Raw genomic sequence first — 72,089 nt, 5'->3', positions numbered from 1 at the left:
TATTAGAAAATTCACACTCTCACAATCCCTCCTCTGATGACTATTTATGTCATCACATCAATCCATAATAAATTCATTTTTATCATTTAATAATTCAAAATCTTGTCTCATTTATTTTCGCATTCTTTTTCTTTTTTCCTTTCTTTTTTCCCATAGAATTTCGTCATTTGTATATCAAATCTTCTCCGATCCTTTTAAAGTCTTTTTGTTTTTAAACATTTCATCAATTTATATATTCCCCAGATTCCAATCAAGCAAAACATAATTATTGACGTCCATTTTATTATTGGTAATATGATACCTTTCCCCACATTGCCAAACCAATTTCCCACAGCTGCAATTCCCTTGCCTGCTTTCTCCCGAACTGTAGTTTCAGTTAGTTCTTTTAAATCTTCCTTGTTAGTTGTTACATTTTTAATCAACTCTCTAACTTCTCCTGAATTATCAGGAATATACGCACAGCAATGACTTAAACTGAGTAATTTGCAAACTCCGCCCTCTTTTGCCAAAAGTATGTCTAATGCGAGGCAGTTCTGAAGTGCTATAGCTCTTGTAGCAGCCAACTCAGTATCTAGAAGAATGATAGCTCCAGAATAACTTGTCAACATGCTATCCACTATTGTAGACAACTTATGTATCTTGATAGATTTCAGAACTACTACTACTAAAGGAATTATAGCTCCGAAAATGTCTCCCACATTGCTAGAAATTGATTTTCACTTGTGTCTCATTTGAATTTTCATAATCTCAGGAAATTTACTCAAGTCTTCCAGCAGATAGATTTTTGGAAAGACTATTCCCAAATAACATGTTCCATACCATCCTCTAGGAAGATGGTAATATACATCTCTTCCACAAATACAGTAGATACCAGGCACTGGTGAATCCTGTCCATTCATCATAAAATCCCACTTGCTCCGAAACATAAATTCATGTCTACACTCACTCGTTCCCACAAACACTTCATTTTTGCTCCAAGGCCTATATTTACACAAAACTTTCCCAAATGCTCAGCATCCAAAGTTAATTTTCCCTGTTTAGTAATGTCAGTTTAAGCATAATCAATCCCAGGGCTCCGACTAATCATTCCCTTATCAATCCTTGCCTTTATTTCTCTTCTTCTATCTTCTGTGTTATCCAAAAAATTATTTTCTATAGGTGTTAATAAGCATGTTAGGTTGTTTCTGTGCCCGAATGCAGTGCCAAAAGTTAAAGTAGGCTCAAAGAAATCTCTCATAATAACTATGTTATTATCGTTGGCTATTCTATTCAAATAATGTATGACAGGTACAAACGAAAATACCATTTCATAATTTGAATAGAAATATTAAATATATTCTTGGTTATAAAAGCGCGTTAGTAAGAGACTGCAGCTTATAGCATAAGTCGCAGGCAAACTATGGTAAGTAGTTCCTTCTTCTATTAAAGTCGGAATCTTTGTATACACATAACAATCTTTCGCGTCCATCACCTCTACCTAGTCACGCAATAAGCGATGGAAAGCATTAGAGGAAAGCTCTTTCTCCTCATGTAAGTATTTGACATCTATTCTAAATCTATCTTTATTTAGTGGTGCATCCAAAGAATTATCAATCTTTGCAGTATGGTTGGCTCCTTTCGTCTCATAAACAGCCACTCCTACAAATAACAATAAACACATTAATACACTCGCTACCACCAATCCAATACCTAAAACCTTAGAAACAGCTAATTCTTCTGTTTTGATTATTAACATTTCTGATAGTCTTCATGATCTCCAAAAACACAAAAAAACATTTTTCTTTTTTTTTCTACTAGTTCATTCACTCAGGACAGTCTCACTTTGTCAATTTCGGTATAGCAGCTTGTCATGTTCGATTTTCAATTTGTCTATTTCAGTTATTAATGTCTCTTTTAAACACGACTTTCAGATCATTTTCAATTTCTTTTCCCCATATTCTTTTCTCATAATCACCACGTGCCAGAATACAAATTTTCAGTGTCTCTATCAAAACAATAACTACAAAATTCTTCTTGCCATTCATTTGTATTTATATATGCCTACTTCACAGCTGTTGTTGTTGTGAGAATGACTTGGAAAGGCCCCTTCCACCGTGGTTGCAGGCAAGACTTTCTCACATGCTTCCGTACAATCACCGAATCGCCAGCTCTCAAGTTGTGGCCTTGATCTTGTGTTTGTTGCACTGTTGTTGCTTCCACCTGATGAGAAAAAGACCGAACCACATCAGCCAGACTTTTGCAATAATCTAGCACCATGTCATCTGTAATATTCACAAGTGCATTTGCAGGTATCGCTGGCAATCTCATTGCTCTCCCCATTAATATTTTGTGAGGAGACAACTCAGTCGTCTTGTCAGGAGTACTTCTCATTGACATTAAAACTAGTGGTAAAGCATTTGGCCACTTTAAGTTTGTTGATGCACACACCTTTGCCAAACGAGACTTTAAAGTTCTATTCATGTGCTCTACTAGTCCTGATGCTTCTGGGCGATAACTACAATGTAGTTTCGGTTGAATGTTTAATGCTGAATAAATTATTTTTATCACTTACTTATTGAAGTGGCTTCCTGTATCTGATTCCAAAGGGACCGGGAAACCAAAACGTGGAATTAGCTCTCTCAGTAGTAGTTTAGCTACTGTAAGGCTATCATTTCTCCTTGTTGGATATGCCTCAATCCAGTGACTAAAAATGCACACAATCACCAACACATATTTCAAACCAGCACACGCAGGCATCTCAATAAAATCCATCTGCATTCTGCTGAATAGACATCCTGCCATGCCTATATGTCCCATGTTGACAACTGTTTCCTTGCCAACCTTTATTTGTTGGCAAACAATGCACCTATGGCAAACCAGTTCAGCTACTTGCCTACATTTTGGATTATACCGGAACTGTTGGAAACACCTGAGCATTGCGACTCTCCCTATGTGTGCCTGACCATGATAGTATCTGGCCATTTGTGTCAGTAGACTGTTTGGTAAAACCACCTTACCTTCTATTGTCACCCAAATCTTATCCTCTCTTTGAATGCAATGATGTATTACCCAATCTCTACGTTCTTCTTTTGGGACATTGTTTTGTATGGCTTTCAACTCTTCTAATTTGTCAACAATTTGCATTGCATTCTAAGCCCTTCTAGCTGCATCGGGTATCAGACAAGGATGTCCTCTTTCAACGCTCCTGTTTGCCATCGCCCTGGAGCCCCTGGTGGAGACTCTGCGTTGGATGATGGGCATGCGTGGAACACTACTGGGGAGACCAACTATGTGGTTGTGGTCTTTCACTAGCTGATGATGCCCTGGTGTACCTGAGGCAACTGACCTATTCAGCACCAATCTTGTTCAACATCATGCAGGCCTTTGGCAAGATCTCAGATCTATGTGTAAACCTGGACAAATCCAAACAATTTCCACTGGGGAATTTGGTGGGGATCCCGACCAATAAACTGCCCAGGATGGAAATCCCATGAGTGGGAACGGATGTCCGCTATCTCGTGATCCAGCTGATTCATGCAGCCTCCAGTCATCTTGAGCCAAATATCAGTAGAGTGGTGGACGAGGTGAGCATATCGATCAGATTCTGGCAAGAATTACCCATGTCACTTATGGGCAAGATTGCTATAGTGAAAAAGATAATATTGCCACGCTGCCTCTGTGCTCTAAAGAGTACATTATCCACAATACTTAGGCATTATTCCCACACACTAGACAGGCTGATGGAGGACCTACTCTGTGGAACCAAGCTCAAATGTGTTTGACTTGTCACCCTGAGGATAATGTAGAGTCGGGGGCTTGAAGTTCCACATTTGGAACTTTAGTCTATGGCAGCCCAATTACAGCACACAATCCACTGGCTCCACACAGATGACAACGGGGAGAAGCAGCTGTTGCGGGGCACTCATGGAGGGAGACCCCTACTGGTTCTCTGGATGTCTGGCTTGCGGCTCCCCTTCACATTGCCCAATATTATATGCCTGGTGGTGGTGGTCTGAAAAGGAGTGGTCCGGTGAGTACTTGGGTGTGATCCAGATATGCCTTTGTGTGTAGTACAGGCTTTCCTACAAATTGCCGGCTCGATGTTTGTGCAGAGATGGAAGGAGAGTGGCTGTGATACTATGGGAGATCTATATCCAGGACAGCACTTCATCACAAGGGAGGAGGCTGCAATACTTTCTCCTTGGGCGCAGGCCAATACCTTCCGTATATAAAGATCTTGAGCATGGCTAATGAGGTATGGCCCTCCTTTCCAGAGCAATCATCCAAGTCCAGTACATTGGCTACGCTGCTTGAAATGGCTCAGGCCGTAGACTATTCTCTGACCTATATCCGGCCTTGCTAGATGATCTCCTGCATGGGGTGCTCTCTGTACAGACCAAGTGGGAGACCATATTAGGGGAACCTTTATTGCTTAAAGAATGGGTAAAGGTTCACGAAGAGGTAGGCACGTTTAGCTCCAAAGCTCGCTTTAAACTCTTGCAATATAATTTTATTCATCAGAGCTAGACCAGCAGGTTGTCTGTGCTGCGGGTCCCTGGCAGCGGACTCTCAGTATATGGTGTGGACATGTCCATCCTTGTCTTCCTATTGGAGGGACATATTGACCAGCATAAATAGGGCATCAGGATGGGACGTGTAGATGGAGGTCCGACAGATGCTACTGGGACTGCTTCTTTCTCCTAGAGGAAGAAAATGATCAGGAAGCTGGTCCTTGTTAGGCTGGTACGACAAAGAGGGTCAAAGCCATCATGTAACTCAGTCCAACACCTCCCACATACATGGCATGGATGAAAGATATCTCTGAATGGGTGACTGCAGAGGAAGTACGGATGAAACACATCTGCAGGGACAATAGGCTTTAGGATGACTTATGAGCATGGGGCCTGTTTCACAAAGGTAAACTTACACTTTTGGTCTATGTTTAGACCAAAAGTGTATGTTTATGATATTCAAGTATTCACAAAGGTAAGTTATGAGCAGTATCTTTATATCCGCACTTAGGGCAAATCATCTGCACTAGGGGCAGATCATCCGCACTTGGGGTGGATCATTTGTACTCGGGCTGGATCATCTGGATTTAGGGCAGATCATCCATTCTGGGGCTGGATCATTCACACTCATGCCAGATTATCTGCACTCGGGCTGGATGAGGCAGAAAATGCATACTGACATACCTGTGTATGGGCTTACCATTCCCCACCCAGCTCCAGCTGAAAGTCTCAGCACACACCAAATCCCAGTCTTTCTGCACACATAAAAGCAAAGCTGTCACAAACAAACCTTTTCAATCCTTTCAACATGTCGCTGAATGTGTTTGTTGGCTTGACCCTTGCTAGTCGCCAGGATGATTTGAGAAGTTGGAGGAGGAGAAGAGTAGAGATGATCTTCAGAGAGAATGGATAAACCTATTTTGGGATGTCTAGCCAAGCTGTCCTGGCCAGATTCCTTTTTCCTCTTGTTGTCATCTTGGAAATGGTTTGTGAGTTGGAGCAGGATTTTGACTCTGTGACCTGCTGCTCGCACTCATCCCAGTCAATCTTAAGATCTTTGCAGCTCTGCATTTCTTTGCTATGGGGTCATTACAGAGGGTCTCCCGTACCCTTGTGGGCATCCCCCAGGCAAGCCAGCTCAATGCCTGCATCAGGTACTGAGCTTCAGCAATAGGAGAACCTATTGCCACAGAGGAATGCCCCTTACACTAGCCAGAAGGCAAAGGGCAGCTAAGAATTTCAACCTCATTTCACACTTACCACGTGTGCTGGGTGCAATTGATTGCCCTCATGTGGCTCTAAAGCCATCTCACCATAATGCACACATCTTCTGCAACAGACATTGCAGGCACTCCATCAACATGCAGGGTGTCTGTGATGCCAGTGATAGTTTAATTGATGTGCATGCAGGGTTCTCAGGCAGTACCCATGACAGCTATATATTCCACAGGACACCTCTTGCCTGGCGGATGACAGTTGGAGAATTTGGCAACATGTGGCCAAACTATGAGACGTATAATTGTGCCTGTACACTAATCCACATGCCACATACATGCCCCCAACAGACACAGGGGGTCATTCCGACCCCGGCGGAACCGCCTGAAGACCGTACCGCGGTCAAATGACCGCGGCGGTCATTTGACTTTCCCGCTGGGCCGGCGGGCGACCGCCAGACGGCCGCCCGCCGGCCCAGCGGGAAAGCCCCTTCAACAATGAAGCCGGCTCCGAATGGAGCCGGCGGAGTTGAAGGGGTGCGACGGGTGCAGTGGCACCCGTCGCAATTTTCAGTGTCTGCTAGGCAGACACTGAAAATCATTATGGGGCCCTGTTAGGGGGCCCCACGACACCGGTCCCGCCATCCTGTTCCTGGCGGTTTTTACCGCCAGGACCAGGATGGCGGGAAGGGGGTCGGAATCCCCATGGCGGTGCTGCGAGCAGCGCCGCCATGGAGGATTCTTTGGGGCAGGGGTAAACCGGCGGGAAACCGCCGGTTGCCTTTTTCTGACTGTGGCTTTACCGCCGCAGTCAGAATTGCCCATGAAGCACCGCCAGCCTGTTGGCGGTGCTTCCGCGGCACTCTGCCCTGGCGGTTTTCAACCGCCAGGGTCAGAATGACCCCCACAGTATGTACCATTTCATACAGCATATTACTCTATCCCCTTCCTAAGGTGATGCTGCATCTGCACTCTCCCTTCATCTCCTCACATTATACAGACCTGCAACCACTGTACCTCATCAGAGGTACCATAGGGCATACAGACGTTCATGAGCCATCATTAAGTGCAGTTTTGGGCTCTGGAAGTCAAGATTCGGATGTCTTGACCGCATGGGGTGGTGCTGTTGCACTCACCTCAGGTTGTGTGCAAGATCATAGTAGCCTGCAGTGTTTTGCACAACATAGCATTAAATCATGGCTTACACATTCCCCAGGACCCTCAGCTAGGTCTGAATCTGGGCAACTAGGCCACTGTACAAAACAGAGGGCAGGGAATGCAGGTGTGTGACCAGCTGGTTGACACTTTTTTCACCTGCGCAACATGTTGTGTCATGGCCTTCATGTGGTTTTCAGTCTGGTAACAATGATGATTGGTGGAATATTAACACTCTGTCCACATGTACAATCCTGAGAGTACTTTGTAAGCCATTTAGGATGTCTGTATACAATAGCCGCTGCCAAAAGTCAAAAGATTGGCAATGCATCACGTCATGTGCACATGTCAGGGATAAGTGTGGAAAACATCTCTTAGGGCTTCATTGACACTGGGGATCAAATGTCTGCATGTGTGAGTTCTCCCTAGACAATGTCACAAAAAGGGTCTGCTTCACAAAGGGCCTTACCTATTGGGATGAAGGTGTCACATCAGAAGGTGAGTATGTGTTACCGAGAGGAAACTCCTGCTATGAGATTTCACAGTGTAGTGATCTTGCCCCAAATGTGGTGAATCACCTACAACTGTGTGGCCGCTTGCATCCCTGGCCCCTTGTATGTGTGTGTGTGTGGCAAATCCTATGGTGGTGTGGTCAAATGTCTGACATAGGTACACCATGGAACCAATGGACCAGTGTTGAAATATGGAGAGTTCTATGCTCATAGCTGACATGTTTGACAGCTGCACATGGGCTGTCCCACTCCAGGCTTGTGGGAATTTATAGTGGAGATTGGGCATTTTGTTAATGTTTTTCCATGGAATCCCTGAAACTACAAGACCCTAATGCATTATGATCATCTGGCCCAGGTCAGCACATCATGAATGGACCAGGTAAATTTTGCAAGGCTCCATGATCACAATCAGTCTTCCTCATGAACCAGACTAACACTGGTCATATTTAAAATGTGTGGCCATTTTGTATTGGGTGTAATGGAGAGTGTATCACACATGCAGGTGTCATGTTACCCAATGATGCTGTGTCACTGTCTCCTGTCAAACCAACAGGCACCCGGCGAGACATATGACATGGAGTGGCTGCCACTATCTGTGCAGGTAATGTTAGGTTAACACATAGGCCCTCATTACGACCCTGACAGTGGGTGATAAAGTGGAGGTAATACTGCCAACAGGCTGACGGTAAATTCCTCCAAATTATAACCATGACGGTGATAATTCCCATACACAGCCAATGTACCATACCTACCTCCAGGGCGGAAAAAAACAGCCACCATGGCTGTAGCCGCCAACAGCGAGGTGGAAGACAAAGTACCGCCCACCATATTTTGACCCTGCAAAACACCACCTTTTCCGGGGCGGTACCAACGCCAGCAAAAGCCTGGCGGAAACAGAGCTCAGAAGTGAAAGGACTCTCCATTGGAGACACAGGGAAGAACCACGCCGCCATGGAACCCAAACTGCATTTTTTCTTCTACGTTATGCGCCACCTGGAACACCAACGCCGACGAAGACGACAATGGTGAGTACAGTCGCTTAGCACACAGGGGATGGTGAGAGGAAAACGAGAGCACAACACACACACACCCCATACACACACCATACACACAACCAGCTGCACAAGAAAAACATTTTGTCCCCGAAAAATTGCAGAATAATGCAAGGACAAAAGGAATTTACTAAAGTAATTGTAATCAGATCAACTTCAAAATTAATAATTCAATTTGGCAATGAAACAGAGATGTACACATATACACAAAGGGACACTGCCCAATCCAAAGTTCAAAGGGCCCACATGGTCAGAGGGCACAGTCTAAGGCTCAACTCAAATCCTGATCACATCCGGATAGAATACTGTAGGGGCATCAGTTTGCAAATAGGCAGCACCTCAGGGGAAGGGTGGAGCACCTCAGCCGGATGTGGGAACAAGCCCACTGGTTCTGGATGGGGCAACATGCCCATTGCTTTGTCCTGGGGAGTACAAGGCCACAGTCTCTCGAGTAGGTGACTTGCCCACTGGTTCTGGAGGGGGCAACATGCCGATTGCTTTGTCCTGGGGAGTGCAAGGCCACAGTCTCTTGAGTGGGTGTCTTTCCCACTGGTTCTGGAGGGGGCAGCTTGCACAGTAGCCCTTGGAGGGTGGACTACATGGCGTCTGCCAGCGGTGATGGCTGCATGGTGGTGGTGGTGATTGGTGGAGGCTCCTGGGCAGCCCATGCACTCACTGATGGCTGCATGGTGGTGGTATTTGGAGGAGGCTCCTGGGCAGCCCTTGCAATCACTGATGGCTGCATGGTGGTGGTGGTTGGAGGAGGCTCCTGGGTAGCCCCTGCAATCACTGATTGCTGCATGGTGGTTGGACGAGGCTCCTGGGCACCCCTGCACTCACTGATGGTTGCACATCCACAGCTGGTGGTAGGGGCCTCGTGACAGCTGGTGGTGGTAGCATTGCTAGCCTGACAGCTTCGCTGGTGTAGAGTGCCTCTCCTCCTTCTGTTCATGGTTCGGGGATCCCTTACCCTTCCTGTCAGGGGTGGATGGGCTCTCCCCCTCTCTGCCTGGTGGTGCAGGCTCCTTACCCTTCCTCACAGCTGGTGTAGGCTCATTCCCCTTCCTCACAGCTGGTGAAGGTTCCTTCCCCTTCCTCACAGCTTGTGTAGGCTCCTTCCCCTTCCTCACAGCTGGTGCAGGACTTTTCCCTTTCATCCCTGGTGGTGCTGGCTCCTTCCCCTTCAGTGCCGTAGGTCAGGTATCCCTACCACCACGAAGAGATGGTGCTACCACTGTCCCCGTGGGCTGTTTGGCTGAGGTGCTGGGCTGTGTCCTTGGTACCCTGCCCATATGTGCAGGACGGGGGGAGGGGGTAGGGAAGGGATCAATTTGGGAAAGGAAAAGCTTTTTAGGGACGTTGGGGCAGGAGGAAGGAGGAGTAATGGGAGTGGAGGATGAGGGAGTGGTTGGTGGAGGTGTATGTCTGCTGGATTTGGGTGCAGGTGCATGGGCTGTATACTGATGTGAGGTGGATGGCTGTTGGGTGTTTAAGTTCTTGCGTCTGTGTCCTTTAGGAGGGGAGGGTGACAGACTCGGTGGGAGACGACACAGGGAATGTGTGCATGGATGTTGTGGAGGTGTTTGCCAGAGAGGTGTGTGTTCTGCTTAGTGTGGTGATGCTGGTAGTGGATGTTGATGTAGTGCATGCAGGTGTGAGTGTAGACATAACTGGGAAGGAGGTGGAGGAGGAGGAGGAGGAGGGGGAGACAATAGAGGCTGTGGATGTTGTTGTGTCTGCAATGGTATGGTGTTTGTGTGAGTGCCTGTGGATGAAGTGTGGTGCTTCTGTTTGCCTGTGCCACTATTGTGTTTTGCCTTGTGTGCATGTTCGTCTGTTTGTGTGCTTGGGATGGGTTGGGGTTGAGGAGAATGGGACTGGGAAGTGGTAGTTGGAGGGGGGACAGTAGAAACAGGGACAATGACTGCCATCAGAGAGGAGGCCAGAGCGTGAATGGATATCTGTTGGGCCACCAATCTACCATGAATGCCCTCCAGTAATGCATTGCATTGCTGCATCTGGACTGCCCTACAGAGATGGATCTCAGGAGGTCAATAGCCTACTCACTCAAGGCAGCAGGGCTCACTGGAGCAAACCCTGAGGTGCCTGGGGCGAAGGAGATGTCCACCCTCCTATGTGAGCTGGCACGGGGAACTCGCTGAGGGGCTACTGGGAGGACGGTGCTGGTACGGGGGATGGTGGCTATACCTGCAGCTGGGGTGGTCACAGAGGTGTCCACCACCACCAGGGAGCTCCCATTGGAGAAGATATCAGAGTCTGTGTTGTCCCCTCCAGTCTCTGCCGTGGTGCTCCCCTCACCTTCCGTCCCACTGGTTCTGTCGACGTTGGTGGACTCTGCCTCCTGGGTCCTGTGGGATGCAGCTCCCTCTGTCGCCAGTGCCTCTGCTCCTCCACCAGATGATGCTAATGCACATAAGGACAGGATGACAAAACAAGAAAGGGGGGAGAGAGACAAAGGATACACTGGGTCAATGAGTGCAACAACACCACCGTTGGCGTACACAGCACCCTCACACACAGGGAACAGGCCTACACAATATGCATTGCATTACCAGTGAAATGGCTAGTCACCATGAGGAGGAGCACACACCACCAACTGCATCACACCTGGGACCCACGCAGCCCTGCCTAGACTTGAATACTAACAAGCTAGGTTACCTGTATTTGTCATGCAACCATTACCCTTCAGAGGATCTACGCTGCTTTGTCTGGCCTTAGGGGCACCCACTAACACACAACCACCACCCGGATACCACCCCACCAGCCACATGTTGTAATTATACCCACTGTACTCACCCCCTTGTGGCTGCTGTGATTCCCTCAAGCACCCATCCAGCTCAGGGTAGGCCACTGCCAGTATGCGGGCTATCGGGGGTCAGGGTCCAATGGGTACCCCTTCATGGTTGGGAGGCCATCCCCAGCTGGGCCTCCTTGGTCTTCCGTGCCCAGCGTCTCAGGTCCTCCCACCGTTTGCAACAGTGGGTGCTCCACCTGCCATAGACCCCCAGGGTCCGCACGTCCTTGGCGATGGCACGCCATAATCCCTTCTTTTGATGGGCACTGACCTGCAGAGGTAATACATACAGGAGAACTCCATTAAATGAACAGTCCAGCCTGTCACACATGGCCCACCATACCCGATCCCATCACCATTGCAACACACATATGCCTGATCACAACATGTACTCTGCCAAGAGAAAATCCCCCCATGCACCCTCACACAGTGCCTTCACACACATCTCCATGCATTTATGCCACATGCATCGTGCCCACACTGTACTCACCTGTTGGTCTGGAGGCCTATACAGCAGTCCGTACTGGGATAGGACCCCATCAGTCCAACTCCTCAGAAGTGAAGGCTGGGGCTTCCCTGGTCACACAGGCCACGGGAGATTCTAGACACAGGTCACAGCAGCACATGCAGTTCAGGCCTTCTCCTGTGGATGGTCAGGAAACAAGTGATGATTGAGATAGAAAATGGCCGTCACATCTGCGGCGCTGTATACAGTCACCGCTGGTGTACATCCCCATTGGCCACTGTATCCCATAGGGCCCAATATTATCCAAAGAGGAATTGCACGGCAGTTCATGACCAACACACAGGACAGGCGGTCACCATTTCAGGGGGGGGAATAGGCCTATCGATAATTTCTGCGTCACAGAACAAATAGGCACATACTTTTAAAGTCCACTGTCCCAAAACATGTTTGCATGATGTGGACTGCTGTTATGGTATAATTGTTCAAACTGTGACAGCCTACTCACTCTTGTGTCCCTTAGATACCTACCGCTGTGGATAAATAGGAGATGGAGACATACCCCCGTGTACAGACCCATGGTGGACTTTGCTACACTGGAGGGCAGGCGCATAATACTCACCTATAGACTGGACAGGGCCACTATCACAGAGCTGTGTGCCCAGTTGGAGCCTGACCTGATATCAGCTATCCATCATCCCACTGGGATCCCCCCTCTTGTGCAGGTTCTATCAGTGCTCCATTTCCTGGCAACTGGTTCTTTCCAAGTGACAGTGGGCTTGGCAGTAGGAATGTCACAGCCAATGTTCTCAATCGTGCTGGCAAGAGTCTTGTCCGCCCCGGTAAAACACATGTGCAGCTACATTGCTTTCCCCCAGGTGGAAGATTTGGCCACTGTGAAGGCCAGATTTTATGCAATGGGACATATCCCCAATATTATTGGGGTGATTTACCGGACACATATTGCGTTTGTCCCACCCGGCAGAATGAACAGGCGTACAGGAATCGTAAGAGTCTCCACTCCATGAATGTGCAGATGGTGTGTCTGACGGACCAGAACATCTCCCACGTCAATGCTAGATATCCAGGGTCGGTGCATGATGCCTTTGTTCTGAGTAATAGCAGCATCCCAAATGTGATGGCCCAACTACAGAGGCACAAGGTGTGGCTTAAAGGTGAGCCTTGGTCTCCGCACAATGTATGTTGGTGTATGCCTACGCTGTTGGCCAAAAAGGATAGTATGTGGCTAAATGTTGTCCCTCAATACTTGCAGGTGACTCTGTCTACCCAAACCTATCAGGGCTGCTGACCCCTGTGAGGAATGTCAGGACAAAGGGTGAAGAATGTAATAAAGAGACACATGGGTGAACCAGAAGGATAATTGAGAGAACCTTTGGCCTCCTGAAGGCCAGGCTCAGTAGCCTCCATCTGACAGGTGGAACCCTGTGCTACTCACCCGAGAAGGTCTGCCAGATAGTCGTGGCATGCTGCATGTTGCACAACTTGGCCCTCAGACGCCATGTACCTTTTCTGCAGGAGGAGAAGACTGGAGATGCCCCTGTGGCAGCAGTGGACCCTGAGGACAGTGAGGATGAGGAGGCAGAGGATGAGGATGTGGACAACAGAACATTAGTAATCCGTCAGTACTTCCAATGACACACAGGTGAGACAGGAAAACTTCACATTTCTATGACTATTGTCATACTCTGTGTGGCATTGGCATGCTGGCATTACCCAATTGTTTCCTCTACTTACTGTGACCTATGGATTGTCATTTTACAGATGTTGGTGATATGACAACAGTGTTCTGATGTGATCACAACAGCCAACAACAGGTCATTCATTCGATGGGCTCGCTATGTACAGTTCATTTGTAATGGATGTATCTGTTGCAATAAATACAAATTTGCAATACATGAAATACTAGTTGTCGAAGTTTGTCCAAGGGTGTTTATTGTAGTACTAAGAAATTGAGGGGAAAGTACAATGGAATGGGGTGATGATGGAGGAATGTCCAGTGTATTGTTCCAGTCTGTTTGGAGCACAGGTGCAGTGTCCAAGGGGGACATAGGAAGGGGAGCAATGGCAGTTCAAGATGGACAAGGTGACTGGATGGGACACAAGGGGCACAATCAGGAGAGACTCAGTTCCTGGCACTGGTCTTGGCAAGTGTCTCTGGCTTCTGTCTGGGTCCCAGGGAACGTTTGTGGGGTGGTTCACCTTCGGCAGGGGGAGGGATGCTGGTGGCCTGTGGGTCCAGTGGCGGAGCCTCCTGGCCACTAGTGGCAGTGGAAGTGGAGGGCTGTTCAGTTGGCTGGCTAGTGGTAGGGGCCAGCTGGTATGCTGTTGCCTCCCTCATGGTGTTGGCCATGTCTGTCAGCACCCCTGATATGGAGATCAGGGTGTTGTTAACGGCCTGCAAGTCCTCCCTGATCCCCTGATACTGTCCCTCCTGCAGCCGCCTGTTCTCCTGCACGTTGTCAAAGATCTGGCCCATCGTGTCCTGGGAATGTTGGTAGGCTCCCAGGATCACGGAGAGTGCTTCCTGGAGAGTCAGTTCCCTGTTCCTGTCCTCCTGGCACACAGCAGTCCTCCCAGTGTCCCTGTTGGCCTGTGCCTCTGTCCCCTGAACCGTGTGCCCACTGCCACTGACCCCAGGTCCCTGATTGTCTTGTGGGCGAGGTGTGGACTTGGGACCCTGTCCAGGAGGACAGAGGTGTGGGTACGCTGGGTGGGTGCTGTGGTGTTGGTTCCTGATGGGGGAGGCTCTGTGGTGGTCTGTGAGTGGGCTTGGGTGACCAACTGTCCAGTGGCCCCTGGTGAGCCAGGTAGGTCCTCAGATCCAGAAGTCCAGAGTTACTGTCATCACTGTGGGCCTCTTCTGTTGGGGGACTGAATAGTGGTGGCACCTCCTCTCCACTGACATTAGCTGGGGTACCTGTGGGGATGTAAATGATGTATTATGCTTCAAGTGTATGACATTTGTACTTCCCTAGCTTCCCCTCTATGGTTGGTGTTACCCTGCCAGCTTTTGCTTGTGTATGATGATGTATTGTGTGATTGTTAGTTCTCCATGCTGTGCATGCTTTAGTGAGTGGTGTCCATGCAGGGCTGGGAGGGGTGTCCATGCATTGGTATCGCATGCAGGGCTTGGCATTGTCATTAGTCATATGTGTAGGTGCAGTTTGTGGGATGGTGTCGAGTGATGGGAGTGAGGGTGAGGGGGTGTGATGGCATGCAGGTATGGGAAGTTGTTAGACTTGGCATCCTTGGCGGGGTCTTCCCTAACTTGTTGCCTCTGTTTCCCAGGTTGTTGATGTGTGCTGGGTTCCGTTTTTGCTGTTTTTGTTTCTCTGGGCACTTTACCACTGCTATCCAATGCTAAAGTGCAAGTGATCCTATATAAAATATGTATGTAATTGGATTTCCATGATTGGCATATTTGATTTGCTGGTAAGTCCCTAGTACAGAGCACTAGAGGTACCAAGGGCCTGTAAATCAAATGCTGCTAGTGGGCCTGCAGCACTGGTTGTGACATCCACAATAGTAGCTCTGTAAACATGGCTCAGACCTGCCACTGCAGTGTCTGTGTGCGCAGTTTTCAACTGCCAATTCGACTTGGCAAGTGTACCCACTTGCCAGACCTAAACCTTCCCTTTTCTTACATGGAAGACACCCCTAAGATAGGCCCTAGGTAGCCCCATGGGCAGGGTGCAGTGTATGGTAAAGGTAGGACATATACAAATGTGTGTTATATGTCCTAACAGTGAAATACTGCCAAATTTGGTTTTCACTGTTGCAAGGCCTATCCCTCTCATAGGTTAACATGGGGGCTGCCTTTAAATATGATTAAAGCATAGATTCCCTTTGGGAGCGGATAGACATGTGGAGTTTGGGGTCTCTGAACTTACAATTTAAAAATACATCTTTTAGTAAAGTTGATTTTAAGATTGTGTGTTTGAAAATGCCACTTTTAGAAAGTGGGCATGTTCTTGCTTCAACCATTCTGTGACTCTGCCCGTTTGTGGATTCCCTGTCTGGGTCAGTTTTACAGTGGGCTGTTTGCACGTCTCTCTAGACAGTGACACAAAGAGGGCTGGGGTATAGCCTGCATATCCTGGTGAGTCATATGTGCTAGGAGGAGGGGAGGAGTGGTCACTCACACCTGAACAGGCTGTGCCTGCACTCACACAATGCAGTCTCTAACCCCCTAGTGTGTGTGGGGGCCTGGCCTGGGCAAGGCAGGATTTCACAAACAAGAGAGACTTTCCTTTGAAGTAAGCCTACTTCAATGACCAAAATGAGTATAAGAAGGGAATCCAAAACCACAGACTTTAGATCACTTCTGGACATCAAGAGGAACCTCTGCCTGGAGAAGAGCTGATGAGCTGAGGAGAAGTACTGCTTGCCTGTGACTGTGCTTTGTGGAGCTATCCTGCAGTTGCTGCTTCTGCCTGGTGAAAGGGGACAAAGACAGGACTTTGTTCTGCATTCCTGCTTGTGAAGAAATCTCTAAGGGCTTGTCCTGAGCTTGCCTCCTGTTGTTGAAGTCTCTGGGCAATCAAGGACTTCCCCTGCCAGCACCTGGACTCTCTGCTGAGACTCCTGCCAAGTGGTGCCCTATCCAGTTCCTGGGGCCTTGACGGGTGAAGCTGGCCGACCAAGATTGAAAATCCACACACAGAGCGCTGTACGGGGACATTTCTGACACAACCTATGAGACGCTGCTGAAGAAACGATGCAGCGCTGGCTTTGCAGCTGAAATCGATTCTCCGTCTATAGCACAGCTGGAAGATTGATGCACGCGGCTGGGGAAACGACCCGCAACACCGCTAACGGAGGCTGGTAACATCGCAACCCACACAGCACGGTTTTGCTGATACCGTGCTGCAGGATTTTCAACGCATCGCTCTTCTGCTGAGAGGAAAAATTACGCATGCTGACTGGACCGGAGAAGGAGAAACGACGTACGGTCTCACTTTCTGGTGAGAAATTGACACACTGCTAACCTTTTCCGACACACACTTGCCAGTGTATGTTATTTTGACGCTACTCAGGTACTTTTCAACGCTAACAGTGTTTTTACTGACTACAAAAGGATTTAAGACTCTCTTGATTTTAAAATTAATAACTTGACTTGTGTGTGTTGGATTTTTGTCGTTTTGGTCTTGTTTTGTTTACATAAATATTTCCTATTTTTCTAAACCTGTGTTGTGTAATTTTGTAGTGTTTTCATGGAGTTACTGTGTGTGTTGGTACAAATACTTTACACCTAGACTGTGAAGTTAAGCCTGCCTGCTTGTGCCAAGCTACCAAGGGGGTGAGCGGGGGTTAGCTGAGGGTGATTCTCCTTTACCCTGACTCGAGAGAGGGTCCATGCTTGGGCAGGGGGTAACCTGACTGCCAACCAAAGACCCCATTTCTAACAGGGGTGATGATTAGTAAATGTTGACTTACCACCGTCTAGTCCTCCTGCTACTCCAGTGAGTCCCTCAGGATGGAGTATTGCCAGAACTTGCTCCTCCCATGCTGTGAGCTGTGGGAGAGGAGGTGGGGGTCCACCGCCAGTCCTCTCTATGGCAAGCTAGTGTCTTGCTGTAATGGAACGTACCTTCCCCCGTAGGTCGTTCCACCTCTTCCTGATGTTGTCCCTTGTTCTTTGGTGCTGTCCCACGGCGTTGACCCTGTCCATGATTCTCCGCCATAGCTCCATCTTCCTTGCTATCGATATCTGCTGTACCTGTGCTCCAAAGAGCTGTGGCTCTACCCTGACAATTTCCTTCACCATGACCCTTAACTTCTCCTTAGTGAGATGGGGTGCCTTTGTGGTGCCATGGGTGTTGTGTGATGTGTGTTGGTGAGGGTGTGTTGGGTGATGTGGTGGGGTGTGTAATGTGGTGTGCGTGAGGGGTGTATGGGTGTAAGTGGTGTGTGTGTCTAGTTGTCTCTGTGCTCTTCTTCTCAGTCTCCTAGTGGCAATTGTTGTTTGTAAAGGGTTGTGGGTACTGTGGGTGTGTGTTTTATAGTGCTGTGGGTGGGTGGGAGTGGTGAGTGTATGAGTGTCAGGTGTGTGTTTTTAGTATTGGCCAATGTAGTGTTGACTTGTATGTGGGTGTTCATTCTGAGCGCAGCGGTATATACCGCCAATGGTTTACGTCATTGTCTGCCGTGGTGATTCGTGGGTCATAATGTGATGAGAGTTGTTTTGTTTGCGTAACGGTATGGGTTTTGGGAACGCCATTTTTGCACTGACCTTTAGGCTGGCGGATTTGTTTATGTGGCTGAATCTGACGGATTGGTGTGTGTGTGTGTGTGTGTCATAATATGGTGAACGGATACCCGCCACTGCGGCGGTAAGTTGGCAGCCGTAAGCATGGCGGTAAGCAGGATTTACCGCCAACATTATAATGAGGGCCATTGTCTGCTCCTGTCAGGAATCCCCAAGGTGCCTCCTGCGTTATCTGTCAGCATCCCCAGGGATTAGGGTTAAATCATATCTCTGTTCTTGGTTAAACCTTCATGTTTCTGAGTAAACATAATGTGCTGTGTTACACAATTGGTTTTTATCAATGCTTGTTTTACCAATGCTTGTTTGCTAATGTGAGCAGGTGTAGACATGTGCTTCTCATTGGGTGTGATGTAGACATGTGCTTCTAATTGGGTGTGGTGACTCATCCACATGTGGAAACTCAACTGCTTTCCTGATTGGCTATAAATAGCAGAGCGAAGCATGCCTCCCTGCTTGGCTATGTTTTGCTTCCTGATCTCAGCATCTGATTTGGCAGTCCAGCCCCTGCTGTCATCCTTGTATTCAGGACTTTTGAGGCAATTCTTTTCTTCGTTCCTGTACCAGCTGACACCAAGCATTCCTCCAGCATTCCGGAAAAGACTGCAGCTAAGTGACTAGTATTCTCCGGGGAGTTTGTTCTTTGAGCGCCGAGCTTTCCTAGAACAGCTGGTGTATTTCAGACCGCGTATTTTGGCAGAGTGCTTATCTTGAAGAGACAAATACATTTCTGAACATTCTACATTATGATTGTAGTTACTTGCCTAAATGTGCTTCAGGAAATCTGCTTGAGCTCAAGTACTACAAAAAGTGACAGTGTACTTTTAAAAGAGCATTTATGTGACTTTTCTTTCTCTAATAGCATAACTCTTGGATTTAAATAGTGTAATTCATGCCTGTCTTTCAGGTTTGAGGAATTTGCTTTTCAAGGGTTTTTCACACACACAGTGAAACCAAACCAAACTGTGCCACCCTAACTGTTTAAACCCAGAGTGGGCATTTGTATTTCTTGGATTGTTATTGGTCCTTTTAGTTTAACCCTATGCATGCAGGAAAGTTATGCGTGATATAATTAATGCCCTTGTTTGTCTTTCTTGCGCATGATAAGTGCAACCACAGTTCTAACTGTAGTGTGCAACAGTGAATCTCTGTGAAGCTAGCCCTAGTGTCGCAGTACTTATTGTTATGGTACTCAGTTTGGGTTTTTGGTAATGCAGTGTAAGTAACTGTGCAACAGTAATTATTATCCAAAAAAAGTGCTGGAGCATCCCGGTGTTCTTCTACCACTCCCATGCCCATATCAGAAGGAGAGATTCAGTTTCAAGGAAGTTGAGTGCACTAACTCCACTATCACTCTGTCAACAACGACCTGCCCCCGGAAGATACAGGGTGCCTGGCTAGACCGGCAAGATGTGGAAGTGTTTTGTCTCTTCCACTCCCACTTTTCTTTTGGAAAACCTGTCGGGGTTTCTGTGTCCACCAGGGAGTGCCGAGAGGTGTTCCAGGAGGTCGGGGGCATACCATTGCCCCTGCAGACACCCTGCTTTTCAGGTGAGTGGCCCCGTCTCGACATAAAGCCAAGCCACAACATACAGGGCTGCCTGGGTGATGGATTCCTCAAAGGTTTAGCACAGGCTTTACCAGCTGATCAGGATGCTCCATCTTTATTAGATTTAACTAGGGCCCTAGTGGGATTACAGAAGGAAGTTCTTTCCTTACAGGAAGAGAACCTGGAGTTGCACACTGAACTATAGCAATATAAACCACAAGTCACCCCCTGGGGAGGAGTCAAACGAAAACAAAGATCCAAAGTACTACAGGCCCCTCAGTTTGACCCATCTAATCATGTTCCTAGACCCAATTCAGGCCCAATGACTTCCACCACAGAACCCATGCAGGTAATGATCACAACACCAACCCTGTGCACTTGGCTGCTCCAGAAAGGTTTTTTGGAGATAGTGCCAAGTTCAACATTTTTCTTAACCAGTGCTAGCTACGGTTTTTGTGTCGGGCAGCTGCATTCCCCAACGATGCTGCAAAGGTTGCTTTTATTATCTCTTATTTGGGTGGCAATGCAGCTAATTGGTCTGTTCCGCTGGTGGAGTGCAATTACCCTATACTGTATGATTTCAACCGGTTCAAGGAAGCCTTGTGGAAACTGTTCACCAAACACCTCTTCGTGCAAGCCAGTGAAAATGAGTTGCTGAATTTGCGCCAGGGAAACAAGGATCTACAGTCCTATATCACCTCTTTCAAACGGTTGGTGGCAGAGACTGAGTGGCTCAAGGAGAAGAGGTCCTCCCTCTTCTATTGTAGCCTTCGGGACGATCCCTAGGATGTTCTAGCCCAAATTGTGGAACATCCTACGGAGTGTTTCGAGTTCATTGACCTGGTGGTACGACTGGATCACTGCTTGAGTGAACGTAAGGGAGAAAAATTCCAGGGTGACACACGCTTAGTGGTGCTCAAAACCGAGAAAAAGGAGTCCACCATTCCCACTCATGATACACCTGAGCCCATGCAAATTAGCAGTGTGCGGAGCCCACTATCTAAGGAAGAGATAGAATGTAGGAAAAAATTGAAACTGTGTTTATACTGCAGTACTGCTCCAAAGAAAGCCATCAGAGCGGTAACAGGACCTGAATTCTCTCTTCCTGACCAGGCGGAAAACTAACTGGCTCAATAACTTCTGAGCCCATTTTATCGAGCGCTTCTTTCAAAATGGTCTCACATTTTCTGGATAATACCACCAGTCCAATACCTCGAGATCTAACTCTTATTGTGACGTTATTGTTGTCCCCTCAGGTTCGTAAGGTCATTCTCATATTGCTTGACTCTGGGGCTACCGGAAACTATTTAGACTTGGGTTTGGCTAAAACCCTAAATACTATGACTGTCAGAAAAAGACGTCCCTGAACCAGTCAGAGCCATGGATGGCTCAGAATTGTCCTCCGGGCTTCTCGTTTATCAAACAACACCCTTGTCCATGCTTTGTACAAACAACCATACAGAACAAATTCAGTTTGACCTTATAGATACCCCAGTATTTGGAGCCATTTGGGGATACCCTGGCTTCAGTTATACAATCCCACAATTGACTGGGCAGCAAGAACAGTGACATTAGACTCTAAACATTGCTGGCACTATTGTTACCAAGACAAACCATTACTAGTGACACCCTTGCATTGTGGGTCCACACATAGTACGTCTATCAAACCGGACAACACACTGGTCATTCCTGCACCGTATAAAGACTTCCATGATGTCTTTAGTGAACAGAAGGCCACCCAGCTGCCGCCACATAGGTCATACGATTGTCGTCTAGACTTGATTCAAGGGGCTACGCTACCATGTAGTAGGGTGTATGCTCTTTCTGAGCCTGAGAATCGATACCTGTGAGACTACCTGGAAGATCTATTGCCTAAGGGTTGCATTCATCATTCAACATCACCAGTATCATCGTCGTTGTTCTTCGTGCCCAAGAAGAATCACGAGCTGCACGCCTGTTTAGATTATCGCGTAGTGAACAAAGTGACCATAAAAAATTGATATCCACTTCTGTTGATCCCGGTACTTTTAGATCAGGTACATCAGTCGACCATTTATACTAAACTCGACCTCTGGGGCGCCTACCACTTGATGAAGGGGGATGAGTGGAAGACGGCGTTCTGAACTAAACTCGGACTCTTTGAGTACACAGTGATGCCCTTCTGGTTGTGTAACGCTCCTGCAGCATTTCAATTTTTCATCAATGAAGTGCTGCAGGAGTTTCTGGATATCTGTGTAGTGGTATACATAGACGACATTTTGATCTATTCATCTTCCACTGAAGAACATATAGGGCATGTAACAGTGGTTTTACAGCGGCTTCATGAGCATCATCTCTTCGCCAAGCTGGAAAAATGTGTTTTTCATGCTACAACTGTAGAATTCCTGGGATATGTGATCACTCCTAATGGAATTTCCATGGATAGGCCCAAGGTACAGGCCATCCTGGATTGGGTAGCCCCAAGATCCATCAAGGAAGTGCAACAGTTTTTGGGCTTTGCAAATTTTTATCGGAGATTTATACCTCACTTTTCTACTGTGGTATCTCCCATAACTCGTCTCCTACGAAAGGGGGTTAAGTTCCTCTGGGATGCAGAAGCTGAGAAAGCCTTCCAACATCTTAAAAACACATTCACTGAAGCACCCATTCTGCATCATCCTGACCCGGCTCAGTCATTTTTTGTGGAAGCAGATACTTCCCAAATGGCAGTGGGTGGTGTCTTGTCCCAACGAGATCCTGAGTCTGGGCATTTCTATCCAGTAGCTTACTTCTCAAAGAAATTGCTAACCGCAGGGCAAATTACACAGTGGCGGAGCAGGAACTTCTGGCCATCAAGCTTGCCTTCCAGGAATGGAGTCACCACCTACTAGGAGCTAGACACACCGTAACTATTTGCACAGATCACCGTAATTTACAGTTTTTTCAAGCGACCAAAGCCCTGACACCTCGACAATTACACTGACTTCTATTCTTTAACAAGGATGACCTTGTAATCACCTATAGGCCTGGTGCTACACAACAAAAGGCTGACGCGTTGTCTAGGATGGGTTTCTCCTCTGATGTTGCGTTAGAATGGGTCAGAAGCATTATACCCCCAGAAAAAATTGTGGCTGTGTGCACTTCCCAAGAGTTCCTTGAGAAAATATGGGTAGCCCAACACAAGGTTCCCTGTTCAACTGATGTGTATGAAAAAGAGGGTTTACTATACCATGCTGATCAGTTGTACGTCCCTACCAAAGAATTACGGGATACAGTGGTACATTGGGGACATGATTCTGTCCTCGCAGGTCACCCGAGTGAGAAAAAGATGTTAGATCTCTGTCAAAGATGGTTTTGGTGGTCCACATTTGTCAGAGGCTACTTCCAGACTTGTTCCACCTTTGTTCGGGCTAAAACCCCACATACTCCAGCCACAGGATTGTTACTTCCCATGCCAATTCCGATGGCCACATGGCATACCATAAGTATGGATTTTATTTGTGATCTCCCAACTTCCAATGGACAAACTGTCATATGGGTGGTTGTAGATTACCTAACTAAAAATTGCTCCTTTTGTTCCATTGAAATGCCTCCCCACAGCTTCCAAGCTCTCTGATTTGTTTGTCCAACACATTGTATGGCTTCATGGGTTGCCCACCACAATTGTTTCTGATCGTGACCCCCAATTTATATCACGGTTTTGGCATAGCTTCTGTTCCTCTGTCGGTATGGACGTCCGCTTGTCCTCTGCATATCATCCACAAACGGATGGGCAGATGGAACGGGCCAACCAATCGCTGGAGCAAATCCTGAGATGTTACATTGACACATGCTCTACTGAGTGGGATAAGGCTTTACCTCATGTTGAATTTGTATATAACAACAGTTTACACATGGCTACAGGAGTATCCCCATTTTACTGTTTGTTTGGTCTACACCCAAGAATGCTACCTATAACTGGGTCCCAAACATCCACAAGAGTCCCATCAGTACAGAAGATTAAAAAACAAGTACAACACCATTTAAAACTCTACCAAGCTCAAGTAAAAAAACAAGCAGACAAAAGAAGGAGACCTGCTCCCTCTTATCAGATAGGAGAACAGGTGTGGCTCTCATAAACAAATCTCCATCTTGCAGGATCCAGAAAATTAATCCCCCGATTTCTAGGCCCCTTTCCTATTGCCAAAATCATCAATCCTGTGGTAGTAGAACTGACATTGCCAGATGATTTCAAGGTACACCCCATGTTTCATGTGTCGTTATTCTAAGCTCCTTTCCTTTTGCCAAAATCATCAATCCTGTGGTAGTAGAACTGACATTGCCAGATGATTTCAAGGTACACCCCATGTTTCATGTGTCGTTACTCCGTCCCTGTTCCCCTGATACACGTGATGCCCCACCACCTCCCCGCTTAAAGTAACAGGGCAATGGGAATTTGAAGTGGGCAAAATTCTTGACTCCAGGTGTGTCCGTGGTGTTCTACACTATTTATTGGCTTGGAAAGGCTATGGGCCTGAGGACAATTCCTGGAAACCCACGTCCACAGTTCATGCTCCACGTCTTACTAAAAAAGTCCATCTCCTGCACCCTTCCAAGCCCCGCCCTTTGAGAGGGTCATTGGTGGGAAGGACTGTCAGGAATCCCCAAGGTGCCTCCTGCGTTATCAGTCAGCATCCCAGGGATTAGGGTTAAATCAAATCTCCGGTCTTGGTTAAACCTTCATGTTTCTAAGTAAACATAATGTGCTGTGTTACACAATTGGTTTTATCAATGTTTGTTTTACCAATACCTGTTTGCTAATGTGACATGTGCTTCTAATTGGGTGTGGTGCAGACGTGTGCTTCTAATTGGGTATGGTGACTCATCCACATATGGAAACTCAACTGCTTTCCTGATTGGCTATAAATAGCAGAGTGAAGCATGCATCCCTGCTTGGCTTTGTTTTGCTTCCTGATCACAACATCTGATTTGGCAGTACAGCCCCTGCTGTCATCCTCATATTCAGGACTTTTGAGGCAATTCTTTTAGTTCCTGTACCAGCTGACACCAGGCATTCCTCCAGCACTTCGGAAAAGACTGCCGCTAAGTGACTAGTATTGGGTAGGTCGCTTCCCCACCGGTGCAGCTCCACCTGCTCTGCCCTCTGCCACGTTGCTCTTGCGTTTTCCTTTTTTTGTGCTTCCTTTTTCCGCCGCTGCCACCCGTGCGACCCACCCCCCCCTGCTCCCATTCGCTGCCCTTCCCTCCCGCCACCCAGCTGACCCCTCCTCCCCTCCTACCTTTTTATGGCGTCCGCTGTGCAGGTGTGCCAAAGGCAAGCCCGTCTACACCCGTCCGCGCCTGGACCGCGCCCAGCGCCAGAACCCCTGGCCCCCACCACACACAAAGCACCCGACTGAGATACGACTCCGCCTCCCTCAATGCTCCTCAACACCGGACGAACAGCCACCTGCTACCAAGCCACCCCAAAGCGAACCCATTAACCCTTCACCTGTCAAGCCTGCAAATACACATGCCTCCGAACCTGCAGACCACCCACCGGCCCTCGCAACAACAACAACCACCTCAAGTGCATCCTCCTCAACAAACCCTCCGTCCACAAGCACGCCATCGAACTATGGGACCTCCTGGACACAACAGCACCAGACGTCGCCTTCATCAAAGAAACCTGGATGAACGCTTCCTCGGCCCCAGACATCGCCATAGCCATCCCCGACGGCTACAAGATCGCCCGGAAGGACCGCGTCAACCAAACCAGAGGAGGAATCGCCATCATCTACAGGAACACCATCAACATCACGACCACTACCGAAGACACACCCCTCACCGTCGAACACGTACACTTCCAGATTCACACCGACCCCAAAACCACCCTCAGAGGAACACTCATCTACAGACCCCCGGGCCCATGCGCGCAATTCAGCAAAACCATCGCAGACTTAATCCGCCCACACGCCCTAGCCTCACCAGAATACGTCCTCCTCGGGGACCTGAACTTCCACCTGGAGAAAAACAACAACAACAACACCACCACCCTGCTCGACAACCTCGCCAACCTCGGACTCAAGCAACTGGTGAGCACCCCCACCCATATCGCTGGCCACACACTCGACCCCATCTTCTCTGCCAGCAACCACGTCTCCTTCAGCCACTCCTCCGGACTACACTGGACCGACCACAGATGCGTCCACTTCACCTTCAAACGGGAGACTCACCACAATCGCACACAACAAATCCCCCGCAGACGCTGGAGCAAAATCTCCACAGACCAGCTCCTCTCAACACTGAACCAAAACCCACCAGCCAACATCACTGACGTCAACAACGCAGCCCACAGCCTCACACAGTGGATCACCAACTGTGCCGACAACCTCGCACCACTTAAAAACCCCACAGGCGGGACCAGCATCAGGAAAACCCCATGGTTCACGGACGTCCTCAAAGAATCTAAGAAATCCTGCCGAACCCTCGAAAAAACCTGGCGCAGCGAACGAACCACAGAAAACATGACAGCCCTCAAGATCGCCACCCGTGAACACCATCAGCTGATCCGCTCCACCAAAAGGACATCATTCAAAGAGCGACTAGACAACAACACCCACAACAGCAAGGAACTCTTCAACATCGTCAAAGAGCTCTCCAACCCCAGCTCCAGCTCCAACAATATCACACCTTCACAAGAACTCTGCAACTCCCTCGCCACGTTCTTCCACCGAAAGATCGCAGATCTACACGACAGCTTCGGACCCCCTACCACCGAACCAGCAGCCTCCACCACCACCCTCAACTCCTGGACCCCTATCAGCTCAGAAGAGACCAGAAGCATCATGAACACCATCCACTCCGGCTCCCCCTCGGACCCTTGCCCCCATCACATCTTCAATAAAGCCGACACCGTCATCGCACCTCATCTCCGGAACATCATCAACAGCTCGTTCACATCAGCCACCTTCCCCGAGAGCTGGAAACACGCAGAAATCAACGCCCTCCTGAAAAAACCCACGGCAGACCCCAATGACCTGAAGAACTTCCGCCCCATCTCTCTTCTTCCCTTCCCAGCCAAGGTCATCGAGAAGACCGTCAATAAGCAGCTGACCGCTTTCCTCGAGTCCAACAACTCGCTCAACCCATCCCAATCTGGATTTCGAGCCAACCACAGCACAGAAACCGCCCTCATCGCAGTCACCGACGACATCAGGACCCTGATGGACAATGGAGAAACAGCCACCCTCATCCTCCTGGACCTCTCGGCAGCCTTCGATACCGTGTGCCATTGCACCCTAATAACCCGCCTACGCACCACTGGAATCCTAGGACAGGCCCTGGACTGGGTCATCTCGTTCCTCTCCGACAGAACCCAGAGAGTCCACCTCCCTCCCTTCCGCTCAGAACCCAACGAGATCATCTGCGGCGCACCCCAAGGATCCTCGCTCAGCCCAACCCTCTTCAATATCTACATGAGCTCATTCGCCACCATCGCACGCAAACACAACATCAACATCATCTCCTACGCCGACGACACCCAGCTGATACTCTCCCTCACCAAATACCCAACCACCGCCAAAACCAACCTACAGGAAGGAATGAAAGACGTCGCGGAATGGATGAAGCTCAGCCGCCTAAAACTGAACTCAGACAAGACGGAGGTCCTCATCCTCGGACAATCCCCATCCGCCTGGGACGACTCCTGGTGGCCCACGGCGCTGGGCACCGCACCATCCCCCTCGGTTCACGCACGCAACCTCGGGTTCATCCTGGACCCCTCCTCACAATGACGAAGCAAGTCAACGCTGTCTCGTCATCATGCTTCAACACCCTACGCATGCTCCGGAAAATCTTCCGATGGATCCCCACCAAAACCAGAAAGACAGTTACCCATGCCCTCGTCACAAGCCGACTGGACTACGGAAACACCCTACATGCAGGAACCACCGCCAAGCTTCAGAAACGTCTACAACGCATACAGAACGCCTCCGCACGCCTCATCCTCGACATTCCTCGCCACAGCCACATATCCGCCCACCTGAAACACCTGCACTGGCTCCCCATCAACAAGAGGATCACCTTCAGGCTCCTCACCCACGCACACAAAGCACTCCACGACATGGGCCCCGAATACCTCAACAGCCGCCTCTCGTTCTACACGCCCACCCGTCAGCTCCGCTCAGCCAGCCTCGCCCTCGCCACCGTCCCACGGATCCGCAGAACCACCGCCGGAGGAAGATCATTCACCTACCTATCTTGAAGAGACAAATGCATTTCTGAACATTCTACATTATGATTGTAGTTACTTGCCTAAATGTGCTTCAGGAAATCTGCTTGAGCTCAAGTACTACAAAAAGTGACAGTGTACTTTTAAAAGAGCATTTATGTGACTTTTCTTTCTCTAATAGCATAACTCTTGGATTTAAATAGTGTAATTCATGCCTGTGTTTCAGGTTTGAGGAATTTGCTTTTGAAGGGTTTTTCACACACACAGTGAAACCAAACCAAACTGTGCCACCCTAACTGTTTAAACCCAGAGTGGGCATTTGTATTTCTTGGATTGTTATTGTTCCTTTTAGTTTAACCCAGTTTGAGCTCAAGTACTACAAAAAGTGACAGTGCAATCTTAAAAGAGCATTTACTTGACTTTTATTTTTCTAATTGTAGTGTGCAACAGTGAATCTCTGTGAAGCCAGCCCAAGCGTTGCAGTACTTATTGTTATGGTACTCAGTTAGGTTTTTTGGTGATGCAGTGTCAGTAATTGTGCCAACAGTTATTACTAGCCAAGAAAAGTGCTGGAGCATCCCGGTGTTCTTCTACTGCTCCTGTGCCCCTAACAGAAGGAGAGATTCAGTTTCAAGGAAGTTGAGTGCACTAACTCAACTATCACTCTGTCAACAACGACCTGCCCCCCGAAGATACAGGGTGCCTGGCTGGACTGGCAAGACGTGGCAGTGTTTTGTCTCTTTCTCTTCCACTCCCTTTTCCTTTTGGGACACCTGCCGGGGTTTCTGTGTCCACCAGGAAGTGCCGAGAGGTGTTCCAGGAGGTAGGGGCATACCATTGCCCCTGTAGACATCCTGCTTTTCAGGTGAGTGGCCCCGTCTCCACACCTCCAAAGGTACATCTTGGACTACTGCAGGTAACAAGGCACAATACCCTGCAGCATGAAGTGATTAAACTCCATTATCTCTCTCATACAAAGAGTTCCAGGTATGTATCTTGAATGTGCACCTGCTCTGTGCACCCCAAGGGACATCTATAATGTATACCCTGATGGGAGGCCCCTATAGGGAAGACAGGTGGTCCAACAGACCCCACGGACATACCTTTGCAGGTGGGTCTAGTCACCCACTACACTTGCCTAGAAGGACATCTCCAATTCAACCTCAAATGTGCATGCAGGTTGACATCTGCATATGGAGTAGTTGCTGTATGGCAGCTCAATTGTCAATTGTCACACTGCCCTGGGCTGTACCCAGGGCAGTGTGAGTGTGTGGCGGCCCTGGGGGTACTGCATTAATTGTAACAGGTCTCACTTTCCCACACTGCATCTTTTTTTAGCTCTGTCATGGTGCAGAAAGAGAAAGTGTATCCTATATTCAATCATAGCCCAGTCATCAATGTGGACAGCAGCATGCATCTGTTTTCCTGGGTCCACATAATACTGGGACTACCAAGCAAACACCCTTTCACTGTGTAGGTCCATACCAGTATCACTGACTTTGTGGATGCCTCATCCACAGATCCTTAAACAATGTTGGGTGAGGTTGGTTCAATAGAGCAGCACAATGGCAGGGGATCCTGCTTAGAGGTGAGGTAGACACTGAATGAACATGAAATGTATGTCAGCCCCTCCATATATTGAATGGGATTTGGAGTGCTGTTCACTATTGATGGTAGATGAAATTCCAAAAGAAAGATCTGAGCCTGAGTCACAGTGGGCCCCTGCACTTGGATGTCTCTTTGTGGAGATTGTGCCCCAAGTGTAATGACTGAGGGGTCTCTGCACTAGTGCGTAGGACATGGGCATGGCTAGACTGGCCAGGGGGTCATTGTGCATTTGCAGGGCAGGCTGGAGAGTTGTGGCCAGGTCTCATTACGTTGTTTCACTTCATAACTAGCACTGCAGTATGTGCCCCCGGTTACAAAGCAGCAATCCTGCATGATCCCAACACTTATGTTTACTGTCTCTGTGTTGGAGCTGGTATGACAAGCTCGCCAGTGCTGCTACGGGTTCCCAGTCTTGCTCAGTACCACTGGTCCTTGGTGTACTTGGTACTGTGTGTCCAGGGCTTGGCATCACGACCTGTACTTACTTTGGTTATACAGTACAGTCTACTTAGATGTAAGCAAGATATGTTGCCCACATGTACCATAATGCAATGCAAAGGGCCAAACTGTGCTAGGAAGAACTGTAGTGTTCAGTGTAACTACAAAACCTTTCCTTTCTCTCTTAGTATTCCTGCCCTTCTTGCACATGTTTGCAGATGTCACATGTCCTTAATTTTTGTTCCTCTCTGATTGCGGATTCTATGCCCCACATGCAGATCCTGCATCCCACATGCAGATCGTATGCTCAGAATGCGTAGTGTACGCTCTGGGTGCAGATGATCCTCACTCAGGCATTGAATTCGGAGACAGGCCGGAACCCAATACAGTTGTCCAGGAAATGACACAGAGGAAATACAAGGTAGGACGTTAATGGCAGGAAGTTGCAGGCAGCTATTTTGTCATTCTGAGTCATCCCTACCTACATACAGGACCCTTTGCCATCCTGCTGCTCTATTTACCATAACTCCCCCCTCCATGGCTGAGGGAGTTGGTGAGAGGGCACCCTCCCCTTCAGGGAAAGTGAATTGGTCATTTTAGCGGGGGATGCTGGACAATTACCCTCAGCTTAATGGGGGGCCAGAAGACCAGGTCAGCAATGTAGCATGGACCCGACTCTGAGAGGAGATTGCAATGCAGTGAGCATCTACCACTGGCGGGCCAGGACATGCCTCAAGCGCTGGGAGGACAAGAAACTATTATGACAGTCCTTCCAGACCCATGTGCACCAGCCCTGCCTCAGGCCACTGTACAGGAGGGTCCCGAGGATAGCCTGGCTGAATCTCCATGCCCAGCTGAAAGAGCTGGAACAGAAGAGACCTGGTAAGTGAATCAGATGCATACTGTGCTTGGTAGTATGATGTCAGTGGTGACTGTGCTGTACCAACATGTGTCACATGTCAACATGTACATATTCTGAGCAATTACTTTAGCTGTCATAAGGCCGATGCCCCACTGGAGCACATTAGAAGCAATAATCAGAGTGCATCCTGGGACTTGTAGAGCACTGATCACTACAGGGCAAATAGCCATCACTCTTGCAATTATATGGAAAAATGCAATGCCAACACCAAGGCCTTTTCACTATTGGGTACAATGACAAAGAGATGATCCAGACACTGTCCAGTGTGGCGTCAAGACATTCATTTCTGGTGTTGGATGCAGTATCATGCATGCTTTTTGTGTGTATTTCATCAGTGTAAAGAATCATTTCATGTATCTCGGAGTAAAGGCTGACTTTGGAAATCTTGTCTCACACAAAATGATACCAACATTTCCAAAGGAAAACAAATGCACATGTCTTCACAACAGTGGCTCGTATGTCCTATGTAACCTCTAGCTAGCTGAGCCAACTGTACATGGGTGCCAACTGGTGTCAGCACTAACAGCCAGTCTTCACATGCCAAATGCTGCACATGCCATGTAGATTGACTGGTATTTACAGGGATCATCCAAAGGTCAGAACCAAGGCCTGATTTTTACACGTAAACCCATGCAAGCATTTATGTGGAATAACACCATGCTACACATCAGATGGCATGCAATATTTGAGACTATCAAGTCTGCACTTGACAGGGTGATCATGGACACATGCTTTGGTGCTGAGAGTTCCATCCAGACTGTGTCCGAACTCCACTTGCAGACTGACTTGGAAAGATGACTAGGTAGCAAGCACAGGGAACCCTTAGCATAATTTACTTAAATAGATTTGGACTTTTGTCCAGACTTTCAGACATACAGCTTTTATGGCCTTTGTGAATCTGACCTAGACATTGCAATATTGCTTAAGGTTAGGCTTTGTCACCACAGAAGTGTATACTCCCCACAATTGTGACAGATGTCAATGTGTGAATCATGTCTGGACATCACAGTGATAGTAGACATAAATTTGGGATCTACATCACCTGGAAGTGGTTAGTGAGATCAAAGGAGAACACAGTAAGCACTTACTTCTTGTACTCATGTATCTTGCCCTAAATTGGACAACAACTATATAATGTTCTCACATGTATTTCAGGGGCCCCAGCTGGTCCTGAAGCCCAGGGAGAGGACCGGGGTCCGAGGAGAGCTTCCTGGGGAAGTATCCACGACATGAACTTGGGAACAGGTCGTGACTCTTCCTCTCCATGATGGCCTTGAGGACAGATTTATGAGCCATTCAAGGCATTGGAGCATCACTCTATGTGCAAACCCAGCTGCATACACCTGTAAATCATGTCTATGTGGCCACAGCAAGCCACTTTGCATGTTTTGAAATGGCAACCTGGAGTATGTCAAGGCTGAACAAATCACTGTGTTGCCTCACTTTGTACCTGAGTGACATTCCATGAAAATTGGGAACACTTGTGACACTTCCCCAAAGGGACAGGACCATGTACCCCTGGGGGGCACAAACACCTTACACCTCTTGAGGTGAGGCATAGTGATTTGTAACATATAAACTTGCTGCACTGACCTATGCAAAATCTACCCACATGAGGGCCAATATGAACACTTAGGTAGGGACTGTACACAGACATTTTTGGTTGACCTATCATTAGCCAATATGTCAGGCTGTGGTAGACTGTTGTGAGCCATATATGAGCATATGGGGATGAGTGACAACAGTGACAATAGACACACACCACATACTACTGACGTTTACACCACAGTTCAGGAGTATAAGCATTTAGTAAGGTCTATTTTATGTATCCGTACCTGTGTGTGATATCCGCCCAATGTGTGGTGTCTGACCAGATGTCACACCCACATGTTGCTGAGGTCACTGCAGGCTGGATCTTTCTTGACAGTGTCACAGGGCCTACAATGCTATGTGTGTGTGTTCAGTTAACATACTAGGTGACACGTGATACACATCATTACCTTGTTCATTTCCCAGGTTTGGCACAGTTCATAAATTCCATGAGATATATCTATGAGTTAACTCATAAAAATGTAGGAGAAAATGCCCTCCCCTGGCCATATTTACATACTGGTTGGTGCTGATGGGATGGGCTGTTGTGCACCATGATGTTGCCTCCATGATGGTGCAGAGACCTGTGTTCCAGTGTGTGACTGTTCAATGGCTGTATGTGGCAACAAAAGGGAAAGGTCATCAGAGTCAACCAAGATATTTGATTAAGTGCAACCTGTCTTATAACTACACATTTGCATCTACTTGTCAACAGCAGTTGTAAATGAATGAGGGAGATTATCTATTGCCATGTACAGTGTCAAGTGAAGGAGGCAGCAGTGATGGGCCAATGTTTGGAACTGAGGGTTTGCAATTTGCAATTGCCATCACAAAGGATTCTGGTACTTGTAGTGTAATGTACTAGATGTGACACATGAGGGTTTGAGTCACCGTGCAGATTGCAATTACCTGGGACAACATTCATAGTCACATTTGTTGGTTATCACAAACATTACTCATTTGATGTCATTGTTAGAATCATCACATATTACCTGGCACCACATTGAGGTCACCACTCACAGGCAGCCCATGGAGCAGGTGGGGGTTTTTGGTGGAGAGGACATCCCTCTCAAGTGGGGTGAATTGGAGGTGGGCTCCAGTTTGTACACCTAGGAGAGCTTGTGCCACCTCTATCCTGGTGTTCTTCTCCTTCACCCTCCTCTTCTCATCCTTCCACTTCTTTTTGATGTCATTCACTGCCGAAAGTCCTCTCCCACTACAGTGACCAGTGTTGCTACCTGCTGCCATAGGCTGCCTTCTGTGAGGAACTGATGCTGTAGGGTGGGAGACCATGCAGTTTCTTGTAGTTCCTCACAATATATGTCAGTATCATTGCTGTATAGTTTATTTTCCTCCTAGTGGGCATCATAGTTTCAGGATTTGCAGAGCAGGCAGGCACAGTGTGGTTGTGGATAAACCAGTCCCTTGCTTGTGTGTTGCTTTCATCTGTTTTTTTGAGCTGGGTTGAAGGTGGGATTGATAATGTGCAGGTGAATGTGATTACACTGATTCTGGCCCAGGGTTGGATGATCCGGCCTTAGTGCAGATGATCTGCCCCAAGTGCGGATAATCTGCCCTGAGTGCAGATGTAAAGATACTACTTGTAACTTACCTTTGTGAATACATGAAAATCGTAAACTTACACTTTTGGTCAAAACTTAGAGCACAAGTGTAAGTTTACCTTTGTGACTCAGAACCTTCGTCGGCTTTGTTGTCTGAGCTGGGGAAGCCACAAGTCTTGTCCGCCTCCAGGGACAGGGACACTTGATACACTGCTCACTTCATAGGAATGTTGATGGGGGGGCACTCTAGATTCTGTATGAGTGCGTCATGAATATTTTTGGACTATTTATAAAGTTCCTTTATTATATATTTGCAAGGCCTATCATAGATGCAGACATGGAGGGTGGGGGGTGCATCTGTTATATATTGGCTTTAGGGAACAAAAAGACTGTGTGGTGTTTTTCCCTATTTTCTTTTTCTGCATAGTTGTTTGCTGGGAGAAGGCAGTTGAACTGCTCGTCTGTGATACTAATACATTTCATGGTTTCTGTCTACAGAGTCCTTGCGTTACACACTTACTGGGCAAGACTATGGGTATTGTGCACGCACAGGTGTTCCAGATGTTTGTACATATGCATATGGAACCTGTGAATTACAAATGTACATAATGCTTGAAGTACAATTCCGAGTATCGTTCTGTCTATGTGATATCCCTATAAACCAATAAAGTTTTAGTTTAAAAAAAAGTACATTTGTGCATATTGACATACACTTTGTGGGTAGGTACAGACAAACACACACACAAATTACTTCTACAAGACTATTGACCAATGACATGTCCAAGCTGGAAATGGTGAGGAAAACACATCCTCACTGAATGAGGTAAAAATATTACCCTGCAGAACATTAAATACAAACTCACCTCATTAATCCAGCTGCTTCTTCCAATTATTAAATAATGTTATATATTTTCTAATATTGTCAGAGTAATCCAAAAAGGGGACCTCTCACTTATTTGTTTAAAGGTGACTATATTTCACCTTTTAGCATTTTTTGAGAATCAAAACTAAAGCTATATTGTGAAACAAAGGGATCTAATTTATGAATGGTCATAGCTGCATTCACCTTTAAGGTTCAAATCTTGTTTTTGTCCTCCAGCGTTGCTAAGTCTGGCAATATTAATTACGATTCACTATGAGATTTAGTAGTTCTCAAGCAAAATCCATGCATGCATCTATAGAGATTAAAAAATGTAGGCCATTGATTTGCTATTTCTGTAGGTGGAAAAAATAAAAATGTCTGAGAGCGATTGGCTTTTTAATGTCTACCACATACCAGAATTCTGTTCACCTCTTATTTTCTTACATTTCACATCTTGTCACCACAGGTTTTCAAAATCAGCAGCCTTTCTTAGCATACTTTCCTTTTTACATTTCTTTTTTTCAATCTGCTGCCCACATTGGAAAGTACTTCAGTTATGCAAGTAAATTGTGCCAAAAACATCTCACTTGTCCGTATGTGGTTCTAAATCATAGAATATTTTGGGCCTCAAATGCTTTGCCAGAGTCACTAGAAAAAACTGCCAGTGGTTTGGCCTTACTTACTGCAAGATCAGAGAGCCTGATGACTAAATTCCCAATTTAGCCCACTTTGGTTTCCCAGCTAACTTAAAAGTCCATCACGACCATGTGCCCAATACAAAGTTCAGAAAATATTGTAGTTAGATTCAAATTTAGAACCACATTGTCTATAAAATGTTCGTTTTCAAAAGTAGGGAGAATCAAAGTCCACAATGGTAAAGCCACATTTCAATATTTTCAACCTTTGCTCAACCCTTGGTAGCTGTAGCACAGAGCAGTCTGGCTTGACATAGGAAAAGAAATGTAAAGCATTTATCAGTGCCAAAACAATTACCAAGTATAAAACACAACAGACTACTATTCCCACTTTAATTTATAAACAGCTTCATCTTCAAATAGACACCATAATGCCAAAACTCTGATGAGGGAACTTGAGCTGTGCTTTATCAAAGCATTAGATAAGCCCCAAAATGCACATTGTTCCAACCATGGGTTACTGGTCACGCTAGACTAGGTCATATTCAAAAGTTAAGGCTGACCCTGATGGAGCGTAGGTAGGGTACAAAGACCAGTTTCATTATGGTGGAAACTTGACCTCCTGAATTAATCTTTTTGTTGGAGCAAATCCTCATTGATAAGGTCACCGGCAGGTTGGGGTGCCCACTGGTTCCAAAGAGGGACTCTTGGACAGGGGCTGGTGTCAGTGCCACACCTCAGTGGCAGCCCCACCGTGAAGTCATTGAGAGAACTGGCTGCAGTGCAGGACCTCGTGGTAGCCTCTACATTGTCAAAAAATTTGAGGCTCTCAAATTCAAGAGCAGGAAAAGTCCAAACCTCAGGCCAAGGAAGGTGTCATCTTTAACTAGGTGCTTCTCAGTGATGGCCCTGATGAGGTCCTCTGCATTTCGATTTAGTGACTTTTCTGGATCCTTTCATCGTGGTGAACTATCAATTTAATTGTGATGGACATCAGCAGCTTCATCTCAGCAGGGGTCCGTGGTAGCTCCTGTTTCTTTTTGCAAAACTTTTGGGAATAATTTCTAAGTATATAATCTTGCAAATTGGAAGGGGGGAAGAGTACACTCTATCAGGAGCTAGCTGTCCAGGACCTATTGGGTCCAGGTCAAATCTACTTGGAATTGGTCAGCTGTGCTCAGCAGAGCCTCGGACGTTTTGTGGCTTTTTTGTTCCTGGAGCTGAACAGGAGGCTAGCTAATAGCCCTTAGAGTCCACTCTTCAGTCCTGGGTACAAGTGAGGAGCAGATCCAGTTTTGGGGTTGCTCTCTACATGTTCCACAGTAGGTGGAGTCCTTTCTCTAACATCCACAAGTCCAGCAGTGTTCTGAAAAAGGTACCCAGGGGTGTCACTTTTATGCCTGATACTAGCTTGCTGGTGGGGGAAACTCCATGATTAACAGGACAAACGTTCCCAGGGGCAACTCTACTCACTCTGACATTATTTGCAGAGGGTCTGACCCTAAACAATTCCACTGTGCCCTGCCAAAAAAATCACCAACAGAACCTTTCTTCCCCTTATCAGAGGTCTAGGCACACCTCTGAGGTTTGTCTAGGGTAACTACAAGCTCCCTTGCAAACCAGTTCTGGAACAGGTTTTCCCTCCATTAGGATTAGTGCCACTCTGGCTACTGGGACAATGGCAGGTGCTAGCGTAAGTTTGAGTTACATTTGCCTGTGACAGGGGATGCCCACTGAAGCTGGTGCAGTTGTAGGTTATATACACCAAGCCATCCTGTCAGGAAGAGGTCACACAATTTCCCAGCTAAAGTCCTTTTGTTCCCTTTTCTGGGAGTCATTCACACCTTCTTGTGGGGTGCCAGCAGACTGCCAGGTGACACTTGCTGAAAAATTCTGAAAAGGCTACCAGAAGCTTTGGGCAGGAAAACGTCAACTTTCTAAAAGTAGCTTTTTCTTTAAAATCTGATTTAATCATTAGATTAGATTTTAAATTGCTACTAATTTGAGTGCTTGAACCATCGTTCTAGCTGTTCCCATAGTGAAGCTATGCATTATTAGGTGTTATAATGTAGCCTATTGTTTTTCTCTGGGAGAACCAGCCTTGCCACAGTGAAAAACAACTTTGAAGATTTTTCACTTCCATAACATGTAAAATCCAAGTACACACGTCCTACTTTTTAAACCCCATGTGCTCTGCCCTGTGGGCATTTAGGATCTACTTTGGAGTGACATATTCATTAAGACAATTGCTTTAGGCCTGGCCAAAGATTTATTTTTCTAGGTTGAATATGCAGTTTTAAAACTGCCATACTAGGCTGCTGCGGCAGGCCTGGGATCATGTTTTACATGGTCACGTTAGTAGTGGCATGAGTGCTGCAGTCCACTAGTGCCATTCAAGGTACCATACACTAGGGACTTACAAGTAAGTTAAGTATGACAACATAAACACAAAATGATAATAGACAGAGTGCTGAACTTTTCAAACACTCATCCCCAGTCACAGATCTGAGTTTGATACATCATTCTTTTGCTCATCATGTCAACCTACTTTGGAGCCAGCCTTTGCAAATCAGTCTTGACCCTGTTCCCCATGGGAACAGTCAAGTCTGAACTGCCAGGCCAGGTCCTTCCTGGACTGGACACAGGCATCCTGGGACCAGTTTCAGGGAATCACCCCCTCATCAGCCAAGCTAGCTTTTATAAAGTGGCACAGTGAGTAAGGGACCCACATCGGGCATACTCTGACCACTTATGGTGACTTTAGCAACAAAAAAGGATGATGGACGAAGTGCTGACATTTTTCACTCACTCACCCCTATTCACAGAGCTGGGTTTAATCCATTGGTCTTTTGGTCACCATGCCACCCCAGTTTGGACCCAGCCATATGTAAATCAGTCTTGACCCTGTACCCCTTGGCAACAGTCCAGACCGAACTACCAGCCCCAGTCCTCCCTTGACTGGAAACATGCATTCTCGGACTAGTTTCAGGGTACCACTCCTCATCAGCCAGGCTAGCTTGAATCCAGTGGCTCAGTGAGCAAATGACCCACGTCTGGGCATGCCCCAACCACTTAGAGCGACTTTAGCAACACAAAAGGATGATGGACAGAATGCTGAAACTTTTCAAACACTCACCCCTGTCACAGATCTGGGTTTAATTCTTTGTTCTTTTGCTCACCATGCCACCCCAGTTTGGGCCCAGCCATATGATCATAAGATGTACGGCTGGCAGAGATCTCTGCACATAACAGACAAGGCTGGCAGAGATCTCTTGCAGAATGTGTGTGAATAGATTTGTTGTGAGTATGTAAACGAGCACTTTTATTCAAAAATGCTTTGTGGGACATAGACTCCTGTTCATGTAAACACCTTTCTTTACTGTGTATCTTTTTACAATCCTCCCTTTCTTGTACTATCTTGATACCTTTTTTTGCCAGTACTATATCAGTCTTCACTTTTTGCATTTTTGGAACTAGCACATTTGTTTTCGTTTGACTGGATTTCTCATATTTCTATTCCAAGAAACTATTTTCACAGTGTCTGGCATTATTGAGGCTGACTAAACATTTGGCCATATACTCAAAGCCATTTATGAATATCCTGCACAAAGTTGGACTAATCCTTCCACATAAAAGATATACATAAGCTGTACTAATTCCCTATCAGCCTTGACAGTTAATGCTAAATGGCACGCTGTCAGCGTGCACTATCCTCCCCCTTTTTTACTTACCTAGTGCTTGCCAACTACTTGGACCGGGAGTGAAATAGTGACTTTACAAACTATGGTGCTCCCCGACTGGACATGTCTTTATTTTATTGAATCTAGCACATTAATATAAAGTTGTGGCATTCTCTACAAGTATGACAGATACAGGCTAACGTTTGAAATGTTTACTCAAAGAATATAAGAGCAGGAATATATAAACTGGACCATCAATCAAGTTAGCTTATAGGCACATAAATCAAAAGCACAAAGAACTCAGTAAGGTTTTACAGAAAATCCAGCATAGATTTGCCTTTTAAAGGTGGTTTCCTTAGACAGAGGAAAATAGGTCCTTTTATAGGACTTTATACAAAGGATTTCATATATTCACTATACAAAGGATATGCATCAATGGGCAATGAGCAAAAAGAAACATCTTACTACACAATACATTTTAAGATTCTCTCATAATGTTATTACATTCAATTAAAAAATGAATTGCACAAGCCCACAAGAAATTCCAATCCCAGTTCCCCATCAACCCAATTCCGCTACAAGACATTAACATGACCACTGTCCTTATCTAAAAATATTTGCATACGAACGTGTGGTGTGAAGCACATATATGTACAGTGAAAAAAGTAGAAAAAGTTGGATTTAACACTGCCAGCCAAGCGGACTCAGCTGATATGCACACTCTTACCTCATACACAATGCTCACCTGGTGGATAATTAATCACCAAATTAATGTAATACCTTAAGAAAGGTCCAATTTCATTAAGATCATCCAAGTGTACTGTTTCAGGCCATGACTAGATGGAGATTAACTTGTAACATGAGTGCTAATAGACATGTTTTGAAACTGCAGCCCTGTTTTATTGCTGTGTCTCACTGGACAATGCAGTGAGTGTAACAAATGTAATACTGCAATGCTGGTGATAACAGCAGTAACAGACACAAATCATACCAATTTACTAACATAAAACGTTTCAAGTGGCTCCTATGTTTTCACCACACGTATCTGAATTTCTAGACTTCTTTGGCAGCCTTTTTGCAACATCATTTTAAAATCCAAAAATTCTTTCAATCACCAGTCTATGATATTACGAGTTTTCAGGCATTCTAGCACAATTTGTTTTTGTATTGGAATTCACATATATAAATTTTTTAGAAATTACATAATAAGGAAGAAAGCAGTCTGGACAAGTGTCAATTGTGCAAATAGTGATGTTTAAACCTTCGGGAACCACGGACCGGGGTAGGTTACATCCTGGTCACAGCAGCAGACAAAAACGTCATTTAGCGCTGGACCATTGGTCTGTGTATTCCTAGGATGCGCGTCTTCAAGTTTAGGACGGGCACGAGTTAGGAACGACTGGTTCCACGTTCATGTAAGTGATTGTTACTCCCCCCAGCTAATTGCGGGCTTAAAGTAACTTGTATACCTTGTTCGGAAATATATGTGGCCCTTAGTACTTAGGAGATACACATAGTCATATAAGGTCCTGATGAAGCATCACTGGATCCGTTTGGACCACCAGGATGCGAAACATGTTGACCCATGAGAGGGTAGATTTTGGAAAATTCCCAGACCCCTCCTTTTGACACATTTTTTCACTATAAGAGTGATTGATCTTAATTTCTCTATTCACTCTTCTGACTATATATTTTTAACCTTGGCCCTGACCGTCCATCTGGTCTAATAAAATCCATTGTCTCAGTGGCGGTTTTGGTAGTCAATTTTAAATCACATTCTTTTTTGATCTCCGTTGACACTTCAATTACCTTTGGGGTCACGGCACCACCACATAAAAAGATCTCCGGCAAAGAGCCCCCCCTCACGGGGTGGTGCCCGTCAGACATTGCAGCGCCGGTCTGACGAGGAGCAGTGCCCATGATGAAGCATGACACCCTATGGGTGTGTGAGGCCTCTTGCTCCTAGAATTTAGGACCCCGGTCACTACTTTCTGTTTTACATGGTGGGAACAGTGTATTACTTATTTTTGATGTTTAAACCCCTCCTAGAATTTTCAATTCAACTACAGTTGAACTGCTCATCTAAATCAAAGTCTTATCAATCTGTGTCTGATAGATTCCAAAAAAACAACTTGCTCCAAACCGAAAAAAGTAGTTGTATCAAAGTGCAACTGTGCAACATGCAATGTTGTTCACAGAGATGTATGTTTGTATGTATGTATGTATGTGTGTATGTATGTATGTATGTATTTATGTCATTACTAAAGCACAAACTTAGCCAAAAGGCTATGGTTAAAGACAAGCATAAAGTCAACCAAGTAAAAGGAGAGAAAGCTGGATTGTAGATGCCTAATGGATTGTGATGCAGTGTTCTTTAAAGAAGAGTCTTCAAATCTTTCCTAAATTGGAGAAAAGATTGGACTATCCTGATGGATACCGTGATGTTGTTCCAGATCCTGGGTGCATAGATATTGTGCTGCTCTTTCTTTTTTACATTTCTTAACCTGCAGTCTGATGGTATGCTTGCTATGCGTATGCAGAGATCCACCAGAGATGGTGAGTTTGTCTGAAGATAAGTGAGGGTGCTGGTCATTATAGCTTTGTAAATCATGCAGCTGGGTTTGAAGATGGTGCAAACTGGCAAGGGGAGCCAATGGAGTTCTATTAGGAAGGGGTGATGTAATCATGCCTTTAGGCCCTAGATGAGACATTTTGCAGTGTGTAAAATGCCCTGAGGGGTGCCAGTGTGAAGTCTGGGAGGCCATGAAGTAGGGCATTACCACCATCCAGGCGCAAGAGTACATGGGCTTGAACAGCAGTTTTGAAGATCCTTCTGGAAGAAATGGTTTGACTTTCTTTGGAAGAGAGAGTTGGGACCAGGCCTTCTGTGCTTTTTTCAGCAATGTGTTTCTTGAGGGTTAGGTTGGTGGCCAGGGTAAATCCAAGTGAATTTCCATTTTGTCAAAGCTGTGATTTGATGCTGTCAAGTTCATGTCATGGAACAAGGTTTGTATTGTATCTTGTGTATTGTCCATGGCAAATAACAGCAATTGTGTCTTGGATGGGTTGAATTTCAGGTAGATGCTGGACAGCCAGGTCTAGATAATGTGCAAGCAGTATTTGAAATGTTGGTTGTCTGAAGCAGAGGAGACTTTCAAGTAGAGTTCTGTGTCATTGGCATATTGCTAAATCTTGATGCTGTTAGCTGTGAGTAGAAATAGCATGGGGCCTGGGGGCATCCACAGGTGGTAGGGATTGTTTGTGACCTGGAGGTGCCCATATTAACAAACTGGTGTCTGTTGTAAAGGTAAGAGTAGAACCAGTGAAGAACATTGCCAGTGAATCCCATTTGAGAATATAGGGTGCATATGAGGGTAGGATGGTCAACAGTGTCAAAGGTAGCCAAGAGGTCTAGAAACATCTGGGGGCAGGGGTCATTTTCATATGTGGTAAAGAGGGCATCTACTAAGGTTGTAAGGTAGCAGTCTTCATGCTGAAGCACGATCTGATGCTAGAGTGGTATTCATGCAGGAGATGATGAACACTCACTTTTTTAATGATCTTACTGAAGAATGGTAGGTTAGTGATGGGTCCGTAGTTAGCAAGATCATCAGAGTCTAATGTAGGTTATTTTAGGGTGGGAGGATTTGGCCTATCTTGAGAGCTTCTAGGTAGACACCTTAAATGAGAGAGGCATTGCCAATGAAAAGCAGGGGGGTCAGAGAGCATGCCCAGAGAGAGCTTTGATGAAGCATTTGATGAATATGTCAGTGAGATCTGAGAGAGCCATGGCTTTGAAGGCTGATCACTGCAGAATTCTAAGGAACAGGGTGAGTGTAAGAGATGAAGCGGACTTGGTATCATAAAGTGGTATCATAATGTGCTGCTGAATCTTCTGCATTAATTCAGCTCTGAAGAATTTGATGGTATTGCACTTTTCTGTGGATTGAGGAATAGGTGGATCTGACACGGGGTTAATGCAGTGCTTGATTTTCATGAACAGTGATGTGCTTCTGATGGTGGCTTCATTGATGATGTTTTTATAGTACTTTGCTTTGGGTGATATCAAAAGCTGTATGTTTATTGAGCAGAGAGGCTTCAGTATGGAAAGTCCTTTGAAGTTCTGCATTTCTTCCCTTTTCTTCCTCTCTGCAGATTGATTGTTTATTGTCAGCAAGATATTTAGCATACCTTGGCACTGAAGGCTTTCTCTTTGTGCATTCTAATAGAGGTGTGGATGTTCACATAGCTTTCCAAAGCATTGTTTAACCTATTTATAAGGGTGTTGGCATTGTACATGGAGTTAATAGGGTGGGAAATGAGTCCAGGTGTTAGGTTGTCTGTGGAGACGTCCTTGCGGTTATGAAAGGTAGGGTCTTTACTTTTGTGATGACCTTGGTTTATTGGTAGGGTGCTAAGCATGGAGTTAGTGATGGCAAAATGGTTGGGCCAGTTGAGGGTTATGAGTGGTTTGCTTTTGATTGTTAGTGATGTTGAGAAGACATGTTGAGGATATGGCCTTTATAGTATTTTGGTTGTGTGACATACTGTACCTCATATTTTTGAAGTGGGGTTGTACTAATCTACTAACGTTGCCTGCCTGATCCTGAGTAAGCAGGTATATTTTCACCAAGTTTTCTTTTCATTGTGCCATCTAAGGCTTTTGTGCTAAACAATTTGCAGTTCACTTTGACAAAAAAGTTATTATTTCTAGCACAGTGTTTCAAACTAGTTATTGATCATTTGGGACAGATTTGAATCAACTTCAGTCCTTTTTCTCTCTGACCTTTCAAGACAATTACGGTGCTCCACTTGATAGATATGTGTATTTGTGTACTGGGGTTCCAGTGTGGCCTGGCAGTACTCCCCCCTGTCTGTGCCTCCTAGGGTTCCCATTGGAACCAGGTCACTTGATTGGTATGGTTGGGCTTGATTCAACCAGGGTTACCAGGCTGTTAAGGTTAGTGATTCTATGGGAGCTGAGTCACTTGACAACAAGGGAGTTCCTTCCTATTGAAACAAAACTTCAAAGATCCAACCTGGGCATGTAGTAGATGAGGTAGGTTAAGGGTGCTGCCTTGTAGGGCCTAGAATGTGCCTAACGTCAGATGCTCTGCCTCAATACCTCCAAACCACTAGGTAAGCAACCATTCAGCACTACAGTGGTTAAGTGCTATTGAGTTCTAGGTGAGTAACGTCGTGAGGGGCATACCTTCATATTCAATGATAGGATGCGGACTGCTATTATTGGTCTCCAGAGGATAATAAACAATGTATTCCTACTTCCTACCTCTATACATTAGATGGAGGATAGTAACTCTAGTCTTTTTGACATTTTCCTGGCCTCAATGTGATATAACCTATGTCAACATATGCTACCATATACCAATTCACTACTTGATCACTCATATTAAACAGGACAAGTATATACTGTATGAAAGGTCTATCAGACCTTTTTGCCCACCACACCACCAAATGCTGAATTCTATACTTGGACAATGCACCCCAGTGATCATCACGCATGACATGGAAACACCTCCTACATAGGTTGAAGGCAGACAGCACACTTCCAACCATACACTAACACAGTGTAGCTTGCTGTGTAGTTAAGGGCTTCCTCGTTACGATAGTACATGCTATACAAATTCTACAATTCAATACACTATCTCACAATCAAATAATGTTGTTTATATCTACAGTTCTACATCCTCAGATTGCTTATTATCTCAAAAGGACTCCTCCCACTATATATCGAAAGGCCTGCATGAAAAGAGACTGGCTTAAAACCATCAATTCTTCCCTGTTCTTTCTTTCTATTTAATGTCTCTTTTGTTGCTTTCCATTCTGTGCATACCTTCTTTCTTTGAATTTAGTCAACTCTAAATCACTTCGTAGTCTGCCTTCTTATCTATTATTAGATCTCTGCAAATTTTCCAGCTATCATTTCAAAGATCACTACCTCTCTTTCTATGAAACTATATACCTGCAACATACAAATACATAATCCCCTCTTGCTTATCTGTTTATCCCACCAATCATTTCCATGAACGTACATACTCCTCACTAATGATCACACCTAACTTTTATTAATTTAATTTATCACAAATAAACTTAAGGAAATTCATGGAATAGTTTTCTTGAGAGAACAAGACATCCAGCAAATCAGCTTAAACTGATTTTAATCAAGTTTTTACCACTCCTTTTATTCAAGTTTTTACTATAGGTCCTCTAACCAATTAAGGCCCTTTCAGACCTGGCTCCCTCACCTCGAGGTCCCGCCTCACTACTTCTGCTTTCTCCCTCTCTTCTGTTGTCCTTTCTAAACCAGCTCCTTTCTCTTTTCTCTTGCCTATCTCTTTCACCTGTTCCTTGGTTTCTGCCAACTCTTTCACCCTTCAGTTCTTCTTCACTAATTTTTTGTGCCTATTTTCACTTGTTTTTTGTCTCTGTTTTCACTCATTTTCACCCATTTTGTGTGCCTGTTGTCTTTCTTTTTCTCCTGTTTTGTGTCTGTTTTCCCTTTTACCCCAGAGTGCCTTTCTACTTTTCTCACTCATTTTGGTGCCCTTTTCAGTCTATTACAGACCTACTGCCCCCGTCTCACTCCTTGCAGCCTTCCGCTCACCCATGCCTTTTCCAACCTCCCACTGTGTTCTCTTCCTTATATGCTCTTCCCACCTCTTCTTCCTGCATCTCTACACCCTCACCCACCCGCCCTATTCTTATACCTCCTCCCACAACCTACCTGATGCCGATTTCTGTGCGTCCATACATCTAGTGCACTAAAGGTGCCCAGGGGAAAGCAGTCTGTGCCCAGCTGTGCCTGGAGTGCACCCAATGATACAAACCTTGGTCCAATCGTACCCCCAGCGATACCCTGCAGCACTCCTTTGATCACTTGTCTGGGTACACCTCTTCTGCTGCTGTCACACTACTCGACACACAAAGGTATGAGACTTCATCTACTCCCACTACTGGTTATCCTGCAGCAGCCTACTCACACACCCCATCCAAGCATTATCAACACCATCAACACCCCACCTAACGCCACACGCTACAACAAACCTACACCCCAACATTCACTAACTTGCATGCTACACAAAGCACAATCTTTCTGCATACACACGACCGAAATCTGGAACCTGCTGAGCGCTCTGCTCTGGGCCTTATGTTCCTCACAGAAACCTGGCTCAACTCCATATTGGCACCCTACATCTTTCCGGCTATCCCAGAGGGCTTCAAGATTGCAAGCAGAACTACCCTAACAAGCCAAGTGGAGGACTCACAGTCAGGGTCCTGGGAGAACAGCACCCCAGTCATGAAACATCTGCATTTCAAATTACAAATCTCCAACAACTTCACTCTAAATCGACCCCTCCTCTATCAACCACCCGGACCGCGAAGTACCTTCACCAGCCTTATCTCAGAGTTCATTGCCCCTCTTACTATCAGCTGCAGAGCCTGCATACTCCTCTGTGACACCAACCTCCAATATAGAAGACAGAACCGACCCCTCCTCCACAGCACTCCACAAAATGCTGAACAACATTGGACTAACCCAACTCGTCACTCAGGGGCCCCAACAGGTCAATGCCCCCACCAAGTCTACGCCCTCGGAGAATCACCCATCAGCACTGCCCTCACCCACATCATCAACACCTCCATCACATCCCCCACATTCCTGGAAGACTGGAAGCATGCAGAAGTCAACACCCTCCTCTAGAAGCTGTTGGCTGACCTGAGCCAACTCAGCAACTTCCTTTTGATCTCCTTGCTCCCCTGCCCAGCCAAAGGGATAGAGAAGGTCATTAACAAGTAACTCACAAGTCAACTTAAACTAACCCACTTCGTACTCATACGTCATACCCAAATCATGGAAGGATCACCCACAACATATCAGAGGCTTCTCCTCACTTCTTGAGTTCCAGAAGAGACTGTCGACCTGGCTCTTAGAATAACTCTCCAGGGACCACACTGCTACACACCTTCCCAAGTGCCTTCATACTCTCCTGGGTGATTAGAGCGCTATGCAAATCGACAGAACAGGCAGCGGATGCTGCTTTGATGTATTGTAGGGACTAACCTGTGGTCACAAACTCCCTCATACCCCTCCCACCCGCTTTCTCTCGCCCTCTGGCTTCTCATTCCTTAGTTCACTCACATGCAGTGAGGGTGCCAAATTTGGTTTAGCCCAGGGCGCTGTCTGAGTAAAGACTTGGCCCTGATAAGAAATGTGGTATTAATGCATGCTTATGTGAAAATAAACACCAATTGTTCCATGTCTGCAGATTTCTCTTTGCTTAGACTTTGTAAATACACATTAGGAGGACACGTGCTGCTTTTGGAAACGATTTCCATCATCCAAGGCACGTTCTTGAATAGCATCAAGACATGGCAAAGCTCGTGTAATATAAACAATGAGGGTTACACAATTAAACATGGAGACAACCTCACAGTGAATGGCATCTGGGGAATACGAACATGTCAACATAACGCGGCACCTGATTGGTCATCTGCTTTAAGGGTGTTTAGTGGATTAATATTGAAAATTAGGATTGCTGAGGTAAACACTTTTAGCAACTGGAAATGGGAAGGATGCTCCCTGGTCTCATTCTTCATGAACGCAATTACAGCATCAGGTTCCAATTATAAGCCTCGAGCCGCGTAGGCCACCAGCAGCCTCAAGTTCGAAAGATGGTGCTTGGCTGCAAAATATTCTCAAATCAGGTAGCCTAGGGACCTTAAATAGATTATGGTATAGGCAGCGACTCCTTAAAAGAACCTCTGTTATATATAAGAATTTATCAACATAAGACATGTTTTTGTGAATCTAGCTGCACACGCATTGATTATTCACACCTGCACGGCAGTAAGGTGACCTATGGTTGAATGTACTAATTAAGCTCCAAGATTAGTGGCTGGTGTAATAACCCAGCTTCTCCTTGATTTAATCACTGACATTTCGGGGGAATGTTCCTATGATAATATCGAGGAACGGGTGCTGTTATAATAGTATAATGCCAGTGTCTTTTAGTTTAAACTACCGCTGCTGGCTAGTAAAATATACACTGATAAAGCTAGGTCACCATGATGCACGAGTTCACCCCAAACAGATTCAATACAAAGGAACTGATACAAGAGCGCATTGCAAAAGTCAGTTGTGCACATTCCTAAAATAATGACAAGATGTATCCAGTCGTTTTCGAGTGCCAGTCGTTGTTAAAAAATCTCCGTTCTTCATATCAATGCACTTAATTTGTGTCAGTAGTTGCTGATAGAAGGGTTGAAGCTGTAATGGCCATGGAATGCCAGTGAACCAGTGAATGAATGAAAGATGTGTACATCAATGTTAGAACTGGCCCTCTTTCTGCAGGGTCTTCCCCAGAATTTTCATCTTCCTCCTCCCCCTTTTCTGAAACTGTTTTTGTTGGTTTTAGGACTCTGTGCACTTTTTCACTGCTGGCTAGTGCTAAAGTGCATGCGCTCTGGGTCTAAAACATGGTAACATTGTCTTCTCCATGATTGGCATATTTGATTTACTGGTAATTCCCTTGTAAAGTGCACTGAAGGGCCCAGGGCCTGTAGTTCAAATGCTACTAGTGGGCCTGCAGTGCTGATTGTGCCAACCACTACTGCAGCCTTTCAAACCTTTCTCAGCCCTGCCACTGCTGTGTGTGCAATTTAAGCTGCCATTTCGACCAGGCAAGTGTATCCACTTGCCAGGCCCAAACTTAATTTTTCATTACATGTAAGTCACCCCTAAAGGCCCTTATGTGACCAACATGGCATGTTACAGTGTATGTAAAAGTTGAACATGTACTTTTAAGTTTTACATGTCCTAGTGGTGACAAACAGCCTATTTCGTTTTTCACAACTGTGAGAGATGCTCTTCTCCTAGTTTAGCATTGGAAATTCACTTATGTACTTCTAAGTGGTAATTTCTGATTTGAAAGGAAAGGTGTTGTCTTGTTTGTTATCTTTGGAACAGTAGTGAGAAATCCTGCTTACTAGTAAAGGTGGATTTAACATTACTATTTTAGAAATCGCACTTTTAGAAAGTAGCCATTTCTCTTCTTTTACTGCTCTCTGTGCCTTATAGCCTGTCTCCGATCCACATCTGTTCAGTGGTGGGTGACAGCTCCCCTTGTGTAATCCAAACACAGGGCACTCAGCTGCATCTGCAGTCATCTTCATATGGACCCCACAAAAAGGACTGATAATCCCCCCGGAGATCTCCTGGTAGATGACAGGACTAGGCTGAAAGGGGAACAGGTACACTTCAAAACCACTTTTGAAGTTACCCCTACATCAAAGGCCTTTTTTGGATATGACACCTCATACTCAGAACACTTCTGGACTGAGGACTTTCTATCAGTAAGAAGGACTGTGGGGGGGGTTGGCTAAGATGGCGGCCGTGACGATTGCTTGAAACTAAACTCTGTTTCGGGCCCGATAAAATATCCTGATCGGCGCTCCCGGAAAGCCGGACACAATGCGGAAACACCAGCGGAGGTGCCCTAGAGGTGTAGGGTGCGATCGGATGAGCTGCAGAGCGGGCGGTACGGAAGCACGAATTACCGATGCAAGGAGGGCCTTCTGTGCAACCAAGACCCGGAGCTTGCGTATGTGAGGGGCGTGGCGGAGCGGCGAGCTGAGCCGCGCCGAAACTGGTTGGGACAAAAGCTGGAAGGCGCAGTAGGTGACTGGGGACTATTGGTGAGTTGGACTGGTGACTACACGGGAGCCCTACAGCTCCCCCGCACATCGTGATGCCCCGACCGCCGGTGTCATCGCGCTGCACAGGGAAAAGGAGCAGAAGCGCGCTCTATCATCTAACAAGATGGCTGCACGGCCTAAGTGCCTGAGTGCAAGCCCCCACTGCCGGTGAAAAAATACGCTCCCTGGAGATGGGGGAAACAACAACATTTGCATGATACTCCGCTCAATGGGGGAGTAAAGGAAGATACATACACGGTGACCAGGCAAACAGTGACGAAACACCTAAAATGGAACTGGCTGGAACGCAGGCTCGCTTAACAGTGTTGTGCATTGTGGTGACCTGAGCAACATAATGAGTGCTGTGGTCGTCTTGTTTTCTTTTGTGCCAATGAACTTTCTGGACTTGCAAATGGCTACTGCTGATTTATAGGGCGGTGGCTCCCGGTGACTGTGCTGGCCCTCAGCAGTGGCTGCTGCTAATCACGGCCGCCCACTTTATCATAGTTCGGATCCTGTGCTGTCCATCGCCAGTGGCCTGCGTGGATTGTCCAGTTGGGACGTGGAGGAGTAGACATACACCGGATAGACAGCTCAATGCACAGGGACACAGATCTGAGTGGACAGTATGATGGGGAAAACGAAGGCACCTAAGGTCCAAGAGCACCCTGCCCACGTGCCCCCCCGATGGGCCTCCAGCAATGCCGACTCTGCACTCCTTAGAAACTACACCGCAGTCCCATTCGGGCCAATTTGAAAGAATTTTACAGGCAATTATGGACACTAAATTATCACTTGAAAATAGAATAGACACGTGTCCCAAGACCTTAATTTGCTCAGAGTGGATCAATTTGGCTGAAAGAGTTGGAACGGTAGAAACTACGCTAGGTGCCATGGACCCTCTGGTTTCCGAAAATCAGAAGCAAATCCAGCGTTTGGACACCGAAGTAAAAACCCTCCAGAGACCTGCGGAAGACGCAGAAGGCAGATCGCACCGGAATAATGTCAGCTTCTTGGGGTTTCCAGAGAGGACGGAGGGGCAAAATTCGGAACTGTTTTTAGAGCAGTGGCTGATCATGGAAGTGATGAATGGTGTGCCATCAAAGTTCTTCTCGGTAGAAAGAGCACATAGAGTCCCGGGGAGGCAACCGGCACCGGGGCTGCTGCCTAGACAGAGATCTCTTCAATTACAGAGATCGCAATGCGATACTACAATACTTTTGGAGCAAAGGACCGATATGTTACGAGGGGACCTCTATAACTGCTTATCTGGACTTTGCACCAGAAGTGCAGCGCCAACGTTATTCCTACATGAAAATTAAGCAGCGTCTCCGAGAACACAATATTAAATATGCTTTGATGTTCCCTGCTAAGCTCAGGGTAATCGTGGATGATCGCACCCATGTTTTTACCACACCAGCAGATGCCTGGACATAGATGCATGCCAAGGGCATTGCACAGACACAGGGGGTAGAAGGAGATGGAGGTGAGTGGCTGACTTCGCCGGCACGCAGAAGATCCAGGAAACGATTAAAGGCGAAGACCACAAAAACACAGGCGGCTGCTGAGAGGGCAAGGGCGTTAAAAGACGCATTGTTGCATATGCACAACTCTTTCGGAGCGTTGCAGGATACCCATAGTGAGCAAATGGACTCGGAGTCTGGGGGTTCCGACTCGACTGTCACAGAAACGCTAAGAGGACCGGTGATCACACCTCGGACAGTGGATGAACTATGATATCCGTAGGACCCCTCATCAGAAATGGACTGGCACTTCGAGGGCACCTGATCTAATAATCTTGGAACTGAACTGCCCTTGGGTGTTGGACACAGACTGGTATCCTTTTTGAAACGTATGGGCTGGGGGATTATGTGACAATGTGGCTGAGCCCGATGGGAGTGTCAATACGATCACTGGCCCCTTATAAGGGTTCCCATCAATAACTACCATGACCCCCCAAGTGGTATGCAAATGGATACAGTTCTCTGATATAAGAAGTATGCTGTGCTTTTTGTTAATATGGATGGTAATCAGAGAATTTCAGCTGATTCAAAGTTTGCGGGGTTAAAAGAGGGGTTGGGAGGGGGGTTGGGGTTATGTTTATTATGTTTAACTGGATCACAATGTACACTTCCACAACCGCTAGTTAGTTGCGGCCTTCAGAACTGTAGATGCATAACGTCATGGGGCACTGAGACCTTTAACATAGCAAGAGTAAAAACACTGCACACTAAGATAGGGACCACTAAGTACTCTACATTATGCAAGAGTATAATGTGATTACATGGAATGTAAGAGGTATGGCCGCACTGGGTAAGAGGCACCGAATACACGCCTATCTCAAGCGCCAGGAAGCACACTTTGCAATTTTACAGGAAACACATTTGTCGTAGGGTGATTTACAGGCACTAAGAGGGTGGTGGCGAGGACAGATTTGTGGCATCTCATTCTCGGCCTATGCGAGGGGAGTGTTAGTGTGGATAGCACTGGGGGTGCCGTATGTTCAACATGCTTATAAGATAGATGAGGGGGCAGATACGTAGTGTCAGAAGGACAGCTTGATGGAAGACCATTTGCTATAATAGGGATTTACACCCCCAACAGCGCGCTATCTGAATTCCTTCGAAAACTGACCCCGCACTGCTGGCTGATCCTGCGGCGCCTGCCATATGGGGTGGAGACTTTAATTGTATCCCAGATGTATCGCTGGATCGCTCGGTGTTGCCCCCGCCGGGGGCAGCCAGTAGACTCAGCTCTAGCATGTTGGCGGCTTGGGCGAGAGACATTGGGTTGTATGATATATGGCATGTAGGCCACCCGGGGCACAGGGAGTACTCATTTTATTCCGCACCTCATAAAGCACACCCTAGAATAGATATGCTGTGGGGGACACCATCCATATGCTCTGTAGTCAAAGAATCTGGCTATTTGGCCAGGACGCTCTTTGATCATTCCCCGTTGCTATTGACGCTGCAGTGGGGAAGAAGGCCGTCCGCAATCCCTGCTTGGCGTCTACAGAGAGAGGCACTGCTAGATCAACTCTTTAGAAAAGAATTCAACACTTGTATAAAACAATATTGGGAGTTAAACAAGGGCTCTACGGGGTCGAGAGCGTTGGAGTGGGATGCACACAAGGTTGTTGTGAGGGGACACTGTCTTTCTGCCTCCTGGGGATAACGTCGCACACTACACATGGAAGTTGTTACCTTGTATAGAGAATTGAGAAACTTAGAGGTGGCAGTTGCACAAAATAAGGGACCATTTGAAACACTCCGGGGTCAGCAGGTGGTTTACGAGGAGGTGGACCAACGTCTCCGTTGGCATGATTATAGATACCATCCAATGCGATTACAGACGGAGGGGGATCAGTCGGGAAGATTGCGAGCATGGCTTCTGAGAGAGGACTGTCAGCAGACCCCTATTGGTGCAATCTGTCTAAGCGACTGAACTTTAGCCAATACACAGGAAGCAATTAATAATACATTCAAGGAATACTACACAGGGCTGTACCGTGGGCAAGCGACATGTGACACTCAGCAACTAAAAACCTTCCTTAGTGGGACTCCGCAACGAGTAGGATAGCACTGGAGGCACCCCTCATGGTGGAGGATTTAGAGGCGGCCATGATCCAAATATCCTGCAATAAGACACCAGGGATGGATTGGTTGCCGATAGAGTATTACATCACTTATGCGCAACACCTGAAAGGTCACTTGTTGGCAGTCTTTGAAGCATGGACGCGAGGGATACTTCCCCCGTCGCAGAGGGAGGCATTGGTGGTGATCCTTCCAAAGCAGGGTCGGAACCCACAGATGTGAGATCGTACAGACCACTCTCTTTACTTAATTTAGATTACAAAATTCTAGGAAAGGCGCTGGCAAATAGACTAGCCCCTATAATACACACCTTAATACACGAAGACCAGAACGGCTTTATACCAAAACGGAGCAAGTTCCTGAATATACGCAGACTGTTTAGTATTATTGAAGACACTCCGACTGAGGCACATGATAATGTGCAATATCACTAGACATCGAGAAGGCATTTGATATGTTGGGCTGGGATTTTTTGTTTGTTACTATGCACGATATGGGGTTTGGCTCAAGCTTCATATGCAGGGTAAAAACCCTATATGCTGAACCCTCGGCCAGAGTGAAAACAGGAGGTGTAATATCAGATAGCTTCCCCATTGGTAGGGGTACTGCACAGGGTTGTCCTCTGTCGCCTTTGCTGTTTGCCATCGCGATGGAGCCACTGGCGACACGGCTGCGTGCTATGGGGGAGCAGTAGGGTTTATGCAGAATGGGTGCGTATCATATTATATCGCTCTACGCTGATGATGCATTGGTCTGCCTCGAAAGAGGTTGTGAGGTGATGCCTTCGGTGATGTCCCTGCTGATGCCTATGGTGAGATTTCGGGACTGAGGGTCAACTGGGACAAATCCTGTTTGTTTCCTCTGGCTGCTTTACCCATGAGTGTAAGAGAGAATCTCCAGGTGGGAAGGTTGAAGTGGTGTTTTGACACATTTAAATACCTGGGTGTTCATGCATATCATAAATCTGAGGAGCTGAGAGATGGTAACCTGGGTAGGGCACTGGGCTCTATGAAGGGCTCCCTGCGTTTTTGGTGCTCGCTCCCTTTATCTCCACTGGGCAGAGTAGCCGTGGCAAATATGCTGTTGCTCCCACGACTGCTTTATTACTTTGCAGCATTGCCCATTGTGATGCCTAGTTTCTTCAGTGAATAGATTACTGTTAAGGCTAATATGTGGGATGCGAGTGGCCCTCGCCACTCTCCAACGCCCACTAAGTGAAGGAGGACTGGGTACCCCTAACTTCGAGCATTATTATGCCGCGGCACAATTGCAATGAGCACTGAACTGGATCCATAGGCCTGAATTGGTGGAGGCTCGGTGGGTTAGCACACAAATACAAGGATTATCGGTATATACATGGTTGACAAACTGCACGGTGCAGTATAACACCGGCAAACCCTTACTGATAGCAGCTCATGCCTGTTGGAGACGATACGTACAAAAAAGAGATGAGGGATCCCCTTACTTGCCCCTCATCCCTTTAGGGCAGATATCAGGGAACGCGACCTCGACAATAACTTATTCCGTCGCCACATGAGCAGAGGCGGGAATATCAACAGTGGGAGACTGCTTTGAGGACGGCGCCTTGATGTCATTCGAGGCCATTAAAGACCTTACATCGGTGGGGTCGGGACAATTTATGTTGTATTATTCTCTATGTTATTTAATTAAAAAAGCTTGGGTGAAGGGGGACCAGGAACCCAATATTTCCCCCACAATACACTACATTTTATCAGATAATGGCCAAACAAAAGTGATCACAAACCTGTACAAAGCCTTGAAAAAAGCGCCCAGCAACGGACTGGAGAACGCGAGAGCACGATGGAATGCAGTTTTCCCAACTTCTCTGTCTCCTGAGAAATGGTCCCTTGCCCTTGGCCAGGTTCAATGTGTATCGCGGAACCCCAGGTTTCGGTACACCCAATTTAATTTTATACATCTGAAATATCTTTCCCCATTTCGTCTTAAGCAAATCTTCCCTGGGTCTATCCCGGTGTGTCCTCTTTGTGGCTCTCAGTCGGCAGACTTTTATCATATGGTGTTGGAGTGTAGGCCTCTGGCAGAAGCTTGGCGTGATGTAGTGGCAGACATTGTCGATGTTACGGAACAACTGTTTCTGTTAGAGCCGAGATCTTGCCTGTTGGGTATTAGGACCAGAAACAAACAACACACTCACACTAATAGGCTTGCAGATCTGGCTTTCATAATGTACAAAAGGCTAATTGCCATGAATTGGAAGGCTCCCAGGGCACCAGAGCTCCAGATGTGGCAAACCATGACGTTGCGATGGGGGACAGACGCGCACAGGCTGTGACGCATGGGGAGCATTTGTCACTAGATTGGAAATTAAGAATGATGAGCGCCCACTGTTTATTTGGGAGTGCAATGACACAAACCAGTATGGAATGCTAGCAAAGGATGGCTAAGATTAGGTGGCTATACTTTCGTCTTGAATGACATTGTAATGATAACAACTTATCTGCACATATATTAGTTGTGGGCTGTGAAACTGAAATGAATGATTAGGATGATAGCAAAATTGATAAGGCAGGTGGAAAGGGGATTCATGATCAGCATAGCGGCACTGAACTCAGCACCACTGTGCTGAAAATGAGTCCGACAGCTGCCACGCTATCGGGAACTATGTTCCTGGTGGTGGCGGCAGTCTGCCCGCCAGACCCGTAACGAGGCCCTAACTGTCTACATCCTGCAATCTAAAGATTCTCTAAGGGCTTGACTGAGCTTGCCTCCTGTTTCTGAAGTCATGGGGATATCAAAGACCTCACCTGCATCTTGCTACCAGCACCTGGGCTCCTCTGCTGTGAATCATGCTCTGCTAAGTGGTGCCAAATCCGATCCTGCACCCTTTGAGGTGTGTGGTGCTGCAACACAAGAACTGATGCAACAACACCAGAACGTCACTTTGAACCAACACATCTTGCTGCAGGAACACTGCTTTTGCTGCTGCCTGCGCTGAAGCTGTAGACATTGCTTGCTGACTACATGACACAAAGACCACAGTTTACAAAGCGCCCCCAGCTTGGCCGACGCAGTACCGATGCATCAATACCTGTACTCATTGCTCCTGGACCTCGACGGATCACCGACATTGCCCGATCTGGAAATGACGCATCATCTGCAAGCACAATGCATCCCCTTCTTGGATCAACACATTGTCACCAAGCCTTGATGCAACAAGGTACTGTCAGCGGTTTTGCACAAAAAGGCACTGATGTTTAGACAAAGAGATTTGCAAAAGTCCAATTGTGATGTAATGAGTATAATAATGACCAACTAGCATAAGTCCTCCGGAATTAAGGGAAAATCTTCCTAAGGATTCTGATTACATGAAAACACGTAGTTGTTGTACGATTGACCTGGGTGCCAAAACTGTGAGTATTGTCAAATGTAACACCCAGATTCTTAGCTGATTCCACTAGGGTAGGGAGAGACCCATATTCGCCAGCCACCAGATGTTGGACCAAACCGTGTCCTGGGTACCAAAAATCAACACCGTTGTCTTGCCATCATTAAGTTTCAGGGCATTATCATTCATCCATTTACTAATGCTGGCCATGCATTGTCTGATATTCTCAGCAAACGAGGTTAGATTGTTTGAAATAGACACAGGCGGTCATTCTGACCTTGGCGGGCGGCGGAGGCCGCCCGCCAAAGTCCCGCCGTCAGGTTACCGTTCCGCGGTCGAAAGACCGCGGCGGTAATTCTGACTTTCCCGCTGGGCTGGCGGGCGGTCGCCTTCAGACCGCCCGCCAGCCCAGCGGGAAAGAGGCTTCCACGATGAAGCCGGCTCGGAATCGAGCCGGCGGAGTGGAAGCTGTGCGACGGGTGCAGTTGCACCCGTCGCGTATTTCACTGTCTGCGCAGCAGACAGTGAAATACATGTAGGGGCCCTCTTACGGGGGCCCCTGCAATGCCCATGCCAGTGGCATGGGCACTGCAGGGGCCCCCAGGGGCCCCGCGACCCCCCCTACCGCCATCCGGATCCCGGCGGTCGGACCGCCGGGATCTGGATGGCGGTAGGGGGGGTCGGAATCCCCGCGGCGGTGCAGCAAGCTGCGCCGCCGTGGAGGATTCAATGGGGCGGCGGTACACTGGCGGGAGCCCGCCAGTGGTGCCGGTCCGACCGCGGCTTTACCGCCGCGGTCGGAATCCCCATTGGAGCACCGCCGGCCTGTCGGCGGTGCTCCCGCGGTCCTCCGCCCTGGCGGTCTTTGACCGCCAGGGTCAGAATGACCCCCACAATCTTTTGAGTGTCATCAGTGTACGACTGTACTTTGAAACCAAAGGCACACACCAGAGTTGCCAGAGGAGCAACATACACATTAAAAAAGTTGGACTAAGAGTCGATCCTTGGGAGCACTGCATGGAAGGCAAAAAGCCTCCAACTTAAAACCCCAACAGCTGATTGTTTGTACTCTATCTGTAAGAGAAGATGATAGTAGAAGGAGGGCCAGGCCTCCAACCCCAGTGCCCTCCAGCTGTTGAATCATCTGTGCTGGCCAGACTGTGTCAAAAGCTGTGGACAGGTTCACCATCAGTATCCGAATGCTGTGAACAGGCCCACATCAGGTAAGTTCAACATATGAAATATAAGTAAGGTAAGTTTAATATATGAAAGGTAAGTTCAATATATGAAACATTAATAGTTATTCAAATACTATAATTACTTTCTATGCTGACATTTTTCAGGGAAAGGTTGTTTTTTGCTTCTAAGTGCTTTTAACTGTAATACATCACAAGTTCTCTTAATCACAGTTTAAGTGCTTTTCTGAAGCCCAAACATTAGCCCCAGGCTCAACCAGACAGCAGTGCAGGCTTATGTGACTTAAGTATGATGTCAAAATATGCTGCTGTTTTTGCTTCCATCAAAAGTACTTTCAGGAATTTCTAGGTAGTTGAAGTAGTATGATTGTAGTACTACTTAATGTATCCACAAATGCAATTTTCTAAGGTATGGACAGAGATCTAAGCCTACACTTATCATACTTCTTACAAGCAGAGTTCACCACAAAATATGTTTTTGGAGTCAATGTGGCAGTGATGGAAAATGGGGATGATCTATGATAAAGTGAAGACGTGAAGGGAAACTTAAGGGTAGCTGGTGGTGTGCACATACTAAAGAACCTACAAAAGTGTATGTCACTTGCAATTCATAAAAGATACAGCGATATGTACTCAAACATGCTCAAACCTACTTCAGCCTAGTCTTGGAGTAGGTCACACACCACACATGCACACTTATGGGTACTGCATTGAAATCACAAAGAAATCAGCAGAGGCAGGTGTAAGAAATTGGAGTACTGGTTGGGGTTGGGGGGAGCCCTGCTCAAGTAGCAGCTGCAATCTCTGTCAGGCTAAAACACAAGCAAACCCCAAATTAACCTCTACTTAACCCTCTCCTAGCTTGGCACAAAAGCAATCAGGCTTAACTTAGAGGCAATGTGTAAAGTGCTTCAAACAGAGATAAAGTTAGAACACAACACAAGAAAAATCCCACACCAACTAAGAAAGATATACTAAAATGTAATAAATTATTGGAGACCAAAGCAACAAAAATCCAGTCAAAAGAACCAGATGTATGCAGTTTTGAAGATTTCAGTAAAAAAAAGTGCCTGGAAGCACAAAGCGCCAACTGTGGTTATCTTGTTACGCTAGGCCAAGACAAAGTCGCAAGTTCAGGCAGACCGCAATGGAGTGTAGGCTGGAAAAATTAACCAAGTTAGGCCTGTTGAACAAGAGTACCTTAAATCCAGGTTGCAGAGTGTTGCAAGATCCCGAGTTGAGGATGCATTGCGCAGCGGCAATTTTGAGGAGCTGCAAGGATGTAATGTGAGGTCCATTCGTCATTGTGGAGAATGCCATTGCCGAGAGGTTTGCGATGTGAAGTCCTTCATCGGACATGCATCACACACTTGTGGTTTAAAAGGTGCTGACAATGCTGTTGATGAAGGGCTTGCACTGTGAAGGTCTGTGTCAACACCAGGAGAGTGCGCACTCTACGGGCAACATAATGCAAAATGACAAACCTTATGCAATGCAAGAATTCATGCATTATGTGTTGATATTGCATATTAACTTTTTGCATTGCAGGTATTTAGCTTGAAATGTCATAAATGCTGTTTGTAATGTATTGTTCATTTTCAAGCTTTTCCTGCAGCCTGGCTGGGTGTGGCATCTGGGTGGGGCATGGGTCTGTTTAAGGAGCCCAGCCCAGCTCCACGTGCTCACTAGTCAGAGGTCACAGTGCAGAGCAGTAACATTTTCCTGGGCTCCTGTTCCGGAGGCCTACTTGGACATTTCCTGGCCCTGTCCTCATTATCTTGTTGATCTTCAAGCAGGACGGGAAGGCGGAGGTCGGGGTAGACCCCCTGACTCCGTTTCTAGAAACATTTGAGTTTTTGGCTTTGTAATTTAGTGTGCGCGATTTATTCTTGGCACTTAACCCTTGCAGTTTGGATCGGCAGAGTGCGCGATCATTTTGAGGCATTTGAATCTTGATGGTTGAATCGGCAACAGTGTGCGTGATTCATTCTTGGCAATTAACCCTTGCAGTTTGGATCGGCAGAGTGCGCGATCATTTCGAGGCATTTGAATCTTGATCGTTGAATCGGCAACAGTGTGCGCGATTCATTCTTGGCAATTAACCCTTGCAGTTCGGATCGGCAGAGTGCACGATCATTTCGAGGCATTTGAATCTTGATGGTTGAATCGGCAACAGTGTGCGCAATTCATTCTTGGCAATTAACCCTTGCAGTTCAGATCGGCAGAGTGCACGATCATTTTGAGGCATTTGAATCTTGATGGTTGAATCGGCAACAGTGTGCGCAATTCATTCTTGGCAATTAACTCTTGACGTTCAGATCCGCAGAGTGAGCGATCATTTTGAGGCATTTGAATCTTGATGGTTGAATCAGCAACAGTGTGCACGATTCATTCTTGGCAATTAACCTTTGCAGTTCAGATTGGCAGAGCGCACGATCATTCTAGGTACTTGAGTCTTGATGCGTAGTCTGGCAATAAGGTGCGCAATGATTTCAGGGCAATTGAATCTTGAAACTTTGATCAAACAAAGTGTGATCTTTCTAGACAAAACAAGTTTAGTCAGTTTGCCTATTCTACAGTATCATTCATGAATCCTATAGCAGTTAATTCTTTGGGAACGAATGTACTCATTGACTCTTGTTGTGACGTAATTGCTATTCTAAGGATTAACTTGAGAGAGTTCAATGTTCAGAGTATATGATTATAAAAAGGTCACGTTATTGAAAAGTTCTTGATCTCTCATGTCATTACAGCATAAAGAATTAAAAGAAAGTTCATGAAGATTAATGTGAATGATCTTGCTATTGTGTTCTTAATTCTTGCTTCCACAGATCTCCTTCCCCGCTGTTCCCAACCTAAACCCCATCCCCCGCTTGGCCATTCTTTAACGCTGTGCCATGATAGCTAGTAGAGTTTGGAGCTGCCAAGGGGTGGACATATTGGGAACAGGCGCAAACCCCAAGGATCCGGCCTAGCTGACAGCCTGCATTGAGGATGCTTCACCCAACAGTGTTTCTGAGTGGACTGTGGGCTGTAATGCAAAGTCCTGCATTGATGATGTGTCACACAGCAGCAGTTGCTGGGAAACTGCAGGCTGCGGTGTGAAATCCTTCATCGGGTATGCATCACAAAGCAGTGGATCCAAAGTGGAGCTGCAAGGAGATGCATTACATTGTGCTGGTTGTGCCCACAGGACCACACCTCAGCTGGCAGAGCACCTTCAGGTCCACATCTAAGGGTCCATGACTGGGGTGGCACCACTTGGGGGACAAGACTCACGGCAGACTGAGACTTACTGGGGCTTGCTGGATAAAAGGTGATTGGAGACTGTTCTGTCCCTGAGGCTTTAGTTCAGGAACCTACTCACCCTTGGATTCACTCTGGTGGTCCTAGGGTCAAGAAGCAGGTCCAGTCCTTCACTCAGGCAACAGGCAGTATGGCAACAGAATAGCAACCCTTCTTGCAAAGCAGCACAGCAGACCTTCTGAGTCTCCATAGGTCCAGAGGTGTACTGAAGTGTTCGGTCTGAGGGTCCAATATTTATTCTTGGTGCCCACTTTGAAGTAGGAGAAGATTATGGAGCTTTCAACCTCCAGAGGTGCTTGGAATTTCCTGCCTCCCTGTCCTGGCCCTAGATTGTCTGGGATCACAATTGATTAGTGTCAAGCCCTTTGTGAGTTCACTCAGGCAGAGCATTTATGATGTGCAAGTGTGGTAGGTGAAAGCTCCTCCCCCTCATCAAGTCAGAAATGGTCCATCCTGCCAGCAACTATGCTACTTTGTCTCACTGCCTGGGAGCAATATACAAAGATCAACTGCTAGCTACACTTAGGCCTGGGACCCAGTAAACAGGCTGTAGGCACTGAATGCTTAGTACAAGAAAATGGCAACTTTCTAAAAGTAGCATTTTCAAAATGGCGACTTAAAATCCTACTATACCACTACAAATGGCTTTTAATTACAATTCTTTATTCACCAAACTCAATATTCCTACCTGCTCCAAGTAGATAGTTAACACAATAAATGTAATGTTAGTTCAGTGCTATCCTATGAGAGAGGTAGTGACCGGCTCCGCCTGTTTATAGAAGCAAACTGTGATGTATGAGACACTAACCTGGTTATCCAGCCCAGAAGGAGTGATGGTTGAAGGCTGTCTGACAATGCCCTCTGAAGCTCAGGCTGTCTGACCATTTCCTCTGAAGCTCAGAGTGGGACCGTAAATAACTGGTCCTCCTCAAAACTCCCAAGCCAGTGGGTGAATGGAACACAACAGTAGAACCTGGCTCTTGATGTTCTAGTGTCATCTCATGGACCACTTGGGGCTCTTCACTCAGGACCCCTTCCAATTGTGGCATGACTACCTCTTTGTGTTCGTACGGGTAGTAACAAAAAGAGGCATAGGTTAATGTGGTTCCCTACTCTTCTTCTTTCTCTCATGTCTCTTTAGCACTCACACAACTCCCACAAGTACCATGCAGTGCATGTCTGCACTTAATACTTTTCTCTGTGTGCCAGGATGCTGAAAAGAAACACCTCTTCTGACTTTGCATGAGTCTTTGATGATTGGCACAAAAGTGCTAAACTATAATCTCTTTGACCTTAAAGTTCTGTCTCTTGGTATGGAAAAGAAAAGTAAGCTTGCTCAAGAAGTGCGTAGTCAATCTTTCTGCCTGATAGTTTGCAAAATTTGCCACTTTAAATTTGTTCGATTAACAATGTCAATTGGTTCATTAAAACAGGTTTAGCGATTTTGTTAGCGAGTTATTACTGAGAGCGCTCAAGTTAAATGTTTGTGTTTACACAGAACTGTGTGTTAAACTGTAGCACACTTACTAATGTTTTCTTGTGTTCCGTTCTCTTTTTGCAGGAGATGCATCATCCAGGTGGAGCAGCAGTGGCCTGGAAGACGGAGGAGAAGAGAACTAATCCATCCAATTGTCGGGGCAGCTGAGGCGGCAAGTTGACTGGAAGCAGATAAGTTGAGATTTAGCAAGGTTGTTTCTCCCTCGAGTTCTGATTGCCTAGCAAGCTTGCAGTCCAATAAGGCCACCCAATATTCCCCCAGAAAACTGGGTATAAATGTATAACAAAAAGTGTTCCTGAAGGAGTCACTTAAAATATGGTTCAATTGTTGTTGGTGTGTTAATCCAACTATATCACTTAAATCACGAACCGTGAGAAGGCGTCCCAAGCATTATGGGCCTCATTACAACCCTGGTGGTCAAAGACCTCCAGGGTTGTTTTGGCGATTGTACCGTCAACAGGCTGGCAGTACAATCTGCCTCATTACGCCGCTGTCGTTTACCGCCATAGTTGTCCCGGCTGTTTTAATCCTCCAGGGCAGCACTGCTTGCAGCGCTGCCCAGGGGATTACGAGTCCCCTTCCCGCCAGCCTGTCCATGGCGGTAGAGACCGCCATGGAAAGGCTGGCGGGAAGGGGGTTCGGGGTGCCCCTGCACTGCCCATGCCCTTTGCATGGGCAGTGTAGGGGCCCGAGGCACAGCCCCACCCTGTTTTTTACTGTCTGCACAGCAGACAGTGAAATGCGCGATGGGTGCAGCTGCACCCGTCTCACGGCCGCAACATCGCCGGCTCCATTAGGAGCCAGCTCCCATGTTACGGCCGACATCCCCGCCGGCCCAGTGGGGATTTCATGATGCGGCTGGCGGGATTGCGGCTGCATTGGTGGCCGCTCGGCGGTTAAACCTTGGCGGGCGGCCTCTGCCGCCCACCAAGGTTGTAATGAAGGCCTATATCTTTTTTACTGAAAAAACATTTACTTTTTTGCTCTTTTCTATACTTTTTACCATATGGCAAAATGCAATATATTATAATTTCAGCATACAATAAGGGTTCTTTATGCAACATTTTTTCAATAGCACTGCCGACCCACATTGAACAAACCAATAGATTCTGTTGTATTAAAAATTGTCAATGCGGGACGGTATATCTCCTCAACAAAATGTGCATTTCCTATTCAAAAGTGTCTATTCCTGATTTCATAGAAAAATGCAGACAGATGAACAAAATTTACATTAGATGTTGTTGGAGAGGATAATGCTTTGATGTTTCGGTCTCACAAAGAAAAACAGTTCATGGGACCATCATCAGGACTCAGTGCTGACAAACCAAGCCAAAATGGATACTCCTCTGATAGATCTAATAAAATGTAAAATAAAATCAACTTAAGAATATTATGCCAAAAGAGACAATAAAACAATGTGGACCACTCACCCACAATGTGTCAGCACCACTGATTTCTGATCACCTTATGAAGTATCTCCAATTTCACCAAAAAGGTGTCTGCAAAAAGTGAGCAATCAGTGACCTGAAAAGTGCCGGAATCCAGTGAATAACTCCACCAAGTGCCAATAAAAACTACCAAAGCCTCAATCACCATTAACGTACCACCAACTAAATTTCACTTAATATCTTAAACCAAATAAAGAGAAATAGAATTAGACAGAAGGAAACATAAGATCATTCCAAATACAGGCAATCCTTGCAACTAATTACCGCGCATCTTACGATGCATACGCGTAACTGTCAAAATCCTCCAAACATAAGGTAATCTGAAAAATACACACATCGCTGCCAATTTAGCTAAGGCAAAAATGAAAACAGATGGCCACAGTAATAATGCCCAATAAATCACTTACTTCTTTTAAAGTGCGGTCCTGACAAATCCGCCTGCCCTGTTCCTCCTCTACAGTTGGAATCACAACATAGATTTGATTGCAAACGCTCATAATATGCGCACCCTGCATGAAGCAGCATACTTGACTGGTCACATGTCCAGCCCAAAAACAGCTGGCACCATCTTAGAATGGTGCCTAGACCCATAGTTAATAGTTGCCCTGGATACATGTACTACCAATTTACTAGGAAACTAAAAATAAATTAAAAATGACAATTAGTAGTAAGCCAATGTTACCATGTTTAAAGAAGAGAGCACACGCACTTTAGCACCTGTTAGCAGTGGTAAATTGTGCACAATGTGAAGACCAGCAGAAACAAAGTCAGCAAAAATAAGATAAGAGGATGGAAGGCAAAAAGTTGGTGGGAAATCACACCAAAGGTGTCTGATCAAACAGTAGGGAACAACAATACCAGCACAAAAGGAAACATAAAAATATTAAAGCAATAAATGCTAAAACTCAAACAGAGCATATCCATTACATGTACACACCTATACAAGTAGCAATATATATATTATTTTCTTTAAAAATCACACCTATAGCTACATAGGTGAATACCAATTCAATACATCTGCCAAATGAGGGGAAGAAAATCAACAATCAGTACTCAACAACATCTATCATGATGTAAAAACAATCATATCATCAACAGACCACACACAGCTGGACGCATAATAAGGTCAGCCACAGCCAAATCTCTTTTTTTTGCCTCGCTGATGACTGTGTTTCTCTTCTTGCCACTTACTTTGAGGAACAACTACCTGAGGAAAATAAAGATTTTACAGGCACAGGATAGTTTTTTTGGTATAGCCAGGGAAGCAAAACAGGCAAGACACCACTTTTCTCTTGATGTGATCTTGACATGGTAGCAGACCAGGAGCAGGATCTTAATTCCATTGGGAGTCCACTCCCAAGTCATTTATGCACATGTCAAAATATTGGCTGCACCCTCACTAGATCCTTACAGAGGACCGCTGTGGACATGGGGGCATCTCAAGAGCAAGCCAATCATGGTGTTTGTGCCAGGTACTGAGATGCATTGCCAAGCAAGTGCTTTTGCATATCACCATTCCACAGTCACTAGTACAGAGGAGGTGGGTGGGAAGGCAATTACATGCATTACCAATTTGATTGCACCCACATGGCACTTCCACCCCAGAGAGCACTATTTCCACAATAGACACCACTGACTCACCTTCAATGTGCAAGATGCCTGTATTGCAAGGGACCACTTTTTTTTGTTTATGCTGCCTTTCCTGGGTACACACACAGCAGATACATTTTCTGGCAGTCAACTATTGTACAACAGTTGATTGCTGGGGATATCTGTGACATACAGATACTAGGTAACATTTCCTAACCTTCACTAATTCTACTGGTATGCCTAGAGAATATCTTCATAAAGATACTCACACATACCTTCACCCCATCCCGGTATACCAACAATAGTTACATAGATTAAATGCATGCTTGGAATATCTACAGTATCCTCATCGGGACAACTTCAGTATGAAAACCATATGGCTTTGTTGTAGGTGATGCCTGTTAATGCATCTCTTAGCTTCTCACCCTCTACAGACCACACATACAGTCATGAGTCATCATTGAGGACATTTTATGCATTTATAAGACATGCTTCAGATGCCTTGATCGGGGAGGAGCAGTGCTTAAGTACTATCCAGAGGCAGAGGTTTCAAGGTAATTGTAGCATGTTGCACATCATCATCAGGTGATGAGCTATACATGTAGACCTTAGCCCTAAACAATGGTCCTATCCTGTTTCACAGGGTAGGCTACAGGATCTTCAAGTGTGGCTAACTAATGGGCTTACATTTCACTTGAGCTGCTAGTTTGGTTGCTGCTTCCAAATGGCTCACAAGTTTTGAGTCAATGATGAAAGGTAGACAATGAAACCCTCCATGCATGCTATCCTAAAATACCACAGTTGCACCATAATGATACTACTAAAAGTACTCTTGTAAAGGTAATAGGCATCTGTGTACACATTGCTAACTTATTCATTCACATATTCCATCTCTTACCTACATACATCACTCTTCTTAAATCAGGGCTCCTAAATGTTGTGTGCAGAGATGTACATGTGGAGTACAACCATGTACCTTAGTTTGCATACTACACACTGAGGGCCTGATTCACAAAGGTAAACTTTTTTGTCTTTGTTTACTATTTATTTTGTATTCTCAAACTACAAGTTTAATTTTACTATTAGCAATTTTATGAGTGTGGAAACTTTGCAATCAGGGCAAATACTCCGCACGTAAGAAAATAGGACATGGCTATCTTTTTATTTGAAAAACTCTCCACCATGATCCCAGAGGCTCTGCAGTTGTATGATTACTAGTAGTGAAATTAAACTCATAGTTTGTGAATACCAAAAAATGGTATACCCACAACTTACACAAAAGTGGCTAATGCTATTTTCCAACTTCACTGGAAGGGATTTTGTGGTGCCACTACCCCATGCCTGTTGTTCCATCTGCCCTCTCTCTGTTTCACTAGTTTCTACACCACTTGTTTACCATGACAAAGAGGAAGTTACATAGTGGAGGTGGCTGTGTGGACATTTCTGAGACTTCTTTGCACCTGATCACCATCCTCTTACATCCTGCTGTTGACTGAATCTCAGAAGTCCCTAACATTGCTGAGGAGCATGATGTGAGCATGCTATATTTTTTCCAGAAGAAGAAGAGGCCATGAATACTTGAGTGCCTCAGAACCACTGTCTCATGTAGACCCAGATGAGCAATGTGACATGTCTTGCAATCTAGGTCACATCACAAGGCTTTGCAGTGCAATTGAAGTTACTGCTCATTGATTGAGGAAATTACAGAAGCACTCCGAAGACTTCTGACACTTGGTTCGCCTCAAGGTATAGGACGTGCTGCTGTTGTTCTCCCAGCAACATACCCATTTTCCCCAGCTCAGGGGGGTCTATAAAACAGCTTGGCCAGAAGTCTATTCTTAACTGGAGCCTGATTAGCATTGTCACCATTCCTTCTCTTTCTAACAACTGTCTATGAAGATCACAGAGTTCTAAGAAAGAATTGTTTTCACCTAGAAATGTGTTTACACTGGAAGACAAGGTGCTGTGAAGGACAGCTTTAGAAACATTCCCTCTCCTGTGCAGAATGCTAAATATGTACCTTGTAATGGTTTCCATATCTGCTCCTAAAGGTTACAGAAATAAATGAGATCCCAAAAACATTTGTCAGTCTCTGGCTTTCACAACAAGATGTCATAGCTCTCCATGAAGGAGATTCATGTCTTCCCAAGGCCTAGATGTCTTTTGCTTGACATTTCTGTAGTTAGGATTTTTTTCATGGTTGGGTAGCTAGCCCTTCGCATAACCTTCCTCCTTTCACAGGTGGGCTTCAGACCGGCGATGGCAGAAGTGAGAAGAGGTGGCAGCCACATCAGCACAACTTAGCCTCAATATTCACAGGGAAAAAACAGGATCCTGAAGGCTAACACTGCCAGGTGAAATGCAGTCACTCTTGCAGGTGCTGCACTGGAAGAAGTTGAGGCTTTTACCCACCTGGGCAATGTCATAGATAAGCAGGGCTGCATAGATGCACATGTAAAGGGAAAAATTTGCAAAACAAGGGCTGCCTTCATTCATCTAAAGAAGATATGGAGATCCAAGGACCTAACACTGCAAATCATGATCAGGCTTTTTCACATCAACACAAAATCAGTCCTTCTGTATAGAGCAGAAGCTTGGAGAACAACAGTGACCACTGTCAATAAAATCCAGATCTTTATTAACACTTGCCTCAGAAAAATCCTCCAAATCCACTGGCCAAACAGCAAATCTGCTGGCCAAACACCATCAGCAACAACAACCTATGGCAGCAGGCTTTTCAACTCCCTGCTCATAAAGAAATCAAGAAAAGATGCTGGGGCTGGATAGGTCACACCCTCCTCCCGAAACAACACCAGGAAAGCCCTAATGTGGTAGGGCCTGCTTAATGCCTCCATTTTAAAATGCACATTTCAACTTAGCATTTCTTTTCTGTTGATAATCTTTTACATGGCTTTCATTCATGCAATAGTGTACTGAGAAATCACTGCACATATTTCTTGTTTTGTTCAGGCATTGATACCATCTAGTCTGTACACTCCATCCAAGGTTGCACACACAGAAAGTGATGCCCTAATTATTGTGATTGGCGTGTAGACAGCTCTCGATTGTAGACATATCATCATGTTGAGCCTGCATCTCTGACACATTGTGGCATGACCTGTGTTTGTATTCTAAAAACTACCTCTGTGCCATATTCTGTAGGGGAGCACTTCTGCTGCGTTTATCCTGGCACACGGCACACAGTGCCCGAGATGCAGCTTGACTGACTTATGCTTATTCTGATTCTGACCTCTACTCTGCACAGGACAATAGCCTGCACTACATCACACTGTCTGTCTGGATTCCCAGTACATCTTAACCAGCTATAGAGAGTGAGCTGCCCCAATTGATGTGGCAGGGGGTACTCCTACCATGATATTGATAGTGTAGGTAGTAACAGGTAGGAGTAAACCAACACAATAACATTATCATGGTTGAACTATTTATCTTTTTCACCATTTTCTTTATGATGGTTACCATGCTTTGTCTCATTTGCCTAATAATCGCATCTCATTTTTGTTTTACTGAAAGAATAAGATTGTTGCAGTAAATTCTCTAAAACACATTTTCACATCTTTCTTGTGTCTCATCTTGGGTAGAGTAAAACTTTTTCCATGATTTCCTTGGGAATCTGAGTAGCCATGTTTGAGGTTGCAAAACCCATCTGGAACTCTGGTGTTTTAGGGTTTCAGATGGGGCACTGTTAGCTAGCTAGGAGCGACATCAACATTTCCTGCTGGTATATGTGGACTGAGCCCCTATACCCGGACGTTTATGCTGACCAGTTACACAGCCCTACTTTATTCATAGGAACTCCATAATATTAACTTGGAACCCTCAAGGGAAAAGTGGAAAGCCAAGAAACACTTGGTGCTGAGGCCTCAAGGCTGCCTGCAAGGAGATGGGTTACACCTGGAGTCAGATAGAAAACAAAGCCCAAGACAGATGTGGCCAGAGAGTCCTGGTTGATGGCCAATTCCCCAGAAGTGGCAGTAGGCATAAGTAAGTAAGCAAAAACATTTATTGACTTGTGGTTGCACTACATATTTAAAATGTTCCTGGCTTCTGAAAGTTACATTGTGCAGAAAATGACAACTGCACTGTTGTTAAAAGGGTTGCCTTGTTGTTTTAGCTGATTTACAATGTTACTTATTTTAAAATGTGTTTTAATGAGTTACCTTTCATTGTGTTTATAAGGCATACATAGAGACATTTTTAAAGAAGATAAATATATATTTTGAATTCTCATTTCTTCATATTCAACTCCCAATAAAAATGATTTTGAAGCAGTGCACATTTATGCAGAAAATGCAACTACTGACCAAAGGAAGCAGGGGAAGTAAAAAGAAAAAATAAGGGCCATATTTAAGAACCCCCAGCTCCATTCTAACACCACATTAGCGTAATTTTTTACAATAATGTGGCGTTAGAAGGCCAAAAACACTGCACCATATTTACAAAGTGGCGCAATGCATACATTGCCCCACTTTGTAACCCTTTGCGCTACATTATTCCTGCGCCAGGCATAATATATTGAAAGGGGGCATTCCCCCATTAGGGGGACCAAAAAACACGGTTCAAAGAAATCTAGGAGATTTCTTGTCTGCACTTTTAGCTCCTGCTCGGAGCAGGCATTAAAAGGAGGCTTCCATTGGTTACAATGGGCCTCTGAGTGCTTTGCAGGATTAGTGTCAACTTTTTTTATGCTAATCCTGCAAAGTGCCTGACTAGCGTCAAACATTCTGATGCTAGTCTCCTAACTACCACCATGGTTTGCGGTATATTAAATACTGCCCCCACATGGTGTAGTTAGGGGGCGTTAAAGGGTGCTTGAAAAGTGGAGCTGCACTGTGTGCAGTGGCACTTTTCTTAAATATGCCTCATAATGTTCAAACAACACCTCCTTTGTAGAATCTCACTGCCCTGATAACTCAATATGTATTCATTTTAAATATGAGACATGTTGTCTAAATACATTCCTGCACCTCATCCCACTTGCAATCAATTGAATGGAAGATTAAAAACCTTCTGTGCATATCAAAAACTTACTATTTTAAAATATGGCAGTATTAAATGAAGAAGAATTTGAGGAAACAGATGTGGAAAGGAGATGCTGGATTTGGAAAGGGATCTCTCTCCATAACCATTTTAATCTTTTAAAAATGCATTATGTCATAAATGAGTAAAACCCATACATAACAATTCTGCAGCTGCTATACCACCAGCAATTCATTCAGATTACCTCAGATTAGTAATGGATATAGAATAATAGCATTCTAGTAATTCATAAGAACTCTGTGGTGAAGCTGCAGTTCAAAACTGGGAAATCAGCTGGCAGGCTATGGCTACTGGAAGCATGCTTTACTCAGCATGTCAGACTCTTTTCCTCACCTTGGTGAAGGTATTTGAGACTTTATGAAAAGTGTGTACTCATCTTGTCTTATGGAAGACTAAATAAAAATTGCATGAGTAAATCATAAGAGAAAATATGTTTTCTCAACAATGGTTCATTGAGTTTATCACCTGCATTGCATATGGGCATATAAACCTGTCTGGGGTGACATGACTGCAGGCAAACCTGGTATCCCGGCTCACTTTTGTCCCATTTTTGTCACACTGATCTACTCTGTACCCTGAGGCCAAAACCTGTTCATACTAAAGCCACACTCTAGAACCTGTTCGGAATAAAGGAAGGGAGCACCATGCATACCATATTCTATCAACATGTATCTGCTCTTCATGTCAAGAGTTGTTGACATACAACAATTGTGGCAGTAAACAGATTTTTAGAGATTGATAGTCTTGAGCAGACATTTTTTCTATTCGGAGGAGTGTAGTCTACCAGTTCTACTTGTGTACGTTTCATCTGAAGTATAACACCAGAACACTCCACCAATATTCTGTTTACGTGTGAGGAGCATCTATTCATGTTGAGTTCGTGGTACATGCATGGTAGCAAGACTGTTTGTGGTGATAGTATGACTGGTGGAACCAGTGCCTTCCGTTTGGGATTGCCCCTTGTTTAGCAAGGCAGAAGATGGAGATTGGATCAACTTTCTACAGACAGTGGAGGTATATTGCCTCCATTTCTGTTGGAAGATGGAGACCCCGATATTGAATGGAGGGAAGATGGAATCAGATTAATCTTTAGAAAATCTACGAGGACCTTCTTGCAAATCATTGCTGATTAAATTTTTATTTAGCTCTGCCACTTGGTACACTGTAGAGGAGAGAGGGTGCTCCTGCAGATTGTGTTGTTAAGGTCGAAGAGATTTCTGAGCAGGGCCTGCCCTTTTGTCTTTCCACTATGGCTACTTCAGGAAGGCTGATGACACTCAGATGCAGTGT

The sequence above is a fragment of the Pleurodeles waltl genome, chromosome 8, assembly GCF_031143425.1.
Source record: "Pleurodeles waltl isolate 20211129_DDA chromosome 8, aPleWal1.hap1.20221129, whole genome shotgun sequence".
Lineage (NCBI taxonomy): Eukaryota > Metazoa > Chordata > Amphibia > Caudata > Salamandridae > Pleurodeles > Pleurodeles waltl.
The sequence above is the reverse complement of the archived record's forward strand: the minus strand, read 5'-3'. Positions refer to the sequence as shown.